The sequence below is a fragment of the Cajanus cajan genome, chromosome 7, assembly GCF_000230855.2.
Source record: "Cajanus cajan strain Asha chromosome 7, NIPB_CcT2T_4, whole genome shotgun sequence".
NCBI classification, from domain to species: Eukaryota; Viridiplantae; Streptophyta; class Magnoliopsida; order Fabales; family Fabaceae; genus Cajanus; species Cajanus cajan.
Window position 1 is genome coordinate 1,843,674 of NC_138523.1, and position 72,089 is coordinate 1,915,762.

Consider the following 72,089-nt stretch of genomic DNA (forward strand, 5'->3'; position numbering starts at 1 on the left):
AATATGAACACTTTGATTACCCTCAAGTTGTTGTTCAATTTTAACAAAATTTGATATACGCATATAAAGTGATATGAACTTTCAATCTAACGGTTGGATTTACAAAATTCATAATTAATATAAAGTTATTGAGCGGTGTAACACTTAGTTAAAGTTACACCGGTGTCGTTTGAACCCTCCTCTATATATATATATATATATAATAAATTACTATGTGCAAAAATGAACTTATTTATCAGTCAAGTATCTATATCCAAAATAAGTCACATAAGAATAACATCTTTAAAATCGGGTGATACGCTCTACTAAACTACAAAAGCTCACTTGCTAATATTGTTTCACTCTTATATTAAGTATGATCATTACAATTTTACTCACAAGAAAAAAAAAGTTATCTTATAAAATAGAAAAAACATACATATATAGCATCATCTTACGATAATACAACATAAACAACTTACTCAACATCTAATGCAATTTTACATATCAACTTTTAACTTATAAACAAACAGCTCAACAACTTACAACACTATAACACATCTTAACAACTTCAGCATAACAACATAATCATCAAAGATAACAAGAAACAATTATGTATCATCACACATATCAACTACAAAAATTTCATACAATAGAGGTGAGTAGTTGTTAAATCCTATTGAAACATAATATTTGACCTATTGCAACCAAATTAAGTATAAACAATCTTGGTCTCAAAGAGTGTTAGGTTTACAATTTAAATTTGATTTATCAGATTTTACCATTTAAACTAGAAAGTCTAATACTACTGTTAGGATAGAATAATTTGAATATAAATTAGAATAGTTAATAAATAATATACAAAAAAGTTAAATCACACTTTTAATCTCTTTATAAAACTTAATATCTATTTTTTTTTAATTTTTAATTTTACAATTTTAATTAAAACACTAAATACTCATTAATTAATCGTTAAAATTTGTACTTTGACTTGAACATAACATTAAAAAGACGATATGATAATTAATATTTAAGTTAATTTTTAATTTATTTACTATTTTATCTTATTTGACCACTTTTATAAAATAAAAATAAAAAATAAAAGTTAACTTATATTTTAATTGTCATAATATCTACTTCATATGATGTTATAGTGAATCTTATATACTTTGGATGATCTACAAAATGAAGTGACAAGATTAAAATTATAGATTTTATAAAATTGAATACTTGAAATTATGAAATTAAAATTTAAGAATCCAAAATCGTAGTCAAAAGAAAATAAAAAGTTATTAACAAAATATATCTAAAAAGAAAAAAAAAAAATCTAAGCCGAGCTACAATATTATGCAGCAACAGTAGCAGAAGAAGCCAAGCTGAGCTGAGCTGCCACATCAATCATTTGATTCATTTCAGATTTCAAGTTTCAGATTCCAAACGTGTGCACCGCACGCCTCTCTATTTATACCCCGAAACACGCACCCACCGTTTTCTCTCTCAAACCACACTCCTCTCTCTCTCTCTCTCTCTCTTCGCCGTCCGCCGCCGCACATGGCCGACTCCCACCGAAACCGCCCCTCCCGCCGCCAGCCCAGCCGCCTCCAGAGCCGCGCTCCCTCCTCGCTACAGATTAACCGCGCCGTTAACTGGAACGTCGCGATTCCGCTGCTCTCCCCGCTGGCCTCCTCGCCTCCGCCCCCTCCGCCGCCACAGAAGGAGGAGCCGCCGCAGCAGCGCCGGCAGAACGCCGACCCCGAAAAAGTTGTCTTCAAAAAGTGGCAGCACCCCGCGGCACCGTTTTGCTACGAACACACTTCGGTGGTTCCACCCTTTTGTTAACGTGTAAATAATAAAGCAAAAAAAAAAATTAAAATAAAATGAGTAGGGTTATCACTTATCAGTTATATATATATATATGTGATCTAACATGTTTTTTTTTTTTTTTTTTTCATTTTCATTTTTCTTTGTTTTGTTTTTGTACACATATATATTATTATATTATATACCCTCACCCTCTTCATAAGTTATAAGAGTAAAACCCAGTATTTTTTAACATTTTTATTTATTTATTTATGGCCTCAATTTCTTGATAGAAGAAGTGTAAGTGTGAAACCCTTATTAGCATTCAACTTCTGTGATGGTTTTCGGCATAGTCGAGAGTTTAATCTGTGTGTGTGATTGACTGATTCCTTTAGCACTGTTTTGATTCAATTCAAAGCTCGTTTCTTAAGAGGTTCATGTTAACGAGTTTCGATTTCAACGGTTGTGATGAGTTTGTGAAAAGTATATGTATATGATAGGGATTTTATAAATTAGAAAATAAAATAAAAAATTGGGCTTGTAAGTATCAATGAATGCGATTGGTATGTGTGGTGTTTGAATTAGTATGTGAATTTGGGGGAAAAAAATGTTGAGGGAATCATTTCAATATTCAAGATGTATCGTGTGTGTGTAAATAGTTGTATATATTTGACATTTGTGGTAGTGAAGTTGACAGGTCCTGTGTTTCCTGTTTGTTTACTATTATGTATTTTATATGTTGTTGCTTCATTGATAAAAATGTCATTGTTTTTTGTGGCATTGGAAATTTGGGATGATGTAAAAATATTTGTGTTATTTTTTACGCTATTAATCCTTTTTCTTTCAAATGGTTCTTTATAATTCTTTGGATTAAAATGTTGTCTCCTCTTATCTCTTATTTTAACATGTGTTTGGTTGAATGAGTATCAAGTAATAGTGATTTTTATAAATTTTTTTTACTTGTTTCAACTTTTAGGGGGAGTCAAAATATAGGGGAGGAAATTAACTTCTATCCATCTAATTTTATTTTTTATCTAATATTAAAATATTTGGAAGGGATAGATTTTAAAATATTTTTATTTATATTTAAAATTTTAAACTTATAAAATATAAAAATATAAAAATAAAATAGATTATAAAATCTCTCTTCGAACTAAATAAGAAAAGAAATTCCTTCCTTTTTTTAACCCTTCTTTCAATCAAACTCATCCTAAAAATATTTATAATTAAGATGTCTGTATAAATGTATTATAATCATATTTTTATATATTTTTGGATCCGTTAAATCTACTTAATTTGAGCTATGCAAGAAAATAAAAAGTTTATCATTTCAGTGCTACCAAGTTCAAATTCTAATTCTTCATACTTCATGAGAAGTCTTACAAAAACAAGTCTAATTCTAATTCTATACATCCTTCATGTTCCTCGATATATACTTACTTCGTGTGTATTTGGATTGTTGATACAAAGACACCAAATGTCTGTGCATTCCAAAAGTATAAAATGAAGAAACAACACATATATTGAAAGAAAAAAAAAAAGTTACATTCAACGGAATAACCCAAACACACCCTTCATCATTAAAATTAAACTTTTTTGTTATGTGCTACATTCAAGAACCAAAATGGAATTCGGACATGAGATCACTACAGATTCTCATATCTTTTTCTTACTTTCATCTATTACTGAACTTGTATAAGGTTAATGCAATATCAGTTATTCAAGATTTAGAATATTTTTACACCATTAAGTAATTATTATAAATCATTTTAGATATAATTTTTAAATTAATTATTATTAAAATAAAATCTGTCAACTTTATGGGAATTTATTATTTACAATTGATTAAAAACAGCTAGTATATCCAAATTAATTAAGTTCTTAAATAATGAAACTGATTATTGTGAATATACAGAAAGAACGGATTGAGCATTATTAATTGTTTTGAAAAAATTGTTGACATATTCCAATTACCTCTTTCCTTAAAATTGGTGTGGCTGTGTATGCACAATGACACTTCGAATTCGAATAGAAAAACCCATTTGCTCATGTATTACACATTATTAGCAACAAAAATAGGACCACTTTTGATCACAGGCATGTATACATAGAAACACCTATTTAATTTATGTCGCCCCAAGCGACATGTGTAGTTGAGAGAAAAATGTGTCTACTCCACATGCGAAGAGAGGACACAAGTAGGACAACAAATTAATAATGTCTAGGTATTACATTACTATCATCAGAATTACAGCTATCATATATCTGGACAGGTTCTTCTGGTTTCATTCTTTAATTGAGTTAATTTAGAGAAAACAAAATTAATTAAGATGGAGAAAACTTAGATAGTATTATTCAATATGTTCAACCCTTGACTTGTTTGGATGGGGTTCTTAAAGGAGATGGAAAAGCATCGTGTGGTTTAATGCTAAAAAACACCACCATGAGTGCATTGGCCGTTGAGAGCCATGAGATATACAATACATGATGGAACGAAAAATATTCATGTTTTTGTGACAAATTACTTCAAGAAATGTCTTATATATCTATATATGGTTCAGCATAGATATTTCTGGGGTTGGTTAAATTTATTATGTGCTTTTGCATTAGTTAATTTCTATCTTCATTGAAGTTTTTGCATACATCTTTGCAGATTTGTTTTTTATGTATGTAGATGAAAGTTTACAAATGCTTTTGTTGTGACACACCTTAGGCTACTTGACTTTATTAATAAAAGTTTTCTTTTGCTATTAAAAAAGTATTATAAGTATTATTCTCCAATCAAAATTAATGTATTTATATTCAGTGAAATATTTACCTTCAATTTCATTTTGTGTAATATTTAGACTGCTTGGATTTGATCTAAGTGTTGTGAAATGGGTGATGAAAAGTAGTTATTAATGAAAACTATATAATATTCAGAAAACAATGAGATTAACTATAATTTTTTTTAAAAGTTTGGACTAAATGAATTTTATAAAATAATTGACTTGAAATCCTTTGCGGGTATGGACAAAGGTGAGTGTAAGAGTTGTGTAGTTAGTTCTACACATAAGACTTTTTGTAAATGGAGATTGTGACTCTTATTTGAGTTAGTTACTTAATTTACTAGGAAGATTGTGTAAGAAGGGGGAGAAAATGACTTGAAAACCCACGCATTTATGCACGATGGTGATTGTAAACACCAAGGGTATTAGTAACAGAAATTCTTGCTAAAAGAAGATTGTGATTTTCTTCTAATTTATATTTAGTTCAAGTTTTCAAATTATTTTAAAGAAACGTGATTTAGAGGTAAAACCTCATCAAAGATTTGACTTAGTCAATTTTGACGAATTAAGACGATATGAAACGAATTCTATCTTAAATGGTTTAAGATACGATTATATAATCTTTGATGCATTAGGTGTGGTTTTATTTTAAATCTAACGTGTTTTATTCTTTATTTTTTTTTTTTTAAAATTAGAGAACCACGGAGTATTTCTTACCTATTTTATATAAATACAATTATACAATTGCATAAAGAGTAAAGAGCCTCTGTTTTTCACACATATATATCAATCGTCCTTTTGTGGGGTCTTGAAAACATGTGCAGCCATGCAGGTACAGGAAAAAAAAGTTTTCTTCCTCCTATTCAATGCACGTTTGTGGTATAGCTAACCAAACCAAACCAAGTTATGTTTGTTTAAGATTCTTTCGTGGCTAGCTCCAACCAAACCAAGTTATGTTTCTTTTTTCTTTTTCTTTGAGTTATTGTTGAAAGTTATGTTTTAGGATAAACATGTTATTGTTGTAAACATTTCATATTGATATACTAATATTTGTTAGAGAATTTAATCTAGAATAATGAAATTTTCTGTTCTTTCATTCGCATTTATTTTATTTCTGTTCCGGTATGCCTAAAAGTCCTTCATTGCTTAATTAGGAGTCGAGGCTAAGAATAATTTATAAATACGCTCCCTCCTTAACCTACTGAAACACCTTTTAAAGAACAAAACTGTGATGGCCTAACAAGTGCTAAAACGGACAATACCTCGGATACAATGACCCTAACAATGATAGCAGACTTACGGTAGGGACATTTGGCGCTAGAAGGAGGGCCTAGGCCACTTTTGCCCCTTAGCATCGACAGGGGGGCTTGTTCCGATATGCCTAAAAGTATCACATCGCTTATGAGTTGAGGCTAAGGGTAATTTATAAACATCCTCCCTCCTTAATCTACCAAGGTGCCTTTTAAAAGACAAAATCGTAACGGTCTAACGTCTGCCAAAACAAACAATACCTCGGATGCAATGACTACGATAATAGCAAACTTACGGTAGGAACAATTTCAAACATTTGAACTCAAGATTTTATTTATAAAAGGTGAGTGCAATTGTACTTAACACAAGGAAGTTTAATATCACTTGAATAATAATTGGTTGATTGTTGAAAGTTATGTTAAATTCTATAGTGAGTTTTAAGGGTATTTTTGTAAAGGAAGTTTTTATGTACTTTGTAACCCTCAGCGATCACGCTGTGTTGTTTTCACGATTGGGTCTACCAATGTTGCTATTACAGTTGTTTTTTGATGACAATGTAATAACAAATATATTATCAAGAAAGAAAAAAAATTTAAGGTAATTGTTTATGTACGAAGTTGGTCAAGGTGCTGTGTAGTCAAAGACAAAAAAATAGTATAGGCACCAACTTTTGAAGACAAGCTTGTGGAGATTGATCCCATTTGAATGGCCAAACTCATTGATTCCAAAAGAAATTAAAGAAGCAAAGGAAATATTCGAGGGTGGCTTTATTTTCTTTTCCTAGTATTTGTTCATTATCTTTTCCAAACTAGACACTATGAAAACCAACGAGTGGTTATACTTTTTTTGCTCATTTATAATATGTGTTTGTCGGTCCAACTATCCCGTTTAGTCCTTGTTTGTTTTAAATTTGTAGAATCAATTTTTATATTTCTCTAATGCAAAAGTATTATAAATTTGTACTTTAGATTAATTTAGACATGAGTCTCTTTATTAAACTTGTATGTCATTTGTAAAAAGATAAAGTAAAAATAAAATAAATCGAGCTTCTTTGCATAAGTTAAAAGTTAACTTATGTATTTAACTTTTGTAAAAGTTCTTTCATTTAATTTTTCATAAATTTAAAGTTCATAATCTGGTTATAACTTATTTATAAGAGAAACTCAATTCATTTTATTTTGTTGGTGCTCATTTGTTACAATATTTTTTAATAAAAGAATCACTTTTTTCTTAAAAAAATTTATTTTAATTTTCCATATCCATTTATTTAAAATTTTAAAATTAAAATCAAAAAATATTTTGAATATTTTTTCATAAAATTACTTGTTACTTTTTAAATTATTTTTATGATTTTAAATAAACATAAATTAGCTTTTTCTTCTTTTAAAAATATAAATATAATCACTAGATTGTTTTATATACAATTACTTTTTCTTTTGTGAAAAAAAGAATCAGCTTTTTTTTAATTTAAAACAATTAATCCATTTTCTTCTCTTATAAATACTTATTAAAAAAATTATCCAATAAAAAACAATAGACCTAATTCACATTTAACAATTCAAAATTAAAAAAATTCAGCAGTTAATAATCACGTGAATCATCAGTAATCCATATTCTGTAAGTAATATAAAATACATTGAAGTAGAAAAAAAATTATCTCAAGGTGCAAATAGTATTATTTAAATAAAATAGCTTATTCTAATCAAGTTAATTTTATCTTTCCACTACATTTTATCAATTTAACTACCCCTCTTTTCAATTCATAAAATACCTTGATCCCTATAAACTAGAAATTAAAACAAAAAACTGGACTTAAGCGATTCATTGTGAATTTGTGATTATTCTAATTCTTTTATTGTTGTTATTGTTACTGTTATTCAGAAAAGGTAACTTTCAATGGCACAGTGTTCATGTCTGTGCCATATATTTATTCAAAGTAAAAGCAAACACCAAAGTGAGATCATGCACGTGTGGTGGAACAATTGAGTTCAAAGTTCAAAATCAAGATCAGAACATATGATAAGATAAATGAGTTGGTGCCAGATAGTTAACAAGTGATTAACAACCAGAAGAACAGAACAAAACAAAAGAAAAAAAAAATTCAATTCAAATGGAGAAAATTCCAGAGTTAAGCAAAGAAGGTAAGAGGGTCAAATATTCAGCGTCGTAAAGTTGAAAGACCATATATTCTGCTATCTATAAAATTGTTGCTGCTTTTGGACTTCCAATAAACCCTTTGAAAAGCTTTCATGGTTTTTCTTTGTGACACTTTTCGCATCTTTCTTGAGCATATGGAAAATGCAGCACACAGAAAATTAAACACGTCAATAGAGAATTTATATAAAGTTAATGATTAAATATGTTTTTAATTTCTTAAATTTAGAATAAATTTATTTTTTTTATTAAATTTAAAATTATTATTTTTAAAAAATTATTTTAATCTTTTATGTTATCAATAATATATCTAAAAATGATCAATTGAGATAATTATGTAGTATCAGTTAAGCTTAATGTGATGTTTTTACTAATAGAAACATTGGTAAGTAAATTTTATGTCAACTTATTTGACAAATTCTATAATAAAATTTGAGTATAAGAACTAAAACAAGATTTTTTTTTATAAATTGTATGACTAAAAGACTAATTTTAATTTTGATGAACTAAAAATAAATTTAGTTTAAATTTAAAAAGCTAAAAATATATTTAAGTTTAAACTTAATTAAAATATATTTTTTTATAGATCTAGATTTGATTCTTGTTGTTGTGTCTTTACTATTTTTTTTATAGATAAAAAAATTGAATTAGGATTTATTAATAGGATAAAATATTTTTTTAATATATGTAAGAATTAAAAAAAACCATAACATAGTACAAATCTAAGATTTTTTTTATATATATCTTAATTTTCTATTACGATCTTAGTAGTTTATAAGATAAAATATTTTACGTTATTGTCTTATTATAAGTTATATAAAATTATTTTTTAATAATTATTTTAAAAATTATGTTTGAAATATTTTTGTATCAATTAATATTGTAGAAGTTTTTACAGAAAAAATATATCAAAATTAAACTCATCATTTTATATTTATATTTAGATCTCTAACTTTTCCGGTATAATATATAATACAATCACGTCTAGCATTACCAGAAATTGCGATTATTAAGATAAAAAAAGTTGAAAAGAAAGGTTAATTATTAACTTATTTTGTTAGGATTTGTTTGATGTACACCTTACAAGAAACGATACTAGACAAATATTAAGCCACTGCACAATTTCTTTTTTGTGTTATTATATGTTATTTGATAATGAATATACAGCACAACAAATTTTGTACTATAAGTTGTTTGACATGCTTAAATATATATTAGATAGAATGATATAAACTTACTAAAATACCCCACTTGAAATTTATTAAAATACCTTCCATATATACGTTATAATGTTTTCATTTATATTTGGAAAACACATAAAAGAAAAAATTGTCAGTTTTAACTTATTTTATTATTTATTGTTAAATGGTTCTCATCATATACTTTATTGACATAAATAATATTTATAATTTTAATTATAATCACCAATATATATAATTTTAACTATATATTATTTTATATATATCTTTTTATTGGACGTTGGGTCTATTGTCAAACTACGAATATAACAACGTTTTAGTTTTTTAATTTTTACCGTTTAAGTTCTTCTTGCTTTAGTAATGCCACGTTTGGAGGTAGAGCTTCTGTCAAAACTTGTGATTTGACTCTTAATTTGGTTTAATTATATATATCACAGTAAGTGGTAGAAGAAGAAAGAAAAAAATTAAGAAGATCATAATAATTAAGTAATCGGCTATTTATTTTATGTCTTACAAGTATAAATCAACTATTAATTACTAATTTTAATATATTGTGTAGATCATTTTGATGAGAAAAAAATTGGTCATTCAGCTTGTTCAATATTTAAAGTTATTTAATTCCTTTCTAAATATCAGACGAGAAATATTTTTTTATAAATAAAATGTGAATAACATATTAGTATGTGAAAAGAAGGATACCTCAAAAAATAAATTTCAAAGAGATTGATACCGGGGAAGAAAGTGTCCAAAAGAGGGAATATGAGAAAGATAGTCGTAGTATTTTATTATGCATCGGACAAAAAGTTGTCTTACACTTTATGGTTTTTCTACATGATTCAACACTAAAAAATTATATTGAAATCCCTCTTAATTGAGAATTAACTCATCAAATTGTAACTTTTATATATTGCAAAATTTATCTCGTGCATCTAGGGGGTGTATTAGTTTAGGATTTTGTACGATTTTAAAAGACTTTTTTTGAGTAAAAAAATCCATTGGTATTCAATCAGTATTTTATGTCACTTAAAAACAATTCAGTGGTATTCAATCTGGATTTTCAAGATTTTTTAAAGAGTCCATTAAAATTTACTGGTATTCATTTGAGATTTTTTACAACTTAAAAATAATCTATTAGTATTCAAAAATACAAGGATTTTAAAGGATTGTTGTGTGAGAGGGATTTTGAAGGACTTTCTAGTGTTATCTATAAATACCATATTCATAAAACAATCTCATCCAAACCCATCGGATTTTGAAGGATTGTTTGAAGTGATTTTTCAAGTGTTTCAAGAATTTTCAAGTGAGTTTTTCATCTTTTTTTTTTCTATGCTCATGTCTTCTCCATTTTTTCTCTACTAATAATACTACACTATTGTTCATTGCTCATATATAATATTGTAGTACTGTTCTCATCCCATTCCCCTATTTTGTGAAACTCTGATATGTAAATGATAGTGTCATTGACTTGCTCTATTTTTCTGTTCGTTCTCTTTAATTGACTTGCTTTATTTTATTCTATGTAGTTGAATTTGTTCCTTTATATAACAAAAAAATGCTTGAAATTTTAACTTTTGAGTTGTAATTTTTTTATAATACACGTCAATAAAAAAAAAGGTGAAAGATGAAATTGATATCATAATCTCTACAATATATATATATAGGGACGGAGCCAGGATTTCAATACTGGGGGTGCCATATAGGGGGTGCCATATAGTAATATACATATGAGTTTATATTAAAAATATGAGTTTATATTAAAAATAGGGGGTGCCATATAGTAATATATATGTATATAAAAAAAATTAAAATTGTTGGGGGGGCCGTGGCACCCGTAGGTCCCCCCTTGGCTCCGTCCTTGTATATATATATAAGATGAATTTGTTAGGGTTTCTGTGAGTAGAATGAGATGAAAATGAATCTTAATTGGGGGAAGAACCCTCTCAGCATAAAAACTACGAACTCTCTTCTTCCCTTGAATTTGTTACTCTTATCTCTCCTCCTTTTATGACTCAACAATTATTTTATTTTTTTTACTATGAATTTTTCTTTTTATTTTATATTGTGAAATTAAGATTTTTTTATATTTTAAAAAAAGAAAATTAACATAAGACATTAAAGTATCTAATTTTCTAGGGTTTAGGATTTATGCCTTCATTAGTTTATTTTTTAAAAAAGGAAATATTGTTAAAACATTTGTTAGAATAATTTACATTTATAAATATCTGTTTATATAAAAAAATTATATATCTAAATATTTTCTCAGTATCGAATATACTGATTTTTTTATATAAAAAATTATCTTATATTTTTATATTTCCATTTTTACATGTTTTTTTTATAATGACTGAGGTATTTGATCCATTTGGATAGCCAAAATATATTCGATCTTGTATGATTGGTGTGCTTCTAAAAATAATTATAATTTTATTGATTTTATCTCTTATTCATAATTATTTATATAACTAGTTTTCAACATATATTATTTTAGTAATTCAAATGGGAGATTCACAAGGAAATAATAAAGAAAAAGGAAAAGAGATAGAAAACTATGAAACTTGGACCAAGGAGGATTCCGATGAATTGTTACAATTGATAGTGGATGCTATAAAAAGAGGATAAGATATTATGGAGAATTATTATTATTATTTATCTAGTCATTATTATTATTATTTTTTATTTTTGTCTTTGACTCTTTTTAAATTTGAATGTACGAATTTTTTTTTAAATCTTATCAAATGTTAAAACTCCACAAAATCTCATAAAATTCATTAAAATTCTAATTTAAAAGTCTTGCAGAATCCATTAAAATCTTGATTTTAAGTCTTGTAGAATCCTGCAAAATCTTAAAAGTCATGAAAATCCTGCAAAGTCTTTTAAAATCTGCAGGATTTTTTTTAACTAAAAAAGTCTTTTAAAATCTTAATCCAATACACCCCCTTATTGATTAATATGGTGAAATCGCATGTTATAATATTATTTTTTTCAGCCGTGGATCAAATTATTTTTAATTGCAAGTGTCGTTTCTTTATTGTATATAGTTTTAAGTAATGATTTTCTAATGAAAATAATTTTGCAATTATTTTAAAAATCCATTCATTCCTTTTCCATCATGTTATGTACAACATGACACATTCCATCTCATATCAAGAACATTAATGTGATTTGATAAATTATAAATGAGATAATTCTGCTAATCACTATCTTAAAAGAAAGTATTATAAACATCTAATTAGATAATAAGGGTCCACACTACTTAAATTTATTTACACTCTCTAATTAGACTAATTTTTAATGCATGAAATTGTCATCTACAAATAAAACATAGTAACATATACATCCAACCAATCAAGTGAATTATCCTCTTTATTATATAAGCTAAAATCTTCATCAGTTAATCCACAACAAACCATCTTAATCCTTTGAAAAGGAAAAAGGTAATATTTGGGGTCCATAAAATCTCATAAACATGTATAAATAAGAGTCATCCAGATCCAGATATTGTTGATAAGGCTAAGTTCAAGTTACCGACTAAATTCACATGTAAATATTAATGCAAGAACTATAAAACTTCTCTTCAAAGATGGAATAAGTTTTTAATGGTATCAAAAAATTATCTCTACTACTTCATAATTGAATAAATGGATCACCTATAAAGCTACTAAACATTATGGTTTAATGATTAATCGGTTACTTTAATCGAATATGGTTCATAAGTTTTGATGCATCATCATGTCATCACCATGTTATATATAAAACCATAATGCAAATACCATACCAGGAACTATTTTTTGTGAACTTTACATGATTTCTTTAACAACAAAAACTAAAAGCAATTTTAACATCATGCTTGCATTTTCCATTCACTAAAAACAATCAACATATTACAAATGCGCATAAGCATTATCTTGTAAATCTTAAAAAAGATTTATAAAAGCATTATTATGTATATGAGTAGCTATTTTTTTTATATATATATATTTTTTTATCATACTTTACTAATAACACATGATATGAGAAAAAGCCTTTGCTACAAAAGTAGACTTGTAAATTTCATGGGAAAAGTTAAACTTTGTCGCCAAGCCCATTATTATTATTATTGCACTTCATATATAATATTTGACAAACTCATTCCTTCTACCAACTTATTAATTATGAAATGAGAACAATGCAAGTATAGACAATCAAAGATATTCATCAATTATCAATTTTTAAATACTCGTTCTTGGCTTCGTGTGCAAGACTTTCAATTTCATTTTTTTATACAAATAAAGTTAATCAAAAAATAAAGACAATCAATGATCGCAAATTAATAAAATCACGATAATTTATACAAATTTAATTTGTAGTGAAAATTCCTAATCGCTAATTTCATAATTAAGGATCATGCAAATGAGAAAAAAAAAAAAGAAATCAAATTCAAGGGAAGCATTCAATAAATGATATCGTTTAAGGGAATACTTCTGAAATAGAATGCAACAAATTTTAGAACTTCCAGAGTCAATTTCTTAAGAAGGAATAAACAAAAGGCTTGTGCAGAAGAAGTAAGTTTATGCTTTTCTCTAAAAATTAAGAATCCTGGTCTACATTATATAATTAAACTTAGTTTGGACTCGTGGGAAGTTTCCAAATGTAAATTTGCACAATTAGGTTTCTTTTTAAATTTTAATGTATGAATGTAGAGCTTTGTTAAATTTATACTTATTTATGGAAAAGTTTGTCTCCGACCCGAACGTGAGAAACCAAAATCACAAAAAATTTCTTCTTCTGTCAAGTCATGAAAGCACCGGAAGCCCAACACATTTCATTGCTGGCTTCTCTCACGAAATGGGCTGGAAGCCCATTAAGACAGCACATGTAAAGTTGTTATCAACATGCAAGTCTAGTATAACTAATTCACATTTGAATTTTTAAAACACAATATCAAATTCAATAAATAAATTACATTTACATTTTCTAATTTTTTTTAAAAACGGTATACACATGTCTTTTCTCTCTTTTATTCATATATATTAACAAATAAACATTTTAATCGTTAAAAACACATTGCATTAAGTAAGGTCTCGAATTCAACACTTATGTATGAAAAATATTTGGATGGAAAGAAAAACCCTCACTAAAAATGGTCAGTCAGATTCTTTAATGAAAATTAGTTATTAACAAAGTATATTTTATAGTAATATAATAATTGAAAATTCATTATATTAAATTATATATATATATATATATTTTTATAAGAGATTACTATAAATATTAAAAAATTATAATAAGATTTGTTTCAATAATTTCTTTTAAAAATAAGAAGTCAAAATAGTTTTTTCATAAACTAAAACTAACTAATGTATAAATTAAAAATAAATTTAAACAAAATAAATATTTTTTTACAAATTAATTTATGATATAAACTAATTTTAATTTATAAAAAAATTATTTAATTTTTATTTATATTTATTATCCACAAAATAAAAAATTTATTCGACCATATTCTTAATATAATTTACTCAATTCAATTTTAATCTTATCCACCCCCTTAATTAAAAAAAAAATGTAAAAGTTTTAGATAGCATTTGTGGCGAAGATGGAGGAGAGGTTTTGAGGCGTAGGATAGTTGAAAATGGAGAAACATGTTTCCCTATCCAATGACTGTGCGTCATTTCATGTTTCCCTCTCTTAACCTCTTTTCCTTCTTTCTCCCTTCGGACATTGATAAGTTTCAACGCAGCAGCAACAAACGTTCAAATTCCTCAAAAGGTGGGGAAGCATTAATGTGGTAACCTCAATTTTACATTTGACTCTCTTGTTATGTGAAAAATATTACCTTTCACGGTTCAATTTGTGTCTTGCCTGGAAATTGGCTCTCTAGTGTTACAAATTCATGTCTGCTTTGGATTCACGTTTCTCTGTTAAACTTGGTGTGTTGGATTGTGTATGATTACATGTTAAGATTAAAAGTTGGTTCACTGGGCATTGTTTGCACAAATTGCTGTTATGAGGAGGTTTGTGTTGGATACCCATTTACACACACATGTCTCTATATTCATGTTGTCTACTTTTGAACTAAACTCTCCTGATTTTGTCTTTGTTCAACTCTCAAAAGTTCTGATATTAATGGAGACTATGTGTTCATTATATACCTTTGTTTTTTCTCATGATTAGCTACAAGTGTTAGTACAAGTTTTCAGCTAATTATCCTTGCTCTGGGTCGGGTAAAGAAAATAGAAAAAAAAAAAACCTTTTCATAAGTTAAAGCTAAAATTATAATTAACTTATACAACTAATTTGTATGAACTTTCTCGTGTTAACTTTTTTAAATTATGCATAAATTGATTTTAATTTAAGAAAAAATTATTTATTTATTTTTTCTAGAAATAATTATGGAGGAATTCTTCTGAACTCGCTCTGAGTGAATAAAAAATGATTTCACATTGCATGCTAGAAAAATTACGAATAACTTCACGACTCATAAAGGTGAAATGGTATACATCTCTAGCATGATTGATGAGACTATTGCTACCTTGTGTACTTAGCGGATGTAGGTCTGCATTGTGGAAATTTTCCAAAGGAAGATGGCGATTATCCTTGCGGCAAATATGTGTTCCATTGCAAGTTCCAAAACTGTTGAAGGGATCAAAAGATTTGATATTGAAGGTATGTCCTTAAAATTTATACTTTTTCCTTCCTCTTCTCGATTCTCGTATTCGTTGTATGAAAAATTATTGTGCAACTTCTTTGTTGCTTCAGTATAGTTGCTGTTTCTATACTATTGTTCTTCCTTGAGGTTCCTATATATCACCATTTGTCATGCTAAGGGTATTACATGATTCTTGTGAATTGTTAATTTCTGATTGATTATTTGAGGTGATGTCTTATTCTGGTCAAGAAGGAAAATAAAGTAGAATCAATAACAATATTATTTATGAGCTTGTTTAGATAAATTTCTCTGAACACACTTATAAGTAATGAAAATATAAAGGAAGAAAAAAATATGTTTCTCCATAAGTTAAAATTAACCTTTTCTTAAATTAATTTGTAGAAGTTCTTTCATATTAATTCCTTCAAAAACATGTTTCTAACTAACACAAGCTAATTTTAGTTTACGTAAAAACATTTCATTTTTTTTTCTAATTCTATTAGTACTTTTGAAGAAGTCTATATAAATGGGTCTTATATTTAGTCAGAAAGCAGACAACAACATGATACACTAAGTAACAGTAGGTCATTCATTTATTGACAACTTCTGCAATATAACAGATAAACTGCAATCCAGGTCCAACATTGCACTGCCTCCTCTGGAAGCTTCATCAAGTCGAAGGCATCTTCTAGTGAGTATTGGCCCTTCATTGGTTACCTTGACATGTGGTGGTTTATCGCCATTAATGGTATGGGCTGAAGAGAAGTCTTCTGACAAAGAGGAAGAAGAAGACAAAGGGGTCATTGGGGCAATTAAATCGTTATTTGATCCCAATGAGAAGACAAAGTCTGGAAAGGTGTTGCCAAAGGCTTACCTAAAGTCAGCAAGAGAAGTGGTGAAAACACTGCGCGAATCTTTAAATGAAGCCACTGATAATAATGCCAAGTTTAGACGCACTGCAGATTCAGCAAAGGAGTCAATTCGGGAGTATTTGGGCAGTTGGAGGGGAAATCAGACTGTTGCTCAAGAAGTATGTACTTTCTAACTGAAACTCTTTTAAGCAATGAAATTTCAATGCCTTGACTAGTAATATGAGAGCATGTTGTTATAGTCCGCCCTAGCGGGTCAGTGCTCTTAGGACATTAATTAAGGAATCCATAACTAGAAAGTTTTTATTGAAATCTACTTTAAAGTTACATGGTAGAGTGATATTGTGTTGGGAAATCAATCTAAAATTTTCAATGATGAACGAAGTTCCATGAATGGAGAGTCATGAACGAAGAGTCATGCATGAAAGACCCTGTCATCCCTTATAAATAAAAATACTCGTGATAAAAGTAGTTACCACTGAGAACAGATCACCACTCAAAGGGTTCACCACCGAGAAGGGGTCACCACCTTGAAAGAGTTGTTGGTTCCAATCCATTTGAGTCCTCTTTGAGAGAAAGAGAGAGGTAGAGTGAGAAAGTTCTTGTATTCCTTTTTGAGAGAAAGAGAGGGTTGTTTCCACCATACTTGATGAAAATTGAGAGATAGCTATCCGAGAGGAGTGAAATTCTTTGGGTGATCGTCTTGAAAAAGAGAGACTAGTTGTAATCCTACTTTCATAGTGAAGATCATTTTACTGGACTAAGTTCTGTGGTTTTTCCTTACATTGAAAAGGTTTTCCATACAAAAAATTCTGGTGTTATTGTTCTACTCTTTATTCTTATTTTTGCTTCTGCATAGTGCCTATTTTGCGTTCATAGCAGTGAGAACTACATCTGTCAATTCCCAACATATTACACTTTTCAATAAAAGCTTTTTACTTCCAATTTCTGAATCAGTGCCCATAAGACTTTGGTTAACATTTTCCTTTAAATATATTTGTGATCATGTTTTGGAGTGATTCCTTGCAGGAATCATATGTTATTTTGGAGAAAGTAATCAGATCTTTGGCAAATTTTTACGCAAAGGCAGGGCCATCAGCTCCACTGTCACAGGAAGTTAAGTCTGAAATATTGGATTATCTAAATACAGCTGAAGAATTTTTATAGAACAAGTTCCAACAAGTGTTGTAGAACAACAGTTCAAACTCCCTGGATGCTAGATGGCATGTGATTAAGTAAATTTATTCTTCATTTTAATTAAATTTTATACCAAAAAAATGATCAAATTTCTTTTCTTATCTATTTTCATGTGAATTTTTCTTGCTTATTTTGGTTAATGAATACCTCCCCTTCATTTCTCCCCAAACCAAAACCAGAGAGAACTGTGGGAAAATTGAGTCCCTTGTACTTCATGTATTCTTTATCTCAATTTCTATCCCTAGAAAAAGAACAAGATACATTCTTATCCGTTTTACATTCTTTTTACAACGGTCCCAACTCTTTTCCATCTTTCCATCTATTTCCCCAAAACTAGTATTATTCCATTTATGAATATAAGCACAAAATAAAATTGATTCACGCAAAATAAGTTACTTTACATAATTTATTCTTGCTAATTCAATATAAAAAAGTAACTTATTTTCTTAAATTACTTTTCCTTGAAAAGGGATATAAACAAATCGTATTGGATTAAGTTTGTGTATTTTTTTGAAATCCAACTACATCTAATCTGATTACAAATGAATTAGATTGAATTATGTTAATTGGGTTAATATAATTAAATTTATTTATTATTTTTGTAAAAAATTAAATATTTTAGAATAGATATAACTTATTTGATATCTGTTGATAATGTAATATCATCAATCTATAAGTAGAGTTTTATTATATTTTTATTTTATAAAAATTTAAATAAAATGGTATATAAGAAAAGTAAAAGAAAATAAGTACGATACAAATTGTAATACAAATAGGTTTCTCACTTTCTTTACATAAGATGGATAAAAAAGAACTTGTAATACAAATGAGCTAAAAATTTATAAATTCAATAATTACATGTAAGTAACATTTATTAAAAAAGGGTACTAGTTAATAAATTAAACTCTTTTATTAAAGGACTCTGTTTTGGCGAACCAAATTTTAAACTAGTTAAATAAGTTAAATAAGTTTGAAAATCTTATGTATCATGTCAAACAACACACCCTTGAAGCGAGAAGAGATTTCCACCCTCACTGTGTTTGATAACATCGAAAGGAATAGATGAGCAATATAGTGAAAATAAAAGTTATTTTTAGAAGAAAAAAAAGTTAGATTAAAAACTAAATAATTTATTTGTATTATTAATAAAAGTGATACGCTATTTTCACACACACATATATATATATATATATATATATATATATATATATATATATATATATATATATATATTATTGAATATATTACTTTTTTTTGGCTTTCAAAACATTTGTTCTTTTCCTCATTTTTATTTTACTTTTTATTTTTTTTATAAATCTAATTTTCAAATTTCTCACACTTATTAAATAATTACTCAAAACTATTTACACTCTCTAATTCTTAATCACCCACGCATGTTTAACTTCAATTTACATTTATCATTTATTTTATTTTTAAAATATACAAGAGGCACAAAATCATTTTTTTTATACTAGTTAGAATAAATGAATAAAGCAAATATATAATTGATTTATACTTATGCCTTTTTTTTATAGAAAAGTAAGAAAAGGAACAAAAAAACAAAAGATAAAATTACACCCCTAGGAACATAGTCTTGGATTCATTCGCCTTCAAAAGGGCACCCGTGCTTCTTGTAACACTGTGTGATTTTGTTTAGTTATTTATTAACTATAAATGATTATTTGTTGTTTTGTAGTTATGATTGTTTATTAAGAGCTTTACCCTTTTAGCCTGAGGAGGTTATGCTCATAGAATACCTTCGGTCGGCGTGGAACCGCTAATACCCGTCCAGCCTAAGGAGGCTATGCTCATAGAATACCTTCGGTCGGTGTGGAACCACTAATCCTCATCTAGCCTGAGGAGGTTGTGCTTAAAGAATACCTTCGGTCGACGCAAAATTGCCAATCCTTATTCAGCTTGGAGAAGTTGACTCCACAATACTCGAGAGACCTAGAGAGGTCACCACATAATACTTACCAAGCTTGGAGAAGCTCTAAAAATATGAACTCAACACCCCTCAAGGAACTTGGAGAAGCTCGGTAAAGATGAACTCATCCTCTTAGATGCAAGACATCAACAGATCTTGCCGATTGTATTTGGGGATTAATGTTTTGGCATATTGTGAATGAGTTAATATTTATGATAGTATTAATTATATGATTAATATTGATGCTATTGTTATAAATAATGTATTGAGTGTGTTTGGCTATTCATCTCTATTTCATACCATGAGCTAAAGTGAGAAATTTTCTCGCTCTCCTTATTTCATATGTTATCGTTGTTATGAATGTTGATGTAGGTGAGACTCATCAAGATATTGATGATGCTGGTGACAAGACTTATTATTTGTCTTAGGAGTGCTCTGATAGGACATGTGACATTGAGTTTAGGCTAGGAATATTCTTTATTAATTCCTATGCTAGGATTTATGTTTACTATTATATTTTTGCTTTAGTATTTTGTTTTGTTTAAGAGATTTTTATGTGAGACTCTTTACCTCATGATGGAGATTTCATTTTGAATATTTAGCATGGATTTGGAGACTTTTATATCCTCTATAATGAATTTTAATTTATATACGTATGCAAGGTAGAGGGCGTTACACCACATGCATGTAGAGTTAGGAGCATGCATTGCATGCATCTTATTTTATGATTAAGATACTTTAAATGAAATGAATTGTTATTGATGTTGAATGAATATGGAGTTACAAATGTACTAAGTTGAGCATGACTTTGAAAGTTGGAAGTGAAAATAATTGTATGTATGAAAACATGATTAAGATGTATGTCTTTAGTATTACTCCTATGCCCTAGTATGACTTTGAAACTATTTGCGTATTTGATTATCTTTGCATTAGAGAGTTTTGATTAGATTGTGAACTCTTTTACTAAAGCATTATGTTGAAGTGTTTTATAATGTTTAAATTTAATTGTATCCTTTAAAAACAAAAAAAAATATTTATTTATTATGTTTTAAAGTAGAAAAGTGTCACACCAATTAATTTAATATTTTATCATTGTTGTTGTTGTTGTTTATTATTTTGGGTTATCAAATTTTGGCTATTAGTAAAAGATAAAGAATGGATAAGTCACTCATTCAATTTTTTTTTGTTTGAAATTAGTCCATTCATTTAGTAATAAATGACATAAATGAAATTCAAGTTTTTTGTTTGTCTCATTATGAGTACTCATTTATGAAAGTTGAGGCGTACCAATTACATATTAGGATTTTTTGTGGTGTTAGATGTAATACTTGGGATATTTTTTTGAGTTTGTAATGTTGAAGATGATATATGATAGATTTTTAGATTGTGAGGTTAGGTAGATTTAAATTTTAAATTAATGATATTTAATACTTTTTAAGTTTTTAATTTTTTAAGTAGTATTTTATAATATTGATAAACAAGTTTATAATATTGAATGTTTTATCAGTTGATGACGTGATAATATATTGTTAAATAAAAAAATCTTGTGTTAAAACAATTGACGATTCCTTAAACTTTAATGATGATAAACAAAAGTTTTTCCTCAAGTAAAGTCAACATTTTTCAGAGATATATCATATTAAACGAAATGTAGAATATATATATATATATATATATATATATATATATATATATATATATATATATATATATATAACACATACATACATATACATATATATATCATCTGTAAGATGAAGGAAATCAGACGAAGCATACAATCTGTCTTAGGACAATAAATCAAATACTTCTAAAATGTGTCTAACATTAAAATTCATTTAATGTGTTATTCCTTAATAGATCAAACAAGAAAGAAGCTTTAGAAGTCTCGAAGTTTATTAAAGAAGAAAAAGACAAAATATCAGTATGAAGCAAAAGGCAAAATCTTGAAAATCACGAAAAAGGTGCTACAAAAGCCTGCTCTATGCCAACTTCAACTGCTCAATATTAACACTATTTCTGCTATACTCATTTTAGAAGGAAATGTTGATAAGTAGTCTACAAGATCAGATAAGAGATACACACGTTACTGAAAGACATTTAATGCGTGCATTAATAAATGTATCAATGATAATATCTAGGATCAACAAAGAAGACCAACGAAACAATTTAAGAGGAAAGTTGAAAAGTTCAATTCAAAGTTGTTGTAATGGTCATCTTCTCCAAAGCTACTATAAAATGATCAAGCCTTCAAACAACAAAGAAGATATGAGATAGACAGAGAAGTGTTGTGAATAAAAAGAGAAAAACATTTACTGAGAAGTGCATATTGAGAAACACACTAAGTCACACAAAGCTAAGGTACTATAAAGAAGCGTTTCATTAAAAATCATGTACACATTTCTTTGTAAACTATTTGTGCATAAGTTTCAAAGAATCACATATAGAAATGACAAAGCTATCCTTGTAACTTTTTTCAAACTTATTTGTATGGGTTTAGCCTGGAGAGGCTTATTCAAAATAATACTTGGTGTTTGAGCCTAGAGAGATTTTCTAAAAGAATACTTAATGTTTGAGCCTGGAAAGGCTTGATTGATAAGAATACTTAGTATTTGAGCATGGAGAGACTTGTTTAAAGAATACTTGGGTAGTTGCTTCAAGAGGCAAGTCAAAGATTACTTAGCTTGAGTCAGAAGTGACATATTGAAAGAATACTTGTATCTTGAAAAAGATAGTGGTACTCAATCTTGTTGGATTGAGTACTAGATTTAGTCTCTGTGTTTGAGATGAACTAGTATAAAAGATATTTGCTCGTTTGTCTGTTACTTTCTAGTACTCCATTTGATAAAGCGTCAACTATTTCATTGCATTTCAAAAACATGAGTTTTTAATATACATTATTCAATCCCCCTTATAATGTGCATCTTTTTCTCCAACATATATTATACAAGTTTAATGTAATTTTATATTTTTATATTACAGATAGATCAAATGAACCAACCCAATGCAAACCAAATATAATTGGATTCAATTGGTTTGAATAGGAGACTAAAAAACAAATAAACCAAATCAATCTAATCCAATTAAAGTTGATCAGGTTGATTCAAAATAAGTTTCAAATTCAATATGTGTCTACATGTACTTTTTTCATACATGTTAATGAATCTTGCACATAATTTTTTTATTTAATAAATTTTAATTAATAATTAAGACAATTTGAAAATAAAAGTAATAACAAATATGTTGTCAACATCTTCAAAAAAAAAAAATTAAAATTCATCAACCATAGTGGAGTATGCCTTTATTAAATGTTGAAACTGTCATCAAAATTTTGAACAAATATACTATTTTAACAAATTTATTTATACTTCTTTTAATGCTAAAATACAAAATATTGAGTTCAAATTAATATAAAAAAATTGTAAATCACCATAACCAAATGATCTGTGCTAAATTAACTCAAAATATTTCTTAATTGATTTTAGCCCACAATGTTCATATGAAACAATATTCTAATTTTTAGAGGCTAAACTTATTTTTCGATTATAGGTTACACAATTGTAGGATTAAAAGCTAGAACACCTAAAAAGGGTCATTTTCAACCAGAAAAACATTCTATTTATGCAACTATAACTTTCAAACCAAACACTTTGAACCTCTTGTTTAATTTTAGCTTCCTAACAAATGATTATTGAATCAAATTAACTCCTCTAAAATAAGATAAATTAGTCTATAAATTAGGAATGTCTTTCATTCTATATTTCATATAAATTGCAACACAATAACCTATTAACCTAAGAAATAAATTCAAAAGGGAAAAAGTAGAAATATGACCTCGAAAATCTCTACAATTCAAGTGACTCTCCTATTAGCCTACCTAACAACCCAAGTTGTTTTATCTGATGACAATGTGCCAATACCAGCTAACAAGGCAGAATTGGACTCATGGTTTAAAACTAATGTGGGGCCTTTAGATCAAAGAAAGACAACCTTGGACCCAAAATTGGTGGCCGCTGAAGAAGGTGCTAAGGTTGTCAAGGTAATGAAAGATGGTAGTGGAGAATTTAAAACCATCACTGATGCCATTAAGAGTGTGCCTGATGGGAACACCAAGCGTGTAATTTTCTACATTGGAGCTGGAAATTATAATGAAAAAATCAAAATTGAGAAAACAAAGCCTTTCATAACCTTGTATGGGTCACCACAGAATATGCCAAACATAACCTTTGCAGGAACGGCTAAAACATATGGAACTGTTGATAGCGCTACATTAATTGTTGAATCAGATTACTTTGTGGCAGCTAACATCATTATCTCGGTTTGTATACTATATATTTCTTAAAAATTGTGTTAATCAAAAGAGTCAAATGTGTTATCATTTTTTTGTGCCTTTGTTATCATTTTTTGTGATTTTTGTTGCTGAACTTCATGGTATAGAACTCTGCACCTAGACCTGACGGAAAAATGGTAGGAGCTCAAGCAGTTGCATTGAGGATTTCTGGTGACAAAGCAACATTTTATAATTGCAAGTTTTATGGCTTCCAAGACACAGTGTGTGATGATAGGAATAAACATTTTTTCAAAGACTGCGTAATTCATGGCACTATGGATTATATTTTTGGAAGTGGGAAGTCACTATATTTGGTACATAAAATTTTATAAACTACAACATTTGTATGTTTGAATCCATTTGTAATACACTAAATATAATTGTAATAAGTATTGGGATTTTATTTTAAAATGCAGAAGAATGAGTTGAGAACACTTGGCGAGGATAAGGTTACAGTTATAGTGGCACAAGCAAGAAAAAGTGAGACAGAGGACAATGCTTACATATTTGTACATTGTGACGTTACTGGAACTGGGAATGAAACTTTCTTAGGGAGAGCATGGATGACTCATCCAAAAGTGGTCTTTGCTTACTCAACCATGAGTAACGTTGTAAAAAAAGAAGGATGGAGTAACAATAATAACCCTGCAGCTGACAAGTAACTTTCTAATTTAACTTTAGATGACTAATGGTTCTTTCACATCCCTACATTTATAATTATATGCTAAAAACGTAGTTGTATTAATGACAAATGAATGTGTATAATTATGTTGAAGTGTGCATATTTCTTTCCAAACTTTTATTCTATAAACTTTAAAGTACATGTTTTTTTGCATATTGATCAAAATAATACATTGTTATCTACAGAACTGTACGATTTGGAGAGTATAAGAACACAGGACCTGGTGCAGATCCCAAAGGTCGTTCTCCTTTAGCTCATCAACTAACTGATGAGGAGGTCAAACCTTACATAACACTTGGTGTGATTGAAGGATCCAAATGGCTACTTCCTCCTCCAACTCCCAAAATATGATTAAGTACTGTATGTTTATATATGGCTTAAGGAATGGCCATGTGCCCCACATTTTTGTGGATGGTGAATTTGGAAAATTGTATTCTAGTTAAGCATTAAATTGCTCAAGTTATTTAATTTTGTTGACTTATAAATTTTTTCTTTCAAATTGGACATTTTAAAATTAAGTGAGGTCCTTGTAAAAACTTAGATTAGTTGATATATAAGTCATGTATTTAGGTGTTGATGCACACCATCATAACACCCTTGTCAAAAATAAATAAAAGATCAATATGATTATTATAACTTCAACCTTTTACAAAGACATGAAACAATCAATTTATGGTCTTGTAAATACATATTATTGGGAAATGTAATTTTTTGTTTCATTTCCAATGAAATAGAAAGGTAACTTTGTTGAAATACCTTAAATTATTGAAATTGATATGAATAACTTTGCTGACATGTATCATATGTTTAAAATGTAAAAAAAATTATATACTATAGGTCAATTTAGCTAAAATATAAATAAAATATGAGATAAAATACTTGCTTTATTACAAGCAATTATTACATTTGTTTTTTTGGTCTTTCTACATTAATTCAATTGTCAAAATAGATTCAACAATTGAGGAAAGTGAGACTTTTCTATATCTATTAATATTTTAACCATTATAAAAATTGACTACTTTTTACATGAGTTAGTGTCATAAAAAATGTAGAAAGTAATATTTTTTTAATATATCATTTATTTTATTTAAATCCCAACACGTAAATTTCAAATTACAAATAAAAAAATCAATCACTCATATTTATTTATATATAAATTCCAAATATGATCAATAAATAGTAATGAATATATTAACACATAATTATATGGTAATGTCCCTCCTTAAAAATTCTAAACTACAAACAATTGTGAAGTACCTAAATCCATTGCAAACATATATAAATTTGATCTACAACTAATATCAGTACTAAACATATGCTAATTAAACTACCTAAAAATAATTCTAAGATGTCAAAAAGAACTTATGATTAATTTCTAATTTGTAAATAGACCTTGATTGACAATCACTACGAATTGCATATTCATGAAATGCTCATTCTCTCAAGATCAAGAAAAGTCATCTTGTTAATATATACTCAAGTTAGATTGAGTGAATCATCTCTGTTGAACAATCGTTATAACTCTTTGTAACATTAGTGATAATGAGTGTTAAGTGAAATCAAGTGTTTGATAACTTCCATACCCTCATCCTAGTGAGTTAAAAACTTGTAACCCTTCAACCTTTGTGTGATGATAAGCCTAGGGAGTAGTGGTAGGCCTTGGAACTTGAGTTAGTAGGACAATTTATCTAAAAGTTTTTTTAAAAAACTAATTATTATATAATAGACATAAATATTACATGAAAATAAGGAAAACACATTATATAGGAATGAAAATTGAGTTGAAAAGAGACCAAAATATAGGAAAGAAATTAGCCAATAAAAGAAAAAATAAAAGTAGTTGAGAAATTAGGATAGTGGTGGTGGTAACAACAAAGGTAATGATTATGGTGAAATAATTTTGGTCAAAAAATCAATTCATAATTAAATAGGATTACGTTAGAACCCTTATGTTAGGTTTATAACTTGTATCTAAGTAGATTGAAGTGGGAAAATGAAAGAAAGGTATGGGTTCTGTTTCACGGGATTAAGGATGCTACTATACGTGAGCACAATGTGCTTAGGTGAGCATAATCTTGATGTCGTTAAACATGGTCATGCTTAGGTTACCTACAATCGTGCTTGGATTCAAGATAGAGAGTTGAAAAACCAAGCTTGGTCGTGCTCACCTTTGCATTGCCTAGCACGACCATGTTGGTCCACTGTACAACCTTTTTTTTATCTACGTTTGTAACAGGCGTAAATATTGAGAAACAAGAAGGTGAGCTTGAGCTACTAAGATAATGGGATAATTAACTATTAATTAATTGAGAAACTTAATAATAAACTTTGTACATGTTAAGTCTAAGAGCACTACAAGAAAATTGGGTATTATCTACGAAAAAATTTTCGTAGATAATTTTTGTTTATCTACGAAAATATGTCGTAGATAACTCTAACTTTGGTGGGTAATGAAATAATAAATTTAGCTACGAAATTTTCGTAGATAAGTGTGGCGGACTTTGGCGGGAACTTTTTATACGAAAAATTAGCTACGAAAGTTGTCATAGAAAAGAGTTATAAAAAAAAATAATGTAAAAAATTTAAAATAAATAATTTATCTATGAAGCTTATTCGTAGATAATGAAGGTGCAATTTTTTTAATTAAAAAAAACATGTTATCTATATACATGTTTCGTAGGTAACATTTTGTGTTTAAAATTGGAAATAATCTTTGATTACTAAATGTTGTATTACTTTATCCGAAACCCTAACATATTCGTCGTCCTCATCACAGCCTTCGCGTGTCTGTGTAATGCTCCTCTCTTCGACTCTCTCAACTGATTTGGTCTCCACGATCTAGCGACCTTCGCGATTATGAGTTTCGTTTCTAATCCCCTGAAAGCGTTCGACTATGCGTGTTGAAAAACCTTTCGAGAAAACCTAATTCGAAACCGTTTCCTCTGGTCGAAGTTGTGTTCTTCGTTTGTCTGTAAATAGAAGTCAGAAATCCTTTGCGTTCTGGTAAGTCACTTATGTAAAAGCTTTCTCTGTTATGGTTTTGAAATATTGATTAAGTTTTCGTTTGGAACCCTAAATCTGATTTTGAATTTTCGTAGATCGTTTTGTGAGATGGAATTTGGTTGTGCCAAAGATGGGTTTTTTGAACCGTAAATCTCTGTTCTGTCTTCTACGATTCAACCACATCGCATACACCTTCGTCTCCGTGTCTGGGTAGCCTTGCTCCGGCGACCTTCACAGGCACCAATCCACAAGAGGTTAAGCTCTCGATCTTCATCTCTGCACCATCACCACCGCTCCTCAAACACAAGACTGTAATTAGGGGTAATATCACATTATCATCTTCGCAAATAGAATTGCATACCAATCCTTCTGCAAATGCAATGGCTTCGTCTATTTCTGCTTCAATCAAAATACATTCCATTAATTCTCCCCAGTATTGATTGCCTTTCTGTAAACCTGATTGATGTACAAATTCCATGACAATCTTGATTGCATCGCCAACTCTTCCATGCTTTACAACACCAGGAAGGAGGGTTCATAAAGTTACGAGATCAGGAGAGAGAAATTTCTTCATCTGATGATAAAACCAGAATGCATAACTAGCTCTGCCTTCTTTTAGCAAGCCATAGATGATAGTGTTATATGTCAGAACATCAGGTCTACAGTTCATCATTGTCATTCTACAAAACATTTTCAAGGCCAAATCAACTGCTTCATTCTTGCAAAGACAATCAAGAAGTGTGTTATAGTTACTGTGTTTTGAGGGCATCCAGACTCTTTCATACTCCCAAACAAATCAAACGCCTTTAGGAATTTTCCCTCTTTTCTTAAACCAGTTAGCAAAATATTGTATATAACAACTGTAGGAGCTAGCTTTAAATCCTTCAGTCTCCCAAACATTTCCCATGCCTCGTCAACTCGGTCAGCCTTGTAAAGTGTGTCAATTAAAGAATTAATTACAATTATATCTGGTTCACACCCTTCACGTGACATGTCAGTCAAAAGTTTTATGGCATTATCTATTTTCCCTGCTTTGCTGTAGCATTTCATCATCATGTTATAGGTTACTGAGTCTGGCGAGAGCCCACAATTGTGAAGATCATTGAATATATTTTTTGCTTCTCTTATCCTACCCATTTCAGCAAGACTATATAAAGATGCATTACATGCTGCTATACTAGGCATAATGCCTCTCACTTTTATATGAATTACCTAACTATTTAATTATCATTAACATATCTAAATTTGTTATTTATTATGTCACACAAGTGGTTTTTCTGATTAGGTCACGTGTTGGATATATGCCAAATGCTATTTCGGTCTCATTATTGATGTACTTAGCATGAAACAACAGTTTTGGATTCTAAGTATCAAAATTAGTTTGGGCCATATACTTATTTACTTTGGACAATATGTGATGACCAAATTTTGTATTTCCCAACTTGGAGCAGCGAACTGTACCGGGTATTATTTGTATTGTTTATCTGCTTTAGGTTACTTCTTTTTGTAGTTCCTAAGATCATATTGCTTCTATATTTATTTACTAATCCTCTGAGTACGATCTTTAAGTGTGTTCTATACTGTTTTATTTCTTCTCTTGTCTTAGTAATGTTTATGTCATCTACATTGGACTATGAGTAATCGGATTGTGCCAGCCATATGCAAGGTGCATGTTTTTAATAGAACTTAATATATGTCATGAAGTCTACGTTCAATAAGACTGGTACTTTCAGCACAACATGAGAAACTAAGCACATATATACTGTCAAAAGAAAACAAAAATTCAATTTGTTTGTTATACATTTTTTTTGGGTGAGGTGTATTAATATAAAGGTTGTGATGTATACAATTGCTCCAACATGGTTGAATGTATAGAGTTAGTTAATTCGAAATTATGGTTCTGTTATGAGTATTAACTCATTTTCAATATTGTCTTAACTTTTCCTTGCCTTTGTGATATTAATAGTGCAGTAAGAATGTTGTTGATAGTGTAATCAAATCTTATGTTACTAATGTTGTTGTTTATTGATATTTTCAGGTTGTTTTTATGAATTATCAAATTGAGATCGATTGCAGCAATTTTTCAAGAAAATATTGACTAAGAGGTATAATACTAAAAGTCAAATCCAATGCTTGTTGTTTCAACTTGTGTTTTGTATGTAATATTGATTTTTAAAGAAATTAGTCATGCAACCCTCCATTAGTTTGTTCAATTATTCTATATTGTTTTCTCAAATGTCTAAATTGATTTATAAATTGACGTTGCCTTTACAAGTTGGTGTAGCTTTATAAATATAATAAACAATTTTACTTTATGAAAATAATTAAATGGTTTTGTTTAAAAAACCAATTCATGGACACTTATCAAAATACCAAATCAGTCTACTACACAAATTTAGTTTAGGCAAAATGACCACTTAATAGTGGCTAATGAGTTTGGAGGTGTCTTGGTTGCACCACTGCAATTGTTTCTTCATGAGGGAACTTCATTTGTTTCTTGACTTTGTAGTAACAAATAGAAGTAATCCTTGTTATATATGTTGAATAAAAATCATTTTTAAGTTAAAAAAATCCTGTTGCCAATTACGAAAGAAAAACCAATTAAGTCTACATTGTAAAATGGTTGAATGTCCACTAGTTATATTAGTTTTTTTAATTCACTTTATACGGGTGGCTATTTGTGTGATTAATATAGTATCTACGGTGGATTCTAAATATTATAGTTTGTCAAACCTCTTTTTATAACTTCTATTTATAATGTATGGTGATCTCAATATTTTATATATGGTCATAACAAATTTAGTTTTTTTATACTTATATTAAAAGAAATATAAACCAGCCCAACTAATATTTAACACGTGGAATATTTTTTTTATATATTAAAAATTAGATTGTTGATTATATATTTAAGTCATTGTAAAAGTAGATTTGGTCTTACGTTACTTTTCATAAAGCAAACATACAATTGAGTTCGTAAACACTAGTTTACTAGTTTAATTATAAATATAGAGATAGAATTTGTAGCAGACGTCGGAGTGTAGAGTGCTTTACCGACATGCATATCTTTTAGGACAGAGAGAGGCAGTGACCCTCCTCTTACCATTTGCCTTTTTCTCTTCCATGCTATTTCTACTAAGTTACTCATTGCTTCACGTTCCACACATTACATTTAATTATACTAACATCCCATCTACACTATTTATATCCTACACACTTTATAATCTATACATATTTTATTTACTATAATATTTAATTATTTAAATATTTTAATTAATAACCTTAATTTATAATATGATATATTCATTTTTATTAGACATATACAGTTTGTTATAAAATTTAATTCTAAAATTTAAGTGAATAAATTATATAATAAAGTAATTTTTGTAACTAATAAAATGTAGTAATATATGTATATTTACCGATTTAAAGTGTCACCCCATCTGTTTTGAATGGTTCTTAAAATAAAAATCAACTTTAACATTTTTTATCATGAAGTGCGACATGACTAATAAGTATAGAACCAATTTTTTTACCCAAAAAACACATGTGCTTATAATGTTATTTTTTTTATACCTGAAATATTTTGTGTAACACCCGTATAAAGTGAATTAACAAAACTAACTTAAGTGTTTTTATGTTATGACCCACATTGTTGCATTAAATAATGAATCAAAATGTAATCTACAAAGTCTTGTCTTGGATTCAGTGTAGGACAATTCATACTAGAAGGAGCTGGTATAAGTTATCCCAAACTTGTATAGTGTCATCCTTGAGGTTTACTCCATAATTGGAGGTTTTGATTAATTAATTTTGTTTCCCTAATAATATTCACTCCATTTTAATTAATGCATAGAGGAAAATTATTACGACATTGTGTTCTAATATATTTAAATTTAGTAAATATACAGAAGATGATGTCTTTTCCTTCAAGTCGTCGGTGGATGTATGATAGGATGTATCAGGGTAGAAGAGGTTTGAAACCTACTTTCGTAGCTGGGGTTGAAGAGTTTGTAAGAAAAGCCTGTGAACAAGAAAGTTATGTTAATGAACGACAACTTAGATGTCCATGCAGTAAATGTGAGTCTACAAGGATTTATGATGTTCAAACAGTGAGGGTTCATCTCTACAAGCATGGCTTTATGCCCGAATACTTTATTTGGACTGATCATGGGGAAGGCGTACAAAATATTTCCCGTAATGTCGACGATGCTTCAAGTAGTGGTATACATGTGACAGAAAGTGAAACATTTAATACGATGCATGAGATGTTGCGTGATGCTGTTAGACAACACGAGTCGTTTGAGATACCAGAAACAAACTTTGAAGAGCCTCCGAATGAAGCAACCCGACAATTTTATAACCTATTAATGGAGTCAAATGAACCATTATTTGAAGGATCATCAGAGTCAAAATTATCAATTTGTGTTAGACTTTTAGCATGCAAGTCGAATTGGAATGTCCCTGACCAATGTGTAGATTTTATAACAAAAATGCTTCTAGATATAGCTCCGATGAATACAACTTTGCCAAAAAATTACTATGATGCTAAACGATTAGTATCGAAGCTTGGATTGACTGCTAGAAAGATTGATTGTTATAGACAAGGGTGCATGCTGTTTTATGATAATGAATATGGGAAAAATGATGGAGCACTAGCCTGTTGCAAATTTTGTGACATGCCAAGGTATCGTGATCGCAACATAGGGGCAAACACAAATAAACTAGTTCCAGTGAAGACAATGTTCTATTTACCTATAATTCCAAGGTTGCAGAGACTGTTTGCATCAATGCAAACTGCAGGTCACATGTGTTGGCATCATGAATTTAAAAATAGCTCAGGCGTGTTACGTCATCCCTCAGATGGTGAAGCTTGGAAACACTTCAATCGGGTACATGCAGACTTTGCCGCGGATCCATGCAACGTACGATTGGGTTTATGCTCTGATGGATTTAACCCATTCTATCAATCAACAATCCCTTATTCTTGTTGGCCTGTAATTCTGACCCCATACAATCTTCCTCCTGAGATGTGCATGACCAAGCCATTTATGTTCTTAACTTGTTTAATACCTGGTCCACGCAATCCAAAGGCAGGAATTGATGTGTTTCTCGAACCTTTGGTGGACGATCTTAAGAAGTTGTGGACCGGTGTAGAAACATATGATATTTCAAAAAAGAAGAATTTTAACATGAGGGCTAGTTTAATGTGGACTATAAATGATTTCCCTGCATATGGGATGTTGTCCGGTTGGGGAACCCAAGGTAAATTGGCCTGTCCACATTGTATGGAGTATTCAAAAGCCTTTACGTTAGAAAATGGGGGAAAAATTGTTGGTTTGACTCACATCGTAGGTTTTTACCTCATGATCATACATTTAGGAAGAACAAAAAAGCCTTCTTAAAAGGGAAAGTTGAAACAGATGGCCCACCACCTACAATGACACCTGATTTGGTTTGGGGCAGAGTAATGGATTTACCAATGGCCACAGAAAATCCTCGTTTGCCCAAATTACGAGGATACGGCGAGTTTCATAACTGGAGAAAAAAAAGTATTTTTTGGAATCTTCCTTATTGGAAAGATAATCTTTTAAGACACAACCTTGATGTCATGCACATAGAAAAGAATTTCTTTGACAACATATTGAACACTATCATGAATGTTAGTGGTAAAACAAAAGATAATGAGAAAGCAAGGATGGATCTCACTTTGTATTGTAGTCGGCCTGACTTAGAACTAAAACCGCTAGCTAATGGAAAAATGTTTAAGCCAAAAGCGAATTACTCTTTAACTATAGACGAAGCGAAATCAGTTTGTCGTTGGATAAAAGAACTAAGGGTGCCTGATGGTTATTCATCAAACTTGGCAAGATGTGCTGATGTTGAAAAGGGAAGGATGCATGGGATGAAAAGCCATGATTGCCATGTATTCATGGAGTGCTTACTTCCTATTGCATTTAGTACATTGCCAATGCATGTTTTGAATCCACTAATCGAAATAAGTCATTTCTTCAAAGACTTGTGCTCTACCACATTGAGGTATGACGATTTGGTTAAAATGGAAGAAAACATTCCACTAATTCTCTGCAAGTTGGAGAGAGTATTTCCCCCCGCATTTTTTGATTCAATGGAACATCTCCCAATTCATCTTGCATATGAAGCTAGACTTGGCGGTCCAGTGCAATATAGGTGGATGTATCCTTTTGAAAGGTATTACATCATCAATGTTTTTCATATAAACCGTAATTGTTTACCGATTATGAACCATGACTCATTTTTTTTAATAGATTTATGGGAAACTCTAAGCGGTCAATAAAAAATAAGGCAAGGGTTGAAGGATCGATATGTGCAGCTTACATACACCGAGAAACAACTCATTTTTGTTCCCATTATTTCAAAAATTATATGTTGTCATCGCGAAGTAGTAGAAATGAAGTGGGAATTGAAAGCCAAAGCTGTCTACCATCGTTGTCCATCTTTAATCAACCAAGTCGTCCTTCTGGGAAGCCATCAAACCACTGGTTAACCCAAAGAGAATGGGATTCGGCCCATGTTCATGTTTTGATCAATTGCACAGAAGTGAAACCATACCTTGAGTAAATATTTTCCAACTACCCTAAACATTGTTATTATAAAGTAAAAATTCTTCAATGTTTAACCTTTTCAATGACTTTTCTGAATAGGTCATTCCTCCAATCTCACCAAGAAGCTGAGTCAACTGCTTCTAGTCGTGTACATGCTGATTTTCCTAATTGGTTTAAGGATCAAGTATGTACGAGTTTCATAATTTACTTTTTAAATATCTAATAAATCAAATATGACATTGACTTTGTGTTGTACTGTAGGTTTACAATGAGCCTTTCAGTGTAACAAACCAACACTTGAGAGATTTATCACAAGGCCCGTTTACCGAGGTTAAACAATGGCACACGTTATATGTGAATGGATATAAGTTCCACACTGATGCATGGAGTAAAGGTAAAAAGACAATAAATAGTGGGGTTTTTGTAAAAGGGCTTATAGAAGGAGGTGAAGATGATTTCTACGGGGTCATTAAAAACATATACGAGCTAGAGTACAATACTTCAAGCACTCCGAAGAAAGTAATTGTATTTTATTGTGACTGGTTTGATACCTCACGAAGAGGTACAAGGATGGATTCTAAAAACCATGTTGTTGATATTCGAATGGATAGAAGATATGTGCCATATGATCCATTTATAATTGCTCAGAATGTCAGACAAGTATACTATCTGTCTTATCTACCGTCACGAATAGATAAACGTGGTTGGTGTGCCGTAATCAAGACAAAACCTAGAGGTCGCATAGAAGCTACTGATGTAGTTGATGATGTGCCTTACCAAGAAGACCAAGTTTCACATGTCAATGAAATTGTAGAAGTTGAACCTATTTTAGGCTTCCGAGATTCTGATCATGGTGTTGAAGTAGAAGAAGAAGCAATAGAAGAAGACACTGAAGAAAACACTGAAGAAGAGGTATTTCAAGACAATGATTTGGAAGAAGACAATGATGAAGGGGAATTTGATGACAACGAGTCAGAAGAAGACAATGAAGAAATGGAATTGGAGGATGACAATTCTGATTAGGCGTATAGTTGAAAGATAAATGATTTGCATTCGAATACCAAAATTAGTCATAGTATATATATGTACTTTCAAATCTGCATCATAACATGTTGATCAAGTATTTTCATTAGATTCATAAACCTTTGTCATCATTATATTTGTTTACACTCATCATGTATTGATGCCTTTTTCCAACTTCTACTAATATAAATGTGAAAAACTGCATATCTTTGAAAGATGTTAAACTGCATATCTTTCCAAAAAAGGGAAAAAAGGCACAACTAAGGGAAAGCGACCAAAATATATTATTAAAATACCATTACAAACAGCCCCTGCAGTTGAATCCCCTATTGTTCAACCAATTCCTTCTGAAGCCGAAAATGTTGTACCCATTCCTTCCCAACCATTAGTAGATGAACAGACCCCTTCCCAACCCTCCATTGTTCAACCCATGACTTCCCAACCTCCCACTGTTCAACCAATGCCTTCGCAACCTCTACCTTCTTCTATGGCTTCCCAGTGTGCTGGTGCTAGAGGCACATCATTATCTTCCCCCTCTCAACATAATGCTTCACCAATCTCAATGCCATCGTGCCGTAATCAAAATGTACCAGAGGTAGTCCAACAAATGTCAACTGAAGCAAGTGAATCATCTACATATGTTGATGATGACCCTCCTATTGGTGCAGTGCTTGAAATTATTGAACCTTGTAATGATGGGTAATAATGAAAAAAATTTTAAAACATTATTTGTACATCACATATATAATTTTTTTCATATTCACGTCGTATTTTCAATTATTTTGTTTGTATATTAGGTTTTATCCAAGCAGAGTTGCCTCTAAGGCAATCACAAAGACAATTAAGCAACAATACGTTCAGCCATGGTTGACCTGGGGTGCAATGTCAGATGAAGAGAAGAATGTCTTCTTCCAAAGATTCAAGGCAAGCTTTTGTTTCAAACCTACCCCTAATACAAATTCACTTCAATATTCTGGTTGAAGGTATTTAAAATTCATCTTTGATAAAATTAAGAGTTAAAACTGAACAACAGTAGGAATATTGCTCTTATATATTCCTGTAAGTTGAATCTTGTTCCTCAAGAGTTATAAATCTATTTTAAAGTTGTTCTAGTTTAAATTTTATAAGTAAGTTATTGTTCAATTCAAAATTATTTTTTAATCTTATTCTGTTACTATTAAAATTTGTTTTAAAATTGCTGTTTTATATCCATTATACTTAATCCTGAAAAATTCCTATATTAGCTGGAATAAATACTTAATTTGCTGTTTTAAGGACATTAGTGAGAATTCAAATTAAATAATCTTTAAAGGTGATGTATTTTTCAGCCATGTTGTATCCAGCTGCTCGAGTCTCGCGTCTATAATCTCTAACAATCTGCTCTGAAACTTGTTGCCTAAAACCTGTAGATTCAGCATGAATCATTATACTATGCTTGTTCCTTTCTAAACTGAAAATATACAAAGAAAAATAGATACATGTATTTTGGATGTGGTCCTTGGATCAAGAAACCCTCTTGCAGTATTCAATAGTAGGTTGAACCCGCTACTAGCATTAACAATGAACATCTAGTTTAATGTCTGAAAACAAAATGAGCAAATTCAGAAGTGAACAATGGCATATTCGAGTATTATTAATTAGTAAGCACTAAGCAGTATGTTAGGCATGGGCATTGTGTGTTCATTTAGCACAATTGCAGGTTGTATCCCTAATTCAGGTTCCATTCGTAAATCCTACATGTACATATTGCATGCATTTGTGGCTGCTGACTAAGGTTTTGTAAACCTGGAAACCATGCATATCAAAATTCTTAATTATACTGTATTTTATATATTATTATGTTGTTGCCTCATTTCTGCAGATCATTACATAGTAATATTAACATTGATTAAGAGCATTCGTTTTGTTTTAATAAATTATATAATTTGCATTACTGTTTTCTGCAACCTTTGACATTTGTTTTAATTTTGTATGATTTTACCAATATGTGTGTATAAGGTTTTTGCATGTTGTACAAACAGGTGCATTTTTTCCACATATTGTTAACTTTAATACTCAATGTCATAACTACATTATCTCTTAATGTAGAGAAAGGTTACTTGGAGACCTGAACATGATGAGAAGATTAGAAGGATTTTCAACACAAAGGCTTCTCATAGACTTTCTGAGATGTTTCTGGAAGCAAGAAAAACTGGAAAAAAACCTACCTGGATGTTTGCCAGAGTATGGCATGAATTGCTAGCTAAGTGGAACCAGCCTGAGTTTCGCTCAAAGAGTGCTCGTAATCAAAAGAATCGAGCATCTGAGAAGGGTGGAAGTTTGCACACAGGTGGCTCAATCACCATTCACGAGCATGCCCTTCGCATGGTATGCACATTAAAAAGACCCTGTTATTGAACTTGAATGCTATTTTATCATGATTAATTAGTTTTATTTATAGGCACAAGAGTTGGGGCGTTCTGTACATGTTGATGAGGTTTTCCACCAAACTCATGTTCGTAAGATAACCGGTGATTTTGTGGATCGAAGATCTAAGAAGACATATGTCAGTTTTTGCCTTCTTACATATTTCCTCTTTTTTAAATTTAATAGGTCATTTCATCATATAACATGTTTATTTTTCTGAACAGGAGGATTTTCAGATCATATTTTCTCAAGCAAGATCGGAGGCTGCATCTTGTGGTGGAGGAGAAGAAATATCTCCATTGGACCCTGTTGAGGAAGAGAAATTGAGGAACAAAAGCTGGTTGGTTGCTGCTGGTGGAAAAAATCCTAAGGGACGAGTATATGGGGTTGGAAAACTTCATGAAAGTTATCTTTGCGGGGGAACATTCACACAACAAACATGTAGTTCTGCAGCTGCAGATTCACAGAAGATTCTAAGGTTGGAAGAAGAGATTCGTCAATCTTGGGAGGAGTTTCGCAAATCTAGAGAGGAGAATCAACGTTTGCAGAAAAAATTAGAATCCCTAGTAAGTGTTGTTCTCCCTCTTCTTCCTCCCGCCGCACAAATGGTGTTACAAGACGTCAATGACCAACCACAAAATGAGAACCAAAACCAGGAGGATGCTCAAGATGGTGACCAACATGATCGACAAAACTCTTCTCACTATGCAGATTATTAGATAGTTTTTAATTGCAGGACTTGATCTAAGAGTAGGATATAAATTATGATGCATGACTTTAAAATATTATGGATTTCATGTTCTATTTTATATTTTTTACTTTATTTGTTAATTTTTAGCTTATTGTTCATTTCATGTTGTTATATATCTTATCATTAATCCTGTGTTTACTTTATTTGAAAATTTTTAGCTTATTATTCATTTGATGTTGCTGAATATATATACATTCATCCTAATGCAAAAAATGTATACATAACTTCCATGGATGTAGTTATAATGAAGGTGCTTGTTGGTTGTTATTATAGGTCCTACTTAAGTGAATTTTATGGAAGTTTTTGTTTGTTGATATGATGACATAAATCAATGTTAGGGAATTATATTTACAACAATATTTTCATTGTATGTCTTTATAACTTATTATTTATTGCTGTGCTGAGACATAAATATTTATGGTATTTAAAAAAAAAATTTCAATAAACTTTGATAGTTTTTGAGAAATTAAAGTTGTCTCAAAATATTTATACATTTGAAATATATTTATAAAATTATTATATAAGATATATAATGATTGCAGGGTTTTAGCAAAAAAAATTTGATAGTTTTTGAGAAATTAAAGTTGTTTCAATGTAAGATACCTAATGGTTGCATGGCTTTAGCTAAAATGATTGGCTGTAGCAAAATCCATATTATCTACGAAAAAATTCATAGATAAATTACCTACGAAATGATTCGTAGATAACTTACCTATAACGTACTTCATAGGTAAGTTATCTACGAAGTTTTTCGTATGTAAGTTACCTACGAAAATTTTCGTAGGTTAGTTACATACGAAAAACTTCGTAGATAACTTCACTATGGGGAATTTTCAATTTGTAAGTTATCTACGAAAAAGTGTCGTAGGTAAGTTTTCTATATTTCAATTTGTAAATTATCTACGAAAAGGTGTCGTAGGTAACTTTTCTATACAATTTTTCGTAGGTAATGTTCCTATGCAAATTCCTGATGCTACTATTTCGTGGGTAATTTCAGACGAATATTTTCATAGGTAATGCATACGTATTCGTAGATAAATTCAGACGAATATTTTCGTAGGTAATGCATAGGTAAGTTACCTACGGAGGCCAATTTTCGTAGATAAATTTACCTACGAGCTCATTATCTACGGAAAAAGTTTCGTAGATAATTCGTAGATAATACCCATTTACCTACGAAAATTCTGCATTACCTACGAATTATGGGTGTAGATAAATACCAACTTTCTTGTAGTGGAGTGGGTGCTTAGCCAATTGTTAAGTCTAAGCATGATACTTAGTCAGTTAATACCCCTAATTGAGATACTAAACTAATTGATATGTAATAAAAACAAGTGATATATATATATATATATATATATATATGTGTGTGTGTGTGTGTGTGTGTGTGTGCGCGCGCGCGTGTGCATGTGTGCGCGCGCATGCATGTGTGTGTGTACATGTGTGTGTATGTGTATGAAAAGTTCGTAGTTGATATTGAGACAATTGAGTTGTGTACCATGTCTACATTGTACATGCATCATATGAATTTGAAAACTATATTTTTGTTCGAGGTATTGGTGTGGAATCCTATGCCAGGAAAACCCTTGTAATATACTATTTTTTTAATAAATAAATAAATAATTAGAATAAATAAAAATAATAAGAAATATATTTTCTTAATAAAATAAAAGAATGAGAGCTCATTAGAAGTCTTTGGGCTAGATTCTAAGTCCAATCTAAAGGCTAATTCAAACAGGATAAATTGGTAAGGGTTAGGTTATTTTTGCAAGTATGCTAAAACACTAAGAGCTCACAAGAGGTTGTGTGAGAAAGCATGAATTGACGATAGGAGCTACCAAAGGTATATCACTTCTCGAGACTTGTCACTCTAGGTAAGAGGAATGAGATTATTGATTCCTTAATGTAGACACATAATTTCGTCCGGGGGGCATACAAATAACAAGATAGGACATCAGAGGGCCCAAAAGCCCAAATCAACTTTTTTTAGTGACCCAGAATGGGCCGTTCCAAAGGCAGAACGAGCCGTTTCCAAGTTCGGAACTGGTCGTTCTCGAATTGGAACGGGCCGTTCCAAGGCTTCTAATTGGCCTAAAAATTGTAGATTGGAACGGGCCGTTCTAGACCAGAACGGGCCGTTCCAAACCAATCAAATGGCTTAAAATTTGTACCCCAGAACGGGCTGTTCTGAAATCAGAACGGACCGTTCTGGTTCCCCGGAACGGGCTGTTCTGATTTCAGAACGGGCCGTTCTAGAGTATAAAATAATACATAATGTTCGAATTCGGAACGGGCCGTTCCAAATCCAGAATGGGCCGTTCCGGCTCACATCTGATGCCTATAAATAGGAATCTCTGCCACAGTTCTGGGGACCCCAAAAATTTTGTCCATCACTCTCTAGAGCTCGAAATTTGTCTCTTTTTCTCTCTCTCTCTCTCCTATTGTATTTCTTGATTATTGTGAGACATTTGTGTAGTGTGAAAGGTTTCCATAAAGCACGTACAATTTCCATATTGAAAGATCTAACAAAGCTTGCTATGAGGTATTTTAATCAATCTTCTTTTCTCTCTTTTATTTCTTATCTTTGATAAATATTATTATAATAAAAGCAATCATGTAGATATTTTAAAGTTAATTGTTTAATTTAAATTTCAAGCATGTAAATATTATCAATAAAAGGGGATTCAATATTTATATTATTATTATTTATAATGTTAACTTCGTCATAGGGTACTGATTAAGGGCATTGTAGGGGTGCTTAATACCTTCTCTACACGTAACCGACCCCCGAACCCAATTCTGGTTATCAAGACCATTATTGGACCTTTAAAAACCTTTTCTTTTTCCAATGTTTTGAGTAAAACATTGGTGGCGACTCCATGAACCTATTTTCAAAACAATTAATTAAGGATTAGTCTGGTGTTCGGACATTCCTTAATTGATGATACTTTAAAAAGAATGTCTAAACCATATGTCGCGAGATCGGAAATTTTCGGGTTGCAACAGATGGCGACTCCACTGGGAAGTTTAAAGAGGGTCAAACCTATTTAATTAATGAAGTTAATAAAATAAAAATAATAATTTAAATATTTTTCCCCTTTACTTTGTTTGCTTTATTTGTTTGGCTTTAATATCTGTTTTCTTGTTTAAATTTTGCATCTTTTTGAATAAAAAATTGTACACAAACTTTTGCACACACAGTTCCCCCTACACCCGGGGGCATGAGGGTATTAAACATAGGGAGTGGTTGACGTACGACCGGCCCAAGTTTGGCCTTGGAGCCTGCGAGCCTTGTCGAAAATCACACTCAAGGTGATAACCGGTTACTCTAGCCCGAAATACTGCGACAGACCTTAGAGTTTGCCAGGTGACGGCGACAGAGATACTGGGTCCCTATAATGGGGGCACCTTGGGGGCCTTAAGACTAGTGAGATTAGAACTGTCCTATACAATGCACTTTTATTGCAGGGACCACAGACCAAGGATTTAAACGTGGTTGTTCGCGGGTGTACATTTGTTTGAGCATATGTGTGTTGCATTTGTTTGTGTTTATTTATTTCAAATAGATAAGAATTACAAATGAATAAATATTAATAAAAAAATATGATAAAAAATTTAACTCCCTTCTACATTCCTAAACCTCAAAGCATCATATAAGATAGTTTATTTCAAAGACAAAAAAAAAAAACAACAAAAACAAAAAAAAATATAGCAAAAAAATCATGCATCATAACCCTTAGCCAGAAAAAACATGATAAAATTTAGGCAGAAAATAAATATCATGCATCTCCTATGATAGTACATTAGCATACATTCATTAGAAACGGAAGGCACATATAATAGTATGCAAAAAAAATGTTCTCTAAATAAAAATCAATGAGAATGATATCCGTTGAATTTCTCATATGTCTTTGCATCCTATTTTACGTTTCATATAGATAACACACCTTCCTTGTAAATAATAAATAAGAACAAAAAGGGAAATCTAATTTGTGCATGTTAGCCAGATAATGGAAATTACTGTAATCAAATGCGAACCTGACACATCAAATCGGGGAACACTTATCACTAATTGGGGGCATCACACGCCCTAATCGACGATTCAAACAGCGAGACTTTCCCATGACGAAATGACAATCGCCGGGATAGGAGGAATGATCAAGAATGGACGAATCCTTGCTTCTAGGGAATTATAAGACAAAATCCAATTGAGGAATAAAGACATTGCGTGACAAAAACCCGTTAGGATGAAAAAGGGCGTCCTAGGAAAAATTAGGGTAAAGAAAAAAAGAATCAAAATCCCGATAGGATACGTCCTATGTAAAAGTTAGGGATATATAAAAATGTCTATTTGAGTTGAAATCGAAAGGTGGCTCGAGTATTCCCTTCAAAAGCAAGAGTTCATAAAGATTTCACTCCTAGTTCGAAACACCGACATCCAAGCAAGTGGAACGGTTTTTTGAAATTATCACCCTGTGTCTAGGGGGAAACCTTCGGCTATCTCCCTGTCGCGAGATCGGAAATTTTCGGGTTGCGACACTTAAGCATATATGAGAGATAAGGGTAGAGATGTGACCGCTAAGCTTCTTAGGCTATCTATTTGAAGGGAATCTCTTGAGTATGTGATGGAAACTTGTTTGGAGAATCCGGATTGATGTGAATCCTCTTCAAGTTCCTCCCTAGATCTTCGGCTCCTTGATCCTTCCTAAGCTTGGCTAAGGTCTCCAATGGAAGAGGAGACCTTAGAACCACCACGGTTTGGTGGAGAACTCTCCCAAGAGACGCCACTCCTTGATGAAGAGATAAGTCTCTTCAATTCTCACCACACTCTTCTAGTGAAGGGATAAGAGAATTAGATGAATATCAAAGAGGTTTAGGGACTTTTAGAAGAGAGAAATCTGAACAATCTTCAGAAAATAAATCTCAATACATCCAAAAGTGTTTTACAATGAAGGAAAAACGAAAATATAGGAGTAGGAAGCTTGGAGAGCAAGCTAGCCTTAACCATGGTTCACTAGGAACCATGGTAAGGTCTAGCTAACCATCCATGGTCTAGAGGCTTGGAGAGCAAGCTACTCACTTAGCTTGCTTGGTAAGCAATCTAAGGAGAAGCTTGTGCTTCAAGCTTCTAAGCTTGAGTGTGAACAAGCAATGTGAACACAAATCAAGGTGGGTGGCTCATGGACTTTATTTTACTCCAACCGGTTTTGAAAAATGTTGATTTGGTTTAGTTAGGTTCATCCAATGTGAATGGAACCTAGCTAAATCAAATCTATGAAAAATTAGGAGTAAAATGAGTCTAATATCAAAAATTTAGCCTAGGTCCATCTCTTGGTCCAATTGCTAGTAACACTCTCTAGCTTGCTAGTCACACTTTCTAGCTTGCTAATACCACTCCCAACCCTACTACTAGAAAAATAAGAAAAGAGTATATTTCTAGATTAGGTTAAATGGAGTCAAAGTGCCCAAGTAACCTACCCTAGAAACAATATACAATAACTAATAAAAGGAAATAAAGTGCCTCACAAATACAAAGGTAAAAATACACCTATACAAGTATCTACTATATATAAAGTACAAGAAAACAAACTATACAATGTATGTACAATGGAGACTCAAGAGACTAATAAGAGGAATCATACTCAATACTCATATTGAGCATAGGTTTAAGAAGCACCTCCTCTGTAGAAGCCTCCTCTAGCCTCCTAACCATGGACCTAGTTAAAGGCCCAATGGTCTTCATGTGTGAGCCTCCTTGGATCAACCTTCACCCTTCTTGGTCTTACCTCTTCCAAAGGGATCCTTGGGGATTAGATTTTCATTAGTATGAATTTGATTAAAAATTATTGTTTTGGTATGCTATGATGCTTATTTGTTGAGTTGATTAAATTGATATTAAGATTATACATTCTAATGGTTAGGAGTGTTATGTATGAATTTTTGGGGTTTGGCATTGCATGCAAAATTTGGGGGTTTAGAAAGAAAATCTTGGACCCAAACTTGGTGGCTGCTGAAGAAGGTGCTAAGGTTGTCAAGGTAATGCAAGATGGTAGTGGAGAATTTAAAACCATCACTGATGCCATTAAGAGCGTACTTGATGGGAACGCCAAGCATGTAATTTTTTACATCGGAGTTGGAAATTATAATGAAAAAAAACCAAAATTGAGAAGACAAAGCCTTGTATGGGGCACAACAGAATATGTCAAGCATAACCTTTGCAAGAACAGCTAAAACATATGGAACTATAGCGCTACATTAATTATTGAATTAGATTAATTTGTGGTAGCTAACATCATAATCTCGGTTTGTATACTATATTCTTTAAAAAATTGTGTTAATAAAAGATTCAAATGTGTTATCATTTTTTCGTACCTTTCTTTTCATTTTTTGTGTTTTTTGTTAGTGAACTTGATGGTATAGAACTCTGCACCTAGACCTGATGAAAAAATGGTAGGAGTTCAAGCAATTGCATTGAGAATTTCTAGTGACAAAGAAACATTTTATAATTGCAAGATTTATGGACTCCAAGACACAGTGTGTTATGATAGGAATAAACATTTTTTCAAAGACTTCTTAATCCAAGGCATTATGGATAATATTTTTCGAAGTGCGAAGTCAATATATTTGGTACATAAAATTTTATAAACCGCAATATTTATATGTTAAAATCTATTTGTGACACACTAAATATAATTGTAATAAATATTGGGAATTTATTTTAAAATGCAGAAGAATGAGTTGAGAACGCTTAACGATACTAAGATTACAGTTATAGTGGCACAAGCAAGGAAAAGTGAGACAGAGAACAATGCTTACATATTTGTACATTGTGACGTTACTGGAACTGGAATCAAAATTTCTTAGGGAGAGCATGGATGAATCATCCAAAAGTGTTATTTGCTTACTCAACCATGAGTAACGTTGTAAAAAAAGAAGGATGGAGTAACAACAATAACCCTGAAGCTAACAAGTAACTTTTGAATTTAACTTTACACGGCTAATAATTCTTTCACATTCCTACATTTATAATTATATGCTAAAAACGTAGTTGTATTAATGACGGATGAATGTGTATAATTATGTTGAAGTGTACATATTTCTTTCCAAACTTTTATTCTATAAACTTTTAAAGTACAAGTTTTGTTGCATATTGATCAAAACAATACATGATTATCTACAGAACTGTACGACTTAGAGAGTATAAGAACACAAGACCTGGTGCAGACCTCAAAGGTCGTTCTCCTTTAGCTCATCAACTAACTGATGAGGAGGTCAAACCTTATCTAACACTTGGTGTGATTGAAAGATCCAAATGGTTACTTCCTCCTCCAACTCCCAAAATATAATTAAGTACCATATGTTTATATATCGCTTAAGGAATGGCCATGCACCCCACATTTTTGTGGACGGTGAATTTGGAAAATTGTATTCTAGTTAATCATTAGATTGCTCAAGTTATTTAGTTTTGTTCTCTTGCAATTTTTTTTCTTTCAGATTGGTCATTTTAAAATTAAGTGAGGTCCTTATAAAAACTTAGATTAGTCAGTATATAAGTCATGCATTTAGGTGTTGATGCACACCATCATAACACCTTTGTCAAAAATAAATAGAAACATATGATTGTTGTAGCTTAAACCTTTTACAAAGATATGAAACAATCAATTTATGGTCTTGTAAATACATGTTAATGGGAAATGTAGTTTTTTGTTTCTTTTTCAATGGAATAAAAGGGTAAATTTGTCTAAATACCTTAAATTATTGAAATTGATATATAACTTTGCTAACATATATCATATGTTTAAAATGTAAAAAAATAAATTATATACTATGGGTTAATTTAGTTAAAATATAAATAAAATATGATGTTAAATATTTGCTTTATTACAAGCACTACAACGAAAATACCATATAGTGACACAATAAGTGTCACTAAAAATTACTTTTACATACACAATAAATGTAATATATGTTGGTATATTGTTAAAAGTGTGGGTATAAGTTATAGTGACACACAAAATATTTTGTTAAATCTCATTCAAAATCAACACTAAAATTCTGTGTGCCTATATGCCAAATAGATATATACCTACATATATTATACTTATAGTGACACTTTTTGTATGTCACTACATGTAACATTTATTATAGTGAAGCCATTATTACATTTATTTTTTGGTCTTTCTACATCAATTCACTTGTCAATATAGATTCAACAATTGTGGAATGTGAGACTTTTCTACATCTATTAGTACATTAACCAATGTAGAAATTGACTACTTTTTACATGAGTTAGTGTCATAATAAATATAGAAAGTAATGTTTTTTAATATATCGTTTATTTTATTTAAATCCCAACAAATAAATTTCAAATTATAAATAAAAAACATTCAATCATATTTATTTATATATAAATTCCAAATATGATCAATAAATAGTAATGAATGTATTAACACATAATTATATGGTAATGTCCCTCCTTAAAAATTCTAAACTACTTTAAACAATTGTGAAGTACCTAAATCCATTGTAAACATATATAAATTTGATCTACAACTCATATCAATAATAAACTTATGTTAAACTACCTTAAAATAATTCTAAGATGGCAAAAGAACTTATTATTAATTTCTAATTTATAAATAGGCCTTGATTGGCAATCACTAAGAATTGCATATTCGTGAAGTGCTCATTCTCTCGAGTCCAAGAAAAGTTATCTTGTTCATATATACTCAAGTTAGATTGAGTGAACCATATTTATTGAAGGATCCATATAACTCTCTGTAACATTAGTGTTAATGAGTATTAAGTGACCTCGAGTGTTTTATAATTAAACTCCATATCCTCATCCTAAGTGAATTAAATAATTGTAAACCCTTAACCTTTGTGTGACAATAAACCTAGAGAGTAGTGGCGAGCCTTAGACCTTTAGTTAGTAGGACAATTTATCTATAAAAAATTTAAAATAATTATTATATATATAAACATAAATATTACATGAAAATAAGGAAAACACTTATTATATAAGAATGGAAATTAAGTTGAAAAGGGACCAAAATATAGGAAAGAAACTAGCTAATAAAAAAAAATAAAAACAATTAAGAAATTAGGATAAAGGGTTCAAACTATAAATTTAGAAGGGGCAACAAACTCAACTTATGACACTTTCATGTATTATCATTAAAGTCAAGGGATGCAAATGCACCTTCTTAACTATATGTAAGTCCGCCACTCAGGAAATAATACCTGGGAAATTAAGTATTTTGTTGTGATCGATAGTTTGTAATGCTTAGGGAGATTGAGAATACTTGGTTTGTACTCTATGAATTGAAATAACAAGAAACACACTAAAGGGGTTGAATGTATGTGTGAGTGATTAGTGCTTGTAGTTAGAAAGTTTTAAAAGATCTATTAGGCAAAAGTTTTTATATCTCAAATCAATTCACCCCTCCCCTCTTGATTTAGTAATCTATTTTAACACTGGTCTCACAAGAAGTGCTTATAATAAGGTTTTAATCACAACTGTTTATTTTTAAAATCTTAATTTAGGGCTTGTTATTAGTTATTCTCATATAATCAAATATTCTCCCTAAAGTATCTCTTTTTATGTGTGTGTGTGTATATATATATATATATATGTATATATTGGAAAAGGATCAAGTTATTCCACTTAATAACTCATGGTCCACATTGAATTTCAATGATTCAACAATTAAATTTAAAGTACTTAAAGAATAGACTTGAAACTATTTTATTCTTCATTATATTAATTCAAATAAGTGTATATTTATTAAAGTATACTATATGTTAATTTAAACTTGTATAACAACGTATTATATATTTTTTAAACTTTGCAAAAATTTATAAAAATATATTCATTAGGAACTTTTAATTTAAAGGTTGGATTATTGAAATTCAATGTAGACCATAAGTTATTGAGTAAAGTAAATTTACCAAGACATAATCTCAAAATAAGTATATCACTTTGGTGATGGTTTTTCACTCTTGGCAAGTGGACAAAGTTTCATTGTAGTAATTTGATATCATCCTCAGGGATTTGGTGATACTAGTAATTTCCTATCTTGTTTGCAGAGAACATGGTTGAAATATTGATTTAAATTTATAATAGAGAAAATAAAAGCAATAGTGAAAAATTAATAGAAAACTTTATATGAGAATGAGATTGAATTCAAATGTACTTTCTAACTCTTTAATCTTCATCAATTAAATACGATTCTAATTCGATTACTTCAATGTTCATTAAATAACTCAACCAGATTCCTCAAAATTGAGTCCTAAGGTGATTAATGCTAAACATGATTCCTCTATGATTTAAGGTTAGCACCTTGCATTAAGAACAACAACTTTAACAAAAGTGGATAACAAAACCAAGTATATTCCTAGAACAAGAGATTGTTAGGTGTATGCTTCAGTTCAGGCTTTCGAAAAAATTTCCCAATAGAGTTCAAAAACCAAAAATCATAAAACGGATGATCAAACCGAATCAAGCATTAAAAGAAGAATCAAACACAAGTAATGGAACTGAATATCATATAGATCTAAGAAGGAATAGAGTTAGTAGTTACAATGAATCCAATTCAAGAGAAACTAGCCACTCATGGTGAGGGCAATAGCAAAAATAAAGAAGAAATTACACAATAGAAGAAGAAGTGAAGACGGGTCCTCATTCCCAAGCAATCCAATCTTCAAATTTGATCTTCTCACTCTCTAGTTCTCCCAAAGTTTCTTCTCTCTATCTGTGTCTTCTTTGTTTTCTCTCTTTTATCCTTTATATATGTTTGGTCCAAAATAAGGGAACGTTGGGATTTTTAACCCAAGGCTGTAGCTCTGGATCCATGGCTGCAACTCCAAAAAGTACTTCAAGATGAAGAAAATTCCAAAGTTGCAACTTTGAAATGGGGATCATAGCTTTGGATGTCTAGATTGTCCAAAATGCTCTATTTCCCAAGGCTCGAGCTCTGGCTTCATGGCTAAAGCTTCAACTTTCTAGAATACTTCTTTTTGGCTCAGGTTTTGTGGTTGCTGCTTTGGCTTTGGAACTATAGTCTTAGACTTCCAACTTCATAAAAATCTACACAAGAGAGAGATATTTTCAATCAAAGAAAACTATACTCATGTAACTTCTTAGATTAATCTCAATTTATATATTTAGGGGGTCAAATACAACCAAAATTAATTACATCTCTCTCAAAAAGAGTGCTAAATTAAAGATAAAAACATGTAATTTAAGCACCTATCACACTTTCCATATTATATATACATACACACATATAGAAAAACCAAGGTGTCAAATTTTAATTTGACATCCAATCTCAATGATTCAATCTACTTAATATAGTAACATGATATATTGTTGACTTTTATTAATACGAATTTATCACAATTTAACCATGCTCAGAATCAAATTGCAAATCTTTATTTGTTAGTCATCTCAAACTTCTTTGTGACATCTCACCATTGTTGATCATTTTTTCATAATTACAACAAATTGAGAGTTTAAGGTAAAGGCTTAAAAATAAGTAACAAAGTACTATTCATTCATTTGATTGCCATTTACTCACTTAAGGCTATTTATTTGATTGATAGGTTATAATTTAGTTTTCTATTTGTCTTTACTTATCTAATTATTTTGAATATGTTGCCTAGAAAACAACCTTATCGTCATCTAAAATGGAAAAGAAATTAGTAGAACATCATTTTGCAATAAAAATATTAAAAACATTAACAATTTAATGATATCATTTTTTTGGTTCACCCAGGATACCAAAAAACTCAAGGTCAATCCTGACCATCATTACCATCATGTGACAAAGATAATGGTGGTAGTGCAGGTTATGATGATGGCAGTGTAGGCGACAATGACAATAGTGACGGTGATGTCATGATGCACCACCATAATCTTCACCATCATTGTAACAACCACCACCATCATCATTATTGCCTCCACTATTACTGACATGACCACTACTACCACCATCATTGTCACCATATGATAATGATGGTGGTGGTGGCAACAGAGGTAATGATTGTGATGACAATCATTTGACAGGGATGTAATGGTCGTTGTAACGATAAAGACAATGGTAGTTGTGAAAGTGGTATGTCAGCAATGATAAAAGTGGTGGTACATGGTGGTGTCAACGACAACAATGACAATGAAAATGGTGGACATTGTTGGGTCAAGGGATTTTAAACACCGGGAGCATCTACACAATAGGTAGTGAGTAAATTATATAAGTGAGTTTGACACCACAACATAACCTAAAACCTTAAAGCATTAGGTGGGTGGGTCTTTCTCACTTATATATTACTCAACATTCCAAACACTAATTAATGTGTCCTTGGATGATCCCACTCTTGGATCTCTTGTCAATTCCATTATTCAAGATCTCACACTTGGATCCATTTACTACCGATTCTATTGGCCAATATACTCATCTGAGTCGGTCACCAATCACTTGGTTGAACCATCAACTCTGATACCACTATTGGGTTGGGGAGTTTTAAACACTAAGGAGCATCCACACAATGGGTAGCGAGTAAATAACATAAGTTTGACATCACAATATAATCTAAATCCTTAAGACATTAGATAAATAAGTCTTTCTCACTTATATATTACTCAATTTGCCCAACTCTAATCGATGTATGACTCATTTCACACTTGAACTCCAACAATCATAATGATATAGGTGATGGGTGGTAGTTATAATGGTGATTTTGATGATAGCAATAATAATGATCTCATAGGGTGTATGATTTTTAGTAGATAAATAAAATTCATCAGATTAAATTTGATTAAATTATTGTGATTCGATGTAAAATTAAAATTTGACGCCTTGGTGTCCTTTATTTTATTTTTTTGGTAATCATAGTATTGGTATGAAGTATTCACCATCGAAAGTAATGATTAATCTTTATCAAGGATTATAACATGCCACTCACAAGGTACTCCTATCCTCTAACACATAACATGATTTATACTAGGTAATCGCATAAGCATAACCTCAACATAACATACTATTATGTAGGACACAATATAACCAAATTAGGAAACCTATATACATTCAATTATAAAAAGAAGGTCCTTGATATAACCAAGTAACATAAAAGTCCCCTTAAGGAGTTACAAATTCTCCCAAAACATGTAAAAAAATATAAGGGAAACTAAACAACTCCTATTTCAATCAACATTATACACCTTCAAAGAAAATCTCTTAATTCAAGGTCATCAAAAGCCTTATCACTACCACTTGCAACTCTCAAACACCTACTTTTGGTCTACTCCTGTATCAAAGACGCAATCATTGTAGTCAAGCACACAAAATAAGGGTGAGCTCAAGATAAAAAGATTCATCATTTCAAGAACACCAATGCACCACATGGAAAGTGTTATGTACCTACAAAAGTTTTTCTTATAGACATGATACATTTATGTAAATTCAAAATTTACTTATACCGACAAATATTTAGTGTATGTAAAACTCAAATATGTACTTACAATTTTTTGTTATAAGTAAAACTTACAAAGTTATTACTATATAACTCACATAATAGACAAATTAGTTATGTGTAATGTGAAAAAGACAATTACCTACAAATTTTATATTTTTTGTGGCAGGAGCTAACAATTTTCTTATAGTAATGATATATAAGCATCATCATGCATGAAAGAAAATATTTCTTTTTAAAGTCTATCAACGGTTTTAAACTCTCATTCTTGGATACATGGACCGAACAATGGTTTATAAGAATGTAGATTTGTTTTGACATCAACAAAAGTACTATTGTATCAACAATGGTCACTTTAATTGCCAAGAATTAGTGCAGATTTCTTTTTGTTATACAAGAATAATTTTTAAAAAAATGATTTTAAAATTGTGAACTAAATTATGAAAGAAATTGTATAAATTAACTATTAATGATCGATATTATTTATAAAATTTCAAATTTATGAATTTCAAATTTTACAAGGACAATAATTCATGTGTTAACAATTAGATAGGTTAGAATTAATCAAACTAGTAATTTAGCAACTTAGTCCGTTAGAGCTTCAAAAGCATTTTGCTGATGCTTTAGGCACGCTCTTCCTATGGGAGCGTAAGTCTTTTGACTTCTTTGTTTGCATTTTATATTTTTGATTAAAAGAAAAAACCTAGAAATTTAGTATGTGTATCACATGTTAAATATTTATTTTTATATAAATAAAATTTAAAGTAAATAAATATATTATATTATAATTAAAAATTATAATAAATAAATATTTTAAACATATAAGTTATATTTTATATCTACAATAAATAATTTATTTTATGATATAATATTTTAATTAATTGATAATATTTTAATAAAAATATATTAAAATTTAATTTAAGAATGAAAAGAAAAGGATAAATTGAAAAGGAGAAGTGGTTAAAAGCATCAAATATATGAGAGTAATAACAATTCTTAAAAACGTTATTGAGTAAGAAAAGGCTTAAAAAAAATTCTTTCAAGATATTTTTTCTATTTTATAGGGTAATTTTTTTTAAAATAAAATAAAATGCATATTACTCAAAAATAAGCCACATAATTCGTTTATAGCTTGAATAAATTGAGAGAATTATTCACCATCACAAGTGAAATTCAGTTTTAATGTATAAATAAATTAAGAACCAAAGTAAAAAAAAATGTATAAATAATTAAACACTAGAGTTAACTTACTAATAAGAGTTTGAATACATGTAAAATAAATAAAGTTTGATTTTCATCGGTGGATCTTTTCTCGTTGATAAAAAAATATAGAGTTTGATTATCAATTATTATACAAAATAAAATTAATAAATTATAAGATTATATATTTTTATTTGAAGAATTATGTAAATAACTTTTGAAGAAATTTGTGGAGTACCCTTATCCTCTTGTGTCTATGTCTACTATAACGACCCGTTATGGCCGTCACACTGCGGAACAACACAACACACTACTGAAATATATACTAAAATAGTATAATAAAAATATTTACAACACAAGTTGCTAAGCAAGCAACCAAAAAAAAAATTCAATTATACACAACCAAATATGTTACTATAAGGTAGCCTACAAAAGAAACATTCACTCCAAACATCTTATGTTGCCTCTAGCAGTTATCTCCCAGCCTATCCCTAGCCTGCTCCCATATATCGTATGATCATCGCAGTCCAAACCACATAAAAACATGCAAGGGTAAGCTAGAAAAAATAAATAACTCATAATAATAGTCACCATATTCAACACAACAACAAGCAACACATGTATTACATACCTCTCAACAACACATATATTTAAAAGCAACTTACAACATTGGTAATCTAACAACACTATCATCATTATCATACTTGTTCAACATACAATGCACAACAAATAAACAACACATATATAGGAAAATAACTTACAACACTAGCAACTTAACATCACTATCATCATCAAATAGTTCAACACACAACACATGCAACTTAGCATCACTGTCATCATTTTCATCAACTTGTTCAACATACAATACATAATACTAAAACAACATATGAATATAAAAGCAACTTGCAACACAATGTCACTGTCAACAATAACAGCTTATTCATCATGCAACACACAACACATAAACAACATACATCTCAACAACACCTTCACAACACGTCAACACATACAATTGATCATATCATCACAATATCGACTCATCAACACATATGCGTCATCATGCATTTTAACTCAGAGATCTCCTACAATACAAGGTGAGTAGTCTAAGTGGCTAGGTCCTAGTAAATCGACAACACAGAACCTTTTTGGGCTTGCTAGGTAAACAACAAATTTGGATAAAAATCCACAACACGATAACAATTTCTCAGACTTTGCCTCTTAAACAAGGAAGTATAGTACTATGTCCGGATAGGACAACTGGGTTTAGGCCTACCGCAACATTAGCTAGCTCAACTAAGCCATATATGGGATTAGCCTACAGACTTTACTCGAATTGGCCGCTTATAATCGGTATAGCTCGACTTGACCCCTATACCGTGGCCACTTCATACATGTGTGCCTCGACCTTGTCCATACACGGGACCAACTAAGTCCTAGAGGAGAACAACACATCATCCACTCTAAAGGACAACTTCCTAAGGAGGGTTTTTCAACAAATTGGCTCTCAGAGCACAACAACATTCTCAATCCATACAATGGGATGAACAACTTCAGAAACATCTCCCCTAGTCCTAGTGATCAACAATTCATTATCACAACACAACAACACAATTATCATCTCATCAGCTCAACTATAAACTTATTTTAACTTTAAACAACACATTTATCATCTCATCATCTCAATTATCCACTTATTTCAACTTTAAACAACATAGTCAACTCAACAACTTAATAGTTCAACTCACAATTTACAAGTCAACCATCATAAAGTAATATCTTTTCAACACATAGTACAACATACAACTTTATAACAACATATAACTCTCATCTAACAACTTAGTAACATAGTCTACTAATAACTTTTGTATAAATCTCAACACATCCACACACTTCACATCATGCTTCTCATAACTCACAACATTATCATCATGTTCTTCACAACTCTTAAATATACCATCTCATCACATTTCACAACATATAAATAGTCAACACATAACATAAATAAACTTTAACAACATACCACATATTCAATAGATTTTTATTTAGCATAATAACTCACTCAACATATAACTCTTCAACTCATTTAGCACCTCTACACAACTACACAACTTCACAGCTCAACTACAACATGCATCTCACATCTCACTACTAAGTATCCTCATCATGCTACACAACATCATCTTTCAACACAAAACACTTCAACCCATGCTATGCCATCATCTCTAACCACTTACAACATTCAATATTTTATCACCTATTATCAACACACAACATTTTCATCACATAATACAACTCATACTATATGTTCACAACTCATCTATCATGCCAACTTACACATACAAACAACATAAAACAACCTAAGCACTCAAAATAACTTTCAACTTAACCAAATCACTTATTGTGAAATGGAAACCTTCACATAAAACAACATATATGAATTTATAATACTCCTATCAGTTTCATCCATATCTCATATGAAAGATAAGAAGATTTTCTACAACTCTCATGAAGACATCTAGTCCTAATTCCATCATTTACCTTGTTAAAAATTTTAAAAACCGCAACAGCTATAACCAATGTTGACAGCTTAACCCCTGTTCACTAAAATAGCCATATCTAGAGTTATACTACTCCTATCATGCTCATCCTTATCTCATATGAAAGATAAGAAGATTTCCTACAACTCTTATGAGACATCTAGTCCTAACTCAATCATATACTTTGTTAAAAATTTTAAAAACCGCAACAACTACAATCAATGCTGACAGCTTGACCCCTATTCACTAAAACAAACATATATGGAGTTTCAGACCTCCTTTTTGGGTGATTCCAGTGCCATTGAAAAACTAACATCCAAGGCTACAACTTTTATGAAGACCTTAAGACCAAATGCAGTCCTCTAGCCCTAGAAATCCAGCGTTCAATTCAGCACTCTAGATTAAACTTTCTGCCCTTCCATGGCTTCCTACATGTTTTTCACCCAAAACCCATCAAAACTTAGATCCGAAGGGACCCAACACCTGCACTTGCAAGAAGACAATCCTACCATCAACATGCAACTCATAAAACATCACAAACCCCACATGCAACAAGAATCCGACCCAAACCATCACATTCTTCAAACAACTCAAAACCCCTCTTTCTAATTCTACACACTCCAAAAATCAACAAATTCTAGCTTCCCTTATCTCGGAGGGAGAAAAATTCCGATTCCGAGCTCCCAGGAAAGAGAAGAAGAAGAAAAGAAATGAAATTACTTTGGAGAGGAAGACTAGCCTTACTGCTTTCCTTGATTCTCAATAGCTCCACCTTCCAAATCAAACACCAACACCTAGGTTTCAGCCAAGAAAAGGAATGAGAATAGAGTAATGGAAGGAAGAAAGGGAAAAATGAGAAAGAGAGGGTTTGTGGGTGCGGGTCTTTCATCTGTTACATACCTCTTGTCTAAACACTTATTCAATGATTTTTTAAAAAAATTTGTAATGATTTTTGTTTAAGTGAAAGAAGGAAAAATTAAAATCTTGCTTTCCTGTAACTTCAAATCTTTGATTTATTATTATTTATTCAACACAGTTTAATTAAATATAATGCGTGAAAAAAAAAAGCCACAAATTAAAGAAAACTCATAAAATTTGCATAAACGGATTATAACAACATTACGTAGGAATTAGCAAATGAATTTCTTTATTCTCACTTATTTAAATGTTTAAGATAGTAAATAGGGGATAACACCACATAACATGTTGACAAATCTTATATCAAGTACCATGATCTATTATGATTAGTTAAAATTTAATAATGTTCATTTTAACCTAAAATTTTATTTTTTGATCAGAAGACTATAAAAAATTTATCAGAAAAATTGAGATTTATCTACCAAAAGGAATGAAAGGCTAAATTAAATATGATTTAAGATGCTTTCAATTGCGAAACCTCCTTTTATCTATTTAATATAAGCATTGCTACAGTCTCAAAAAACAGAGGCTAAAAACACTCATAATGATTAAAAAATATTATTTTTTAATAAATTTATTATAAAATAATTATTTTATAATAAATTTATTAAAAAATAATTTTTTAATTTTTCGGCCACATTTTCCATTTAATATTTATTGACATGGACAAGAAAAGCACAATGATGAGAGACAAAAGAAAGTGAAATCTAACAGATTTTAAAATACCAGCTGATAAGCTTAAGTAAAGTTCTCTTTCTCGACAAAAGCAACTTTATTAGAACATATATCTAATCCAAAGAGAAACATGGGACCCATTCGTGCTCCATATCTTTTAGGGTTTTGTTTTTATTATATATATTGCTCTTGTATCCTTTCTTATATGACCATGTTTTTTGATCCATTTTTATATGACCAGCTTATATCTACTATTTGTTTCATTATTGTTACGATTCTTAATTAGATATTAATCCTTTCAAAATAAAAAAAATATTACCCTTAATTAAATATTAGACTTTGACCTTTGAGTTAAAAATAAAGTTCCAACTAAAATATCATATTACTTATAAAATTGACCTGCCCAATAAGAGGAGAATTAATTAGGTGTATAAAAAAAAACACTCAATACTGGTTATATAAAAAAAATTATTAAATTTTTTTTGAGTCCATTTATTGTAAAAGAATCTATTAAAACGCTTTTTAATAAAAAGTATTTATTGAAACTTTAGTAATATTTTAGTAATTTTTTAATAATCAAAAGTAAGAATTTGTTTTTTTTAATATAAGCAACTTTGAGTAACTAAAAAAAAACCACTAGAGAGATGAAATTAAAAAAAACGCTTTTTATAATGTAACCAAACACAAAATAGTTTCTATAATATATATATATATATATATATATATATATATATATTACATCACTCGTTTTAAAATTACTTTTTTAAGCCTAAATAATCAGAGTATCTATCTCTTTTAATAAATTATTTTCTATAAACGTAACTAATAATTGAATTTTGATAAAAAAAATATATTTAAGATATTTAGTTATCTTCAAATTAATTTCATATTTCAAACTTGAATAATATGCATGTGATAGGGGTGTAGCAAAGTGAACGAGTGTCCACTGGCTAATCTGTTAGTCCGTCAAAAAATGGTGGATTAGAATAAACATTTCAGTCCATTTTTTTAGAATTTGTCAGTTTATTGAGCCAAATTGTTGGACTTGATTAGTCTGTTAGTTTGTCTAATAAAATTTTATTTTGTAACTTATAGTATAGTATGTCACTTTATATTATAATATAGTTATTATTGATGATTATTAATACTTGTCTTGTAATTCTAAATATTATTATAATTTTATGTTGTTGAAAAATATTAGCAATATTATTGATTGAAAAAGAAAAAGATTTTCAATAATTTATAATTTATTATTTGTTTTGTAGTATTAAAATTGAAGGACAAATTTATGTCATGAATCATTTGATTAAATTTATCAATTATTATAAAATTAAAATTACATTTATCAATTTTAATTAGTAATAAAATAAAAATATTTTTTTAAAAAAAAATTGACAGGATGGAGATAGGTCGATCCATTAACACACCAACCTGCCTCTTACATGAAATGAGGCCGTTGCAAAGCGGGCCAAAACGACCTGAACATGATCCGTTTTACTACCCAGCATGTGATTATGTTTTTTTTTTTTATTCGTCTCTGGAATATCCATAGCAGTGACTAATCTCCTCGCTAGGTTGGAGGCACCTCAAAGGGTGGGATAGCTAGCCCCAAAATTTAACGCGGCTGTATACACAAGGCAGGATTCGAACCCTTGACCTTGCTTAAGGGTGGATCAACCCCTACCGCTGAACCACACGCTTGGAGTTCAGCATGTGATTATGTTAATAGCTTGAGCATGAGCAGTTCATAGCCATTGATTCGTCATATCAATCATATACACTGCACGTACAGCAAAGCATGAAAACTGACCAGCTGGCCATGCCTTACACCAGAACTAGGCCTACAAATGATCCATTTAAGGGACATAAACTTCATCAAGCAAAGTACAATAATACCGGTCAACAAAGGGAAAGAGAAGGTAAGAATGCCTATAATAATGACACTTTTCCTTCTTAAAATTTTCCATACAAACAATTTCATAGATTTAATTACTTTTATATGTATTATCATGGTAAAAAAAAATTACATTATTGTGAATCAATTACAATAAGTTGATGATTAAAGTAGTGTTAAGCACTTTGTACTCATGTATTAAGAAAATTTATTAAACAAAAAATTACTTATTCGATCTTTATTATTGTAATAATTGTCATAGTATCGTAAGTGATAATTGACAAATATGTATGTATATTTTATTCAATTTAGGTAATTATTAATATATATTATATTTCTAAATCTTTTTATCACAAAATACTTAATCAAGAGATAATTTTATTTAGAATTTAATTGCTCAAATATTAGGTACTTTTATATTTTTCTTTGTTGAAATATCACAAGGAGAAAATGATTTGGAACCTACTAGTCTTAAAAGGAACCATCGCTCTAAGTTACATACAATCGTCACTTCAAACTATAAAAATTCGCTTAGAGCTACTAGAAATTTACTGAGTGAATCAAGACAAAGAACACCATTGGAAGATTACACCAACTCACTTATCTTCCACCAACTCACTTAGAGGGAGTAACATGAACACTCAGAGCGAATACAATTTGCTCAAAGCTATCACAAATTCGTTCTAAGCAAGTCAAGGAAGAGAGCAATCTTGGAAGAATACATATGGTCACTTAGAGCGATCGAGCTACAAGAACGCTCTGAGCGAGAAGAATTCATTCAAAGCTACCACAAATTCGCTTTGATAGAATGAAGGTAGAGAACACCCCCTAAACGAACTTACATGGTCGCTTAGAGCAAATTATATAGGCGCTTTGAAGGATTGGATCAGACTCAAAAGCACATCACAAATTATTATAAATTTAGGGTTTTTAGACGTCTTTAATTTTTCCAATAGATAAAAAATTTCTGAGCATAATTCTAGAGAGATTATGGAGAGTTTATGTGAGATCAATCTTGTAATTTTAGATCACTCAAGGGTCTCTTTATTATTGTGTATTCCTTAGTCATGAGTGACAAGTTCTTTATTGTTGGAGATTGAGGTAGTTACTTGAACTATATAATTTTCTGGGTGATTGACCATACTAGGGCACTTTTAAAAATATTTTACCAAAATGGGACTGTTTTGTAACAAATTACGCCTTTGGGGTAGTTTACAACAGTGTCGCTATGAGACACGTGGCATTTTTGTAACTCCAGGAAAGTCATGAAAGCCATATTGATACAGTCACTACAGCCTATAGCGACACAAAACAACTTGAATGAAGTCGTTATAGCCTATAGCGCCACTTATTTAAAAATTAAAAAACATAAAAAAACAAAAAATATATATATACAAAATAAAGAAAAAACAGAAAAGATAAATATATAAATATAGATTTATATGAATTTCATAAAATAAATTAAAATGTGGAAAAAAATAATTTAGTTAATAATTTAAAAAAAAACGTCAAAAATAGTGGCGCTATGGCCTATAGCGACACTGTGTATAGTGTATAATAAAAAATGAAAAAAATAAATTTTTTCTAGGGACAAAATTTATTTAAAAATTGGAAATAATAAAAAATACAAAAAAATGAATTAAAAAATAATTTTTTTAAAAAAAACTAGTACAGTAAATCTTGAGAAAAGAAAGACCCAATAACCCAAAAAAACGAAAAATTTTGGAAAAAAAAAAAAGGTGATGTCGCTATGGGCTATAACGACAAAAAGTCGCTATGACCCATAGCGACATCAGCCTTTTTCTTTTTAGTTTTTCATTTTTTTCTAACTCAGTTTTTTTTTTTCAAAATGTTTGTTTTTTTTGTTATTGGGTAATTTTTTTCTCCAGATTTATTTTACCAGTTTTATTTTAAATTTATTTTGTAATTCATTTTTTTTGTATTTTTCTACATTTTTTCTCTTCACTTTTTTGTGTGTGCGTTTTTTGTTTATATTTCTTTCCTCAGTTTTATTTTTTCGTGTGCTTTTTTTTTTATACTAGTTTATTAAAAATAGGCTTGGCATTTTTTTTTATTTTATTTTAATTACTTATTTTTTCCCCAGTTTTTTTAAAATTAACATATAAAGATATAAATTTAATTTAATTTTTTAATTTGTGTAATTTTAATTAAAAATATAAAAACGAAAATTTTAAAGTAAAACGTAAATATTTGAAGAAAAAAATATACAAAAGGTGTCGCGACACCCAATTTTCCTTTTTTTAATTTCTTTTTTTTTAATTTCTTATTTTTTGCCCAGTTTTTTTGCCCAGTTTTTTTGCCACGTGTCATAGGTGTCGCTATGGACCATAGCGACACCGTTATAAACAGCCCCAAAGGTGTAATTAGTTACAAAACAGCCCCATTTGCGTAAATTATTTTGAAAACAGCCCTACTATGGTCAAATTCTAATTTTCTCCTTGTTTTCATTCAATAAAGTATTTATTCAGTTAATCATTTTACTCTCATAATTAATACTTGTTATGGCTTAATTAATCTCTTTATGATCTTATAAGTTTTAAACAAAGTTGGAAAACCCTTTTCAAAATTATGACCTAACTAAAACATTGATAACATTTATTATCAAGAAATTAGAATAAATTTCATTAGTCAACTTTTCCTCTTTGATCTTATTATAAGATTATTTAACAAGAATTATCAAGGAATTGATATTTTTCTTAAACAATCTAAAATTTCTAATCTAATGAATTAGGATTTAAATATAATTGTGGGATATCAAATTAACTACATAATTATAATGTTGAATGAAAAATAATGAGATTTTGCATAAGAATAGTTAGTGAATCAATCTTCGATTGTTCTTATTATAAATTTAATTTCTCATTAAATTACCTATTTAATACAAAATTATATTAAATAATTATAAACTCTAACTCCACTGGATTCGATATTTGAATTTTTGTTCTTTTTACTATGATGACAATTGGTATACTTTGTCAAATGTATATTAATGAGTAAAATTAATTTCTAATTTAGTGGGTTAGAATACCTTTGAAATTACAAAAGAAAAATCACAATAAATATATATAATTTTTAATGATTATTATCAACGTCGATAAACTATGTATGTATGTACGATAATTTATCTTTGATTAATAGTGTGAAATCTCTTTACACTATTATCTGGTGTATAAACTACTTATTTTAATTTCAATTTTACATGCTATTTTGCTGTATGTTTTGCCTTCCTAACTACTCTTTAGCCAAATCAATGCCTATGGATTTTTAGTCATTTTTCTTTGTACTTTTAGTTTGTTTATCTATCATCAACTATTTCAATTATGAAAAATGTTAACAAAACATTTTTCATTTCACCTTTTTAAGCACATTTTTGTATTGACTAAAATTATTAATAACTACAAATTTGTGAGTTTCATTAGTATTTAATGATGCATTAATAATTTGTATCGACAATCTTTTTGCAGCTATATAGTGATATTATATATATACATGTTGGCATAGATGGTTGAGCTTACGAACAAGATTGTATAAACAATTTGTGTGACGATCATTGAGTATCTTAAGAGATGTAATAACATATTCCTTAAAGACTTATATGCAGTATATCTGCACAAACCTCCCATCATACAACATAGGTTTCCCAAAAATAGAACTATAAAGCTTTAATAGCCAAGAACCTAGAAGATAAGGAGAAAAGAGAACTTTGAGACATTGAGATAAAGGCTTCAATTTATAGGTAAAGGACCTCGAGTGACTCCCCAAAACTGATCAAAAATGAAGGGGGAAAAATCTTGGTAATATGGTCGTTTGATGGTTCAGTCAAATAGGATAAGATTTTTTTTAATTGCAATAGGATAATATATATCGAATAACTGACCCTTCTGTTCACAAACCAAAATTCGAAAATAAGATCACTTGGTCAAAAACGGTTTTAAATAATAATAATTCGAGAATTCAATAATGATGAATTCAAAGGAAGAAAATGCACAAGAGTAAATCAGCATATGTGCACTATGACAGCTCCACGAACACGAAGTCTATCTTCATGTGCACAAGCCCATACTCATTGTCTGTCCCTTGACAAGTGTTATAAGCACTTTAGTATTTAAACACATATACAGATATATATACTCTACTTGTTTCAAGCAACTAATGTGATACACTCTTTTGAAATACCTCTTATATTAACAACAATATCTGCACTAAAATAACCTAAAATATTATACTCACTAGACTTATACACTAATTTATCATAAATAGTATTGTTTTTAAATGAGTAACGTTAAACATACAATAATTCATATAATAATTTTTAGAATATCATTTTTTATATTTATCTTTGTCTATTGTTAATAAGTATATAAATGATGCAATAAAAAAATAGAAGAAAAAAAAAGAGACAATGTTATATAATTTAATATACAAACATCATTTCTCCTCTTAAATTTACATACATGGAACTCATGATTAACACCACATAGAAGCCACATGACGAGAACTTTGGCCAGAAAAGAAAACCAAAAGCTCAAAAGCAAGGCATGACCCATGATTACTGAGGAAAAGCATGTAGATTGTTATGAGATCCATCTTTCTTTTTGTCACTATTTGTTTGCCCTTTTGCAGAGTGAATATCCATGTGATGTGGATTAGGGTTTGTTTTGGTTTTGGTCATCATGCAAGTGAAGTAACCTTTCCCAGTTAAAAAAAAACAACACAATACCACCAAATCCCACTACGGCGAACTTTTGACGAATTTCCCTCGTCCCATCTTTTCTAAATTCATTATTTTGTTTGGTCAGTTTTCATCAACACCACCATTCTAAACAAATCAAAACCACTCCAATGTCATATACTGCAGGCTACGGGCATGAACCGAAAGGGACATTAGATAGGGGTACTTAGTTTATTGTTTTTTCTCCTTTTCACATTACCATAGTGGCATAAACTAATTTTTAATTTAGTATGGACAATAACGTGGTCTTTTATGATTCTTTATCATCTCATGCATTCCATACATGTTTTCTGGATGTGGGGGAAAAGCATGATGTTACATTTGAAACTTAAAAGAAAAAGTTGGGGAAAAAGAAAAGGTGGTGGATGATATATACATATATCATAAAATGGAAGAAAAGGAAGTTTCAACTTGCCAATTAAATAATTAATTCAACATTATAAACTAACCGTATGTTTAAACTTAAGGGTATGAATTCATCAAAAAAAAAAAAACCTTAAGGATACGAATCAAGCTTAAATCTTAAATCAATTGTGATCTATATTCTATTTAGTGTGTAAGATTTTGGGTTTGACTCATTATAATCAAATTGAAAAATTTTCTCACCTTTGTGTCTTACCAAATATAGCGAGTTCTAAACAAAGCATATTGAAGAATAATAAAAATAAAATTATAATTATAATATGTATAATGTGTAAGATAAATATTTGTTTTATATAACTAAAGTTTATAATAAATAAATATTTTTAAATACATAAATTATATTATAACTAAAATTCGTAAGAAATAAATATTCTAACAAAAAAATTATATATTATATTTATAATAAATAATTTATATAAAAATTATATTTAACCATTGATAATTTTAATATATATATATATATATATATATATATTAAAATTTAATTTAGAAATAAAAATAATAATAAATTGAAAGAGATAAAAAGTTTTTAAAAAAATCCCAAAATATATAGTTTCTTCTTAAAAAAAGAAAAAAACCTCTAATTAAATACAGTTAGACTGATTCTATTTTCCTCTTGACTACTTTTATCATTTTTTACATCACAATTTCTTTTGTCACACTAACATTAAATCGGCAATTCAAATATGTCACATCAACATATTAATATCATATTAATAATCCATATAATATCACATATTTTGTAATCAGTTAACTAATGGATGGATCAAAGTTGCATAATAAAAGTCGGAAAAAGTATAATTTAACTAATAATTTTTTATTAGGATTTTTAATATACAATAAAATAAAACTATTATATTTATACAATTATGAAATTATATTTTTGTAATAAAATTTAAAAATAAAAATATGATTATTGTAGTGATTGTTTTTAACCATCATTATATTATAATTATTAATTTTTATTATAATTTATAAAATTTAATATTTGAATGTAAATAGTAGCAATTCACAATTTTCGCTGCGTCAATCAATAAGTATGCAAGTTTGTCAATTGAGGGAATCTACTTCATTTAGTTGAGCAATCAATAAGTATGCAATTTGTCAATTAAGGGGAAACTACTTCAGTTAGTTGGCCAAACTATGTGAGTTCTTATCAACTCCTTTAACACATATCCCAATTTGTGAAATGACCACTCTACCAAAATTTGTGAAATGATACATGTCTCAATTTGCTAACGGTGTTAGAAAAAAATAATATCAACTCGATTATGAAGATGAACAGTGAAATTAAAATTTAATACTAAAAGAATTAAATTAAATAAATTATTAAAAAAGTCAACCTGTTAAATAATCCTTTAAATACTATCATAATAGAATCAACAGGCTCGATGAATAAAAAAAAAGTTATTATATGTCGACTACAAAAGCCAAACCACACACACATATATATATATATATATATATATATATATATATTTTTTTTTTTTTTTTTTTTTTTTTTTTTTTTTTTGTAACAAGCTAACATACTAAACTTAAATTGCAAGATTTTAAATAAGTCAGACAAAATTTAAACTCAGTCTAACTTAACTTTTTCCATCTTTATCTTAAGAAGTCACTACGTGATGAATTATTAGAACATTAAAAAAATGTCTCTAACATCCAGCAAATGTTTATCATCATATCATGGGAATGCTTTTTAGACTTCTTGGCCTTCTAGAATTGTTGTTTCTTCTTGGATTTATTCTTTAGCCTTTTAGGATCTTAACAAGCCTTTGAAACACATTAACACCATAAGTTTAACTTTAATGTGATTATTAATCTCAAACCAATTTTATATGAAATAATCTAATTAAAATATCACATCATTAACAATAAAATCAAAATCTGTAAAAAAAATCGAGAAGCAACAAGCCAAGTGATGTTTATAGTTAATCATGTCCAAATGCAAATTTTAAGTTAGCAAGAGGGTATTTCACTTTGAAGAGTAAAAATTATTAATTTCATCATATAAAGGGAGATTTATAATACCAAAACATATTAATTAGTTCAATCTTTTACCAAATCAAATTAATTCTATATATCTATAAAACATTCATCATCAAATAATGATTAATGTGGTAGGGAGAGTATGTAACACGGTATGTTTTAGATGTTTTATTTAATTATATGTTTAAATATGATTATTTGTTGATTTGTTGTTATTTTGTTATTTTAGAATTTTAGTGTTAAAAGATTTTTAAGCACTACAAGAAAAATGTAAATTTTCGACGGAATTTTTCGTCAGAAATTTTCCATCGGAAATTTCCGACGGAAATATAAATCCAATTTCCGACGGAAAAATAAATCCGTCGGAAAAATTTCTGCCGAAAAATTTCCGACGGAATATTCCGTCAGAAATTTTTGACAGAATTATTCCGTCAGAAATTTCCGATGAAATTTTCTGTCGGAAATCTTATTTTTAATTTATATTTTTAATTTCTTTTTTTAATTTCTTATTTTTAATTTATTATTTTTAATTTCTTATATATATTTGTAGTATTAAAAATTTTATATATCTTTTAAAGGTATAAATATATATTATAATTATTTATTACAAGTTTTTTATATCTACGATTAGTATTAAAGATGAAAATAAATTAGGTTATACTATATTTTATTATAATTTACTTGGTTTGAACCTAACTTTCTTTAAAAATATATATTTTAAGTGTGACTTATTTATCTATCATAGATAATTTTTAAATATTTGGGTAGAACTACAATCATATAGACTTATTTTATAATAATTTAACACTATTAAAAATATAAAAATCTATATGTTAAATTTATAAAAATAAATTTTAATTTATTTATGATATAAATATGTTTTTAATATATAATATATACTTTTAGATGATAATTTATTTTAAAATATATCTTATAATAACAATTCTAAATGGAATATAAATCTTATGATTTTTCTTATTTTGATTTTTTTAATCAATGTATACAATTTTATTATTTTGATTTTTTTAATCAACGTATACAATAAATAAAAAATACAAAAGAAAAACATGCATGCTACAAATTTTATTTTATCAAAAAATTATTTGTTTTAATATATTACATTATATATGTGAATATTAAGACATATATATATATATATATATACATATATATATTATAATTAAACTTTTTTTAAAAATTAATTCATTATTAAGAAATTTTTTTTATCACATGAGAATTAATTTCCTTCAAAAATTTGACAGATATCAAATAAATAAACATTTTTTCTGAATCTATATATTTATTTTATTAGAATATAATTTTTATTTTTAAAATATATTATTTTTTTAGATAAAAAATTATGTATATGTCAAATAGTAGTGAGGGCAAGTGCCTCACTATTCCAAACGTGCAGCTGTCGCTGTATATATATGTATGTGTGTGTATATATATATATATATATATATATATATATATATATATATATATATATAATATAAGGGGTTATAATTATACCGGTGTAACTTTTACTAAGTATTATGCCGCTCTATAACTTTATATTAAATGTGAATTTTGTAAATCCAACCGTTAAATTGAAAGTTCATATCACTTTATACGTGTATATCAAATTTTGTTAAAATTGAACAACAACTGGAAGATAATCCAAGTGTTCATATTTTAGTGTATTTTGAAATGAATATATTACATCAATTTTGTTTTATAAAAATGAAGTATCAAATCATCTTGGATTAATATAAAGTTTTGTATATATAATCTATAAGAGATATGAACTTTCAATCTAACAGTTGGATTTACCAAATTCACATTTAATATAAAGTTATTGATGTAACGACCCGACTGGTCACTACGCCCGGCATAGCACACTAGAAACACCAGACAGATAGAACAAGTATATGAATATAGGATCTAGAATATATAGATATACAAGGTTCCAGTTTGACTAGAGTTAAAGTGTACTAAAGAAAAATACAACCAAATGCTACTATCCCACGTAGCCACAAGCAAAACAACATCGCCAAGCAAAACAGCTGCAAGGTCCACCAACCTCACCACAAGACGCACATCTATTCCTGCCCTGCTCCCATACATAGTATGATCATCGCAGTCCAAAAACATGGAAAACAACAAAAGGGTAAACTAGTGAAATTAAAATTCAGCATACAATTATATAAATGTCAATATAAATAACAACAGATACAGTCATCAGCACACTTGTACAGCTTATACCACTCAACAATATCAGCACCGCAATGCGGCAATATCAACACTGCTTAGCAGCAACAACAGCACCGCAAAGCGGCAACAACAGCACCGCCTTAACGGTTAGAATCAGCACCACATGTGTGGCTAACAACAGCACCGACTTAGCGGCTATAATATCACCTAACCCAGCATATCTCAGCACAGTACAGCACAGCACAGCACAGCAATTCAACAAAATTATTACTTTCTACAATTCAGCCCAACGGTCTATAATTCCGCTATACTATATAATTTCTCTTATTAATCCATTGATTCCAGCTCAACAATACACCTCTAATACAACTAACATATTTATCTCAGCTTAATCCCCTAATCATCACAACATATTCATCAAATTCGCTTGGTTCAGCATATAACATCATTGATTAACAATTTCGGCACAACTCAACAGTCAACATCCTATAGATCATCATCTCCTTGCGCGCCCGACGCACTCGAGGTTGCGCCCAGCGCGACTCAACCCGAGAGCACCAAGGCTCTCCCGCGCCTGGCGCAATTCCAAATTGCGCTTAGCGCCTGTCTGGCAGAGACTCAAGGAGTCTCGTGCGCCCAGCGGAGCCTAACCCGCGCCCAGCGTGGGGAAGGCAGAGACCTACCAGGGTCTCGCGCCCAGCGCAATTCACAATTGCGCCCGGCGTGCCCTTGGCAGAGACTCCCAAGGAGCCTCCGCGCCCAGCGAGTCCAAAAGTGCGCCTAGCGCAGTCCAAGTATCCCAAAAACATGTTACTCTTGATATCGCGCCCAGCGCAGCTCGAGTCACGCCCGGCGCGGGCCAACCAGAGACCCCCATTTGCAAGCTCGCCCAGCGCACACAGCCTTGCGCCCGGCGGGCTTGCCTAAACAGAGTCTCCTGGTGGTCGCGCGCCCGGCGCGAAGAACAGCGCCCAGCGCGAACTCATCAGTAACTTCCCCAAGTTCAAAAAATTGCTCAAAACCTGCAAATCTTAACAGCAAACAAGCATGCAATCCAGCCAAAATGTCACATTCTCATCAAACATCAAGAAAAATACCTCATTTTCCACATGCAACCACAATCCAAGAATTTCCTCAAAATTTCTCAAAAATCCCGAAAACCCCAAAATCTTAACTTTAGAAGTTCTCAACCAAAATCATCAGTTCTCAGCCGGTTAAATGAGTCCCCAGACCCCCTTTTAACCAAACCACAGCATAAAACTAACTTCCCTTACCTTGAATCCAGAAATTGGAGCTTAGGGACAAGAAGAACGGAAGAGAGGGACGAAAGAGAGCTTGAACGATCACGGAAGAACAAGAGAGAGAGAACTCCGAAAATTTGCTAGCCTTGGTCTACTCTGGATCAGCACCTTCAAATCCCAAAGAAACGAAATCAACAAATCAGCCAAGTGAGTAGAGAATATTGGGGAAAAAGAGAAAGGAAGATGGAGTGAGAAGAAGAGAGTGAAGGTTGAGAGCAAAAAGAGTTTTCCGTACGGGGTCTCACAACCTCCCCAATAACAAGAGTTTTCGTCCCCGAAAACAGACTTACTTGGGAAAAGAAAAGGATACCGCTCTCGGCACTGCTGCTCAACTTCCCAAGTAGCCTCACCAGTAGCTGCATCCCATAGTACCTTCACCAGAAGAATGGACTTGCCTCTCAACTCTTTCAGCTTATGATCAACCATAGCTACTGGCAACTTCTCATACGTCAAATTTTCTTTCACCTGTACATCATCTAGCTCCACCACATGGCTCGGGTCATGGACGTACTTCCTCAGCTGGGAGACATGGAACACATCGTGCAGGTTTGAAAGGGACGGTGGCAAAGCCAACCGATAAGCAACTGGACCCACACCCTGTATTATCTGATAGGGACCCACGAATCTTGGTGTTAACTTCCGAGCCTTCAGCGCTCTACCCACACCAGAAGTCGGAGTCACCTTCAAAAACACATGTTCCCCCTCAGCAAACTCCAAAGGCTTACGCCTTTTGTCAGCATATGATTTCTGCCTACTCTGGGCAGTCCGTATTTTCTCCTGAATCATCTTCACCTTCTCAGTAGTCTGTAGGATCAACTCCGGTCCCACAACCACTGACTCACCATCCTGATACCAGCACAGAGGAGTCCTACATCTCTTGCCATATAAAGCTTCAAACGGCACCATCCCAATACTAGCATGGAAACTGTTGTTGTAAGTAAACTCCACAAGCGGTAATACTTCCTCCCAACTACCCAAGTGATCTAACATACAAGCCCTCAGCAGATCCTCTAAGGACTGGATTGTCCTCTCCGACTGACCATCCGTCTGCGGATGATAAGCAGAACTCAACTTCAGCTTTGTGCCTAAAGCTTGGTGTAGACTCTGCCAGAATCTGGAAGTGAACCTCGGATCTCGGTCGGAAATAATACTGGAAGGCACCCCGTGCAACCGTACTATCTCCCTCACATACAACTGTGTCAGCTTCTCTAAGGACCACTTCATGTTGACAGGCAAGAAATGCGCACACTTGGTCAACCGATTAACAATTACCCAGATAGCATCACTATTCCTAGCGGACCTAGGCAACCCCACAATGAAATCCATAGTAATGCTATCTCACTTCCATTCCGGAATTTCCATCAGCTGCATTAACCCACTCGGCTTCTGATGCTCAACCTTTGCCTTCTGACAGGTCAAACAGATCGCCACATACTCAGCTATCTCCCTCTTCATACCAGACCACCAGAAAGTCTTCTTGAGGTCTTGGTACATCTTAGTCATACCTGGGTGTATGCTAAGTCTACTTTTGTGGCCCTCCTCCAGCACAGCTCTCTTCAGCTCAGCATCCTGAGGTAGGCAAATCCTGCCCCTAAACCTCAAGATCCCATCTTCTCCCAGCTCAAAACCAGCAGCTTTCTCGGTGCCCAATAAACCAAGAAGTCTCACCAATTCCTCATCCTGCAACTGCTTGAGTCCAACCTGCCTCAAGAACTCATTAGTTATGGTAACTGCCCCACAACTAATGTGATCCTGAGCTAACTTCACACAGAGATTCAAATCTCTGAACTTCTCAACCAGCTCCAGCTCCCTCACCATCATGTTCGACATGTGGATGGATTTCCTACTTAGTGCATCTGCCACCACATTGGCCTTGCCCGGATGATACATCAACTAAAAATCATAATCCTTCAGAAACTCCATCCACCGCCTCTGCCTCATGTTCAGCTCTTTCTGATCAAATAAGTACTTCAGACTATTGTGATCACTAAAAACGTTGAACCGAGCACCATATAAATAATGCCTCCAAATTTTCAAGGCAAACACCACAGCTGCTAACTCTAAGTCATGAGTGGGATAGTTCCTCTCATGAATCTTCAGTTGCCTAGAAGCATATGCCACCACTCTCCCGTTTTGCATCAGCACACACCCCAGACCCTGATGAGAAGCATCACAGTACACGTCA

General features: G+C 30.5%; 4 protein-coding genes, 1 non-coding gene and 1 pseudogene across 10 annotated transcripts; all 6 read left to right on the plus strand.

Moving 5' to 3' along the window:
* The first annotated feature begins 1,332 nt into the window (after nucleotides 1-1,332).
* LOC109805227 (uncharacterized protein At4g14450, chloroplastic) lies at nucleotides 1,333-2,034 on the plus strand. The gene has a single exon (XR_014428164.1). It is a non-coding gene; the product is annotated as an uncharacterized protein At4g14450, chloroplastic (transcript).
* A 12,671-nt stretch (nucleotides 2,035-14,705) lies between these two features.
* On the plus strand, nucleotides 14,706-17,950 carry LPA19 (photosystem II 11 kDa protein-like protein). Of its 5 annotated transcripts, none has more exons than XM_020366987.3 (4): nucleotides 14,706-14,918; nucleotides 15,676-15,796; nucleotides 16,400-16,809; nucleotides 17,678-17,950. In XM_020366987.3, the coding sequence occupies exons 2-4, from the start codon at nucleotides 15,715-15,717 to the stop codon at nucleotides 17,813-17,815; spliced, it is 630 nt and encodes a 209-aa protein (XP_020222576.1). In that variant the 5' UTR covers nucleotides 14,706-14,918; nucleotides 15,676-15,714; the 3' UTR covers nucleotides 17,816-17,950. The 5 variants fall into 5 exon arrangements, with proteins under 5 accessions (XP_020222576.1, XP_020222578.1, XP_020222577.1 ...); XM_020366989.3 differs by having other exon boundaries at nucleotides 15,685-15,796; XM_020366988.3 differs by having other exon boundaries at nucleotides 14,706-14,899; nucleotides 15,685-15,796.
* Nucleotides 17,951-23,525: 5,575 nt separating this feature from the next.
* Nucleotides 23,526-25,420, plus strand: LOC109805269 (pectinesterase PPME1). The gene is made up of 4 exons (XM_020367291.3): nucleotides 23,526-24,090; nucleotides 24,210-24,416; nucleotides 24,519-24,760; nucleotides 24,970-25,420. The coding sequence occupies exons 1-4, from the start codon at nucleotides 23,602-23,604 to the stop codon at nucleotides 25,133-25,135; spliced, it is 1,104 nt and encodes a 367-aa protein (XP_020222880.1). The 5' UTR covers nucleotides 23,526-23,601; the 3' UTR covers nucleotides 25,136-25,420.
* A 120-nt stretch (nucleotides 25,421-25,540) lies between these two features.
* Nucleotides 25,541-39,069, plus strand: LOC109791032 (uncharacterized). 2 transcript variants are annotated; one of them, XM_083060538.1, is made up of 6 exons: nucleotides 25,541-27,787; nucleotides 27,883-28,108; nucleotides 29,826-29,892; nucleotides 36,189-37,758; nucleotides 37,832-37,936; nucleotides 38,022-39,069. In XM_083060538.1, exons 4-6 carry the CDS (start codon nucleotides 37,561-37,563, stop codon nucleotides 38,514-38,516), a joined length of 798 nt encoding a protein of 265 aa, XP_082916664.1. In that variant the 5' UTR covers nucleotides 25,541-27,787; nucleotides 27,883-28,108; nucleotides 29,826-29,892; nucleotides 36,189-37,560; the 3' UTR covers nucleotides 38,517-39,069. The 2 variants fall into 2 exon arrangements, with proteins under 2 accessions (XP_082916664.1, XP_082916665.1); XM_083060539.1 differs by lacking the exons at nucleotides 25,541-27,787; nucleotides 27,883-28,108 and adding an exon at nucleotides 28,119-29,251.
* Nucleotides 31,741-33,189, plus strand: LOC145949593 (uncharacterized). The gene has a single exon (XM_083060008.1). The coding sequence runs from the start codon at nucleotides 31,741-31,743 to the stop codon at nucleotides 33,187-33,189; it is 1,449 nt and encodes a 482-aa protein (XP_082916134.1).
* A 5,392-nt stretch (nucleotides 39,070-44,461) lies between the features above and the next one.
* LOC109812934 (pectinesterase 2-like) lies at nucleotides 44,462-47,640 on the plus strand (annotated as a pseudogene).
* Nucleotides 47,641-72,089: the final 24,449 nt, after the last annotated feature.

Excerpts from the sequence above, each read along its gene's own strand:
- LOC109805269 (XM_020367291.3), top strand. The coding sequence starts at position 23,602 with ATGACCTCGAAAATCTCTACAATTCAAGTGACTCTCCTATTAGCCTAC. Across the intron at positions 24,091-24,209 it reads CAGCTAACATCATTATCTCG|AACTCTGCACCTAGACCTGA; the intron begins GTTTGTATACTA and ends TTCATGGTATAG. Across the intron at positions 24,417-24,518 it reads GTGGGAAGTCACTATATTTG|AAGAATGAGTTGAGAACACT; the intron begins GTACATAAAATT and ends TTTAAAATGCAG.
- LPA19 (XM_020366987.3), top strand. The coding sequence starts at position 15,715 with ATGGCGATTATCCTTGCGGCAAATATGTGTTCCATTGCAAGTTCCAAA. Across the intron at positions 15,797-16,399 it reads CAAAAGATTTGATATTGAAG|ATAAACTGCAATCCAGGTCC; the intron begins GTATGTCCTTAA and ends GCAATATAACAG. Across the intron at positions 16,810-17,677 it reads ATCAGACTGTTGCTCAAGAA|GAATCATATGTTATTTTGGA; the intron begins GTATGTACTTTC and ends GATTCCTTGCAG.
- LOC109791032 (XM_083060538.1), top strand. The coding sequence starts at position 37,561 with ATGTTTCTGGAAGCAAGAAAAACTGGAAAAAAACCTACCTGGATGTTT. Across the intron at positions 37,759-37,831 it reads ACGAGCATGCCCTTCGCATG|GCACAAGAGTTGGGGCGTTC; the intron begins GTATGCACATTA and ends TTTTATTTATAG. Across the intron at positions 37,937-38,021 it reads GAAGATCTAAGAAGACATAT|GAGGATTTTCAGATCATATT; the intron begins GTCAGTTTTTGC and ends TTTTCTGAACAG.
- LOC145949593 (XM_083060008.1), top strand. The coding sequence starts at position 31,741 with ATGTATCAGGGTAGAAGAGGTTTGAAACCTACTTTCGTAGCTGGGGTT.